At 43.3% G+C, this 72,089-nt stretch overlaps 1 long non-coding RNA gene and 1 other non-coding gene across 2 annotated transcripts; both read right to left on the bottom strand.

The window, feature by feature from the left end:
- Positions 1 to 15,607: 15,607 nt before the first annotated feature.
- On the bottom strand, positions 15,608 to 32,250 carry LOC122447051. The gene is made up of 3 exons (XR_006271116.1): positions 32,120 to 32,250; positions 17,214 to 17,218; positions 15,608 to 15,620 (listed from the first exon to the last, which is right to left on the bottom strand). It is a non-coding gene; the product is annotated as an uncharacterized LOC122447051 (long non-coding RNA).
- On the bottom strand, positions 19,739 to 19,820 carry TRNAR-CCU. The gene has a single exon. It is a non-coding gene; the product is annotated as a tRNA-Arg (tRNA).
- Positions 32,251 to 72,089: the final 39,839 nt, after the last annotated feature.

Raw genomic sequence — 72,089 nt, 5'->3', positions numbered from 1 at the left:
TTCTTGCCTGGAGAATCCCATGGACAGAGGAGCCTGGTGGACTTCAGTCCACGTGTCGCAAAGAGTCGGACAGGACTTAGTGACTAAACAGCAACAAACCTCATGTCAGTACGTCTCTGTCCCTTTCCACAGAGAAGGTAGAAAGAGAGCCCGATCGAGGGAAGTGGTCCCTAGGTTCCCACTCCTCAACTCTGTCCCCGGTGGGGTCGAGGCAGGGTATGGAGCAGGGGATATTGCCGGTCCTCTAGAAAGTTCTTCCCTGGAGTTTCGAGACGGACCCACCAAACACGTGAGCGACTAACCCGGAATCTGAGGCTGTCCCCAGGGTGCGCTTAAGGGTGCATCTCAGTGGTACTCTTGGCATACCAGGGGCATGGAGAAGAGGGTACAGACCAGCTGAAAGGGGGTCGGGGGAGGGCAGGAAGTGAAAGAGATTGCGGAAAAGAGCCTCTTGAAGCACAGAAAAGAGAAAACCCTCTTTTGTGGGGCCTTCCCAGCGCCTGGGGAATGGCAGAAGATGAAAGGGCAAACTTTGCCCCGGGAAGGCTGGGGGCTGCTCCACTGTCTGTGAACCACACACAGCCTGGGGTGGGGATTCCTTCCCTGTTGCCCTGACCGACCGCCTGTCACTCTGAGTTACAAGGCCTGTCTGCTCCCCGCCCTGCTCCTGCTGGTTCCAAATGGCCTAGATTTTTACTTCTCCATTTCAGGAGCGAGAGAGAAAAAGAACTTGGCTTCTTAGGGTTTCTAAGCAGATGATCTAATTTTAAAGTCCGTTTCCCTCCGCGGCAGAGCAAATCTACATGAAGGGGACTTGGAGAATATCTTATTTTTGTATTCAGTGCCTTTCAGAGGTTCCTTGTTGTTTTATTTAAAGCTGTGTTTGGTGCATTAGCAATGCATAACAATAACCGCTTAGCAAAGACTGCAAAACGGAAACTCAAGTAGGTGGCCCCCAGGGTTAAAAAAAAAAAAAAAAAGGAAGAAAGAACACAAAGACAATTCTCTTGGACTCAAAGAAATATTTTCCTAGCTATTAGTTCACAGAAGTTTTCTAATACATAACCAGAAAAAAAAAAAAAAAAGGAAGGACTTTTGAAAAGTGGTCTGTGGTCTGACCTCTCTTCAAATTCAAAATATTATTACCCAGCAATCATGCTGCTCAAAAATCTCATTAGCTGTTTAAAAAAAAGAAAGAAAGAAAATCACAAAAAAACCAGGCTCAGCTCGATGCTCAGCCTCAGAAAAACTTTAAAGGCCCTTAAGTGACTAAGCGTTGACAGCAGAAGTCAGCCCACTTCCACCAGACCGTCCCCTCTTGATCACTGCTTCTCAGAGCTCACCATAAACCCTCTGGGCTGTGATTTTCTCTCAAAGTCTTTGCAGTATCTAGAACAGTCCCTGGCACCTAAGACGTGCTCAGCAAATATTTGAATGGGAGAAGCGGGATTGGGGGAGACGGAATCAAAGTCACAAGATAAGCATGATACAGCTTCCTGGAAGGTGTGAGAAAAATGCTTGTGTCAAGGTTTTCAACTTAATTAGATGGCCTTGTTTTTAATCCCTCTCCATCAAATTCCTTTTCCTCCTCTCAGATTCCTTTTCTTCCCACCTCTCAAGTTGATAGTGTGAGCTAAGCTTATTTTCTTAAGGGCTGCACAAGTTCATATTCTAGCAAGAAAACAAGCATTTTGTTTCTGAAAATACCAAACGCTCAACATAGACAAAATATTCTTGCAACTACACTCACAGAGAAAGTTAGGAAGGAGATTCTCTTGGCTGGCTGGAGGGGAACTGGTGACACGGGGTTCTAGAAATTCTGAATTCTTGTCAAAGGCAGAAACCTAGATCTGGGAGGGCCGAGGCAGACAGGAGGGGACCATTTAGTAACAGCACACCACAGGCAGACCAGGGAAGGCACTCAGGTAACCACATGTGGTGTGGGAGCCCGAGTCCACTGGTGAGTCCTGTGGGCACAGCCCTCAGGACTGATGGCAGGAGTTGATGTAAACACAGCTGCCCAGGGACCCTCCTCAAACTCCTTTAATACAGATCTGGAAAGGCGGGGTTTTTGTTCAGTCACTCAATCATGTCCCACTCTTTGCGGCCCCCATGGACTGCAACACGCCAGGCTTCCTTACCCTTCGCTGTTTCCCAGAGCTTGCTCAAACTCATATTCATTGAATCAGTGATGCCATCCTACCATCTCATCCTCTGTCGTCCCCTTCTCCTCCTGCCCTCAATCTTTCCCAGCATCAGGGTCTTTTCCAGTGAGTCGGTTCCACGTATCAGGTGGCCAAAGGATTGGAGCTTCAGCTTCATCATCAGCCCTTCCAGTGAATATTCAGGGTTGACTTCCTTTAGGATGGACTAGGTTGGGAGAAGGAATCAAACTCTGAGGTCAACATATCCTGCCAGCTCTGCAAGAAGGGGCTCTAAAATTGTCTTATAGAAAATAAAGCCTTTTCTCCCTAAGTTGAGTTCAGGAACCAAGAGTCACTCTAAGGACACATCATGTTTATCTCAGAGAATGCACAGATGGACTTGATGTGAATTTATTAAGGGAGACTCCTTCTTTGAAGAAACATCATGCTTCTTTAGGTGATGACTTCTGCACGACCGCCTTAAACCACCAACACAGCCCCGCCGTGCACACCACACAGGGCCCACATGGTCACCCAGACTCATCACCTCTAACAGAGCCAGGACCCGACGTCGGTCACCTCAGGGTAGGAAACTGCTTCTCATTTCACCCCAGAACGCTTCCAAGGTGTTCCCCTCAACGCATATGTTGACTTCATCTTGAGCCCAGCTGCCGTTTTGCACTTGGTTTTCTTGGGCGTTCTTTCTCCATCATTCCCCTGCATCTGGCCCAAACCACACCCTCTCCTCATACTCAAATTGCTATAACATTTTCATATCATTGACCTTTCAGCCCCCGGCTCTACTCATGAATTTATTGTTATAATCGCAGTATAGTTGCTGTGCAATGTAGGTGAGAAGCTTCCTTAGTGGCTCAGTTGGTCAACAATCTGCCTGTAAAGCAGGAGACACAGCAGACTCGGGTTGAGAAGATCCCTTGGAGAAGGAAATGGCAACCCACTCCAGTATTCTGACAGAGGAGCCTGGCGAGCTATAGTCCACGGAGTTGCAAGAGTGAGACACGACTTAGTGACTAAACCATCACCGTGAGTGAGAGGGTGTAATACAGGGCCACTACCACTGAAGCCCATGCACTCTGGAGCCCGTGGGATACGGCCAGAGAGTTTGTGCACCACAACGACAGATTCCACAAGATACAATGAAGATTCCACGTCCGACAACCAAGACCCGACACAGCCAAATAAATAAATACAATAAATTTTTAAAAATTAAAGAAAAATGTCTCTGATCTTCAGCTGCAAAGGGTGAGGGTTAGATCTCTGGTTGGGGAACTAAGATACCACATGCCACGTGGCGTGGTCAGAAAAAAAGTACAAGAACATGTTAGTTCATTGAGGTAAGCATGCCAGGGAAATGATAAGCGGGGAGCTATAAGCGCCCAGGCAAAGGTGCATCACTGACCACCCAGGAGAGATCAGAAGTGGCATTGTAGGGAGAGCTTCATCTTGGAAAAAAAAAAAAGATTGTAGCATACAGCGGTGGGGCCAGTGTTACAGACCTGCCTTGTAGTGCAGGAGATGCAAGAGACTGGGATGCGATCCCTGGGTCAGGAAGATCCCCTGGAGCAGGAAATGGAAACCCACTCCAGCATTCTTGCCTGGAAAATTAAAAAAAAAAAAAAAATTCCACGGACAGAGGAGCTGGTGGGCTACAGTCCATGGGGCTGCGGAGGGAACAACACAACCGAGCGACCAAGCACATACTCACGCAACACGCCATGCAGCTGACCAGGAGACAGACACCCCACTCCGTGGGCACAGGTCAACTTCAACCGCCGTGGGAGAGTGGGAGTCATAGAAATTCTAGGAAATGTGCCCCTCGTGTGGTCTAGCTTGGACTGAGATATCCGCATGAAGGGGTTAAGCTGTAATTAAAGGCAATAGTTACAAGCGGACATCTTCTTGTGCCCCAGAAAGGATGAGGACTTAAGCCCAGCATATCTTAAGCAAGAGAAGGATATTACCAGAGGTGCCTTCCTGAAAGGCCGTGGATGAGAGGAACAGACCCCCACAAACAAGTCACCAAGGAAGACACAGCTGGGGGACAGTCACACACAGACCGCAGGGGTGGGAAGAGAGACTGCCAACACGGGTTTCTTAGGAGGATGGATTGTCTGACCTCGCGATGCAAAGCCGGGCCAGGTGGAAGGAATGAGAAGCATGCGAGATTTCCGATTCGAATTCTGAGTGAAAGAGGGCTCTTTCCGCTGAGTCAGGAGATGCCTTCTTGGGTTGGAGAAAGTGCATGCTTTCAGGGTGGAAATGTCACTGCCCAGGTGGTGGTGGCCTTTGGGAAGCGGTCTAGATAGCATCTGGAGGGAAGGCGTGACTTTCAGATTCAAAGTACAGGTTTGAAGTCGTCAGCAGAGGTGGCTGTCTCCAGGGCTCTGTGCAACCCTCAGGCAGAGACTATGAAAACTCAAGACCCCATGGAGCATTAAGTGAAGCTCAGGTCCCTGGAGACCCTGGGACCTTGTGTGGCTGAACAGGACACAAGCTCGTGAAGCCCTGCTGGGCAGGAGAAGGGAGACTCTGGGAACGCCGGAGGCAAAGGCGGTGCTTTGGGAGACGAAGCGGGAGGGATGGTGGTGAGCTCCAGTGATTTAAATGGGCATTGAGGATCCATCACAAGTTGGCAGAAATCTTTACTGTCTTAAGTATGGGTTTCTTCTCCCAGGAGATTTTGAAACAAAGCCTGCATTAGACTATGCCATTTATTAAATCCCCAGTCAGAACAGGCATTAGACCCATGATCGGAGCCTCCCAGGAGAATCCAGTGGCTGGTACTATTAACAGTAGCCTGCAGGCACAGAGAATGGAAGGCTGACTTTCCCCACATGCTCGCATCTGGACCACCGAGGACCCCGGCCAGCATCCCGGCTCACGCACAGGGCCTGTAGGATGCGGAGAATTCACCTCCATCCAAGATCTGGCCCTCAGCTTTATAAGTAGCAACTTGGGGGCAGAAGCACATTTTCCAAGCTCATTAGGCTAGAGCATAAAGCAAGAAGAATGTCAATTTAATAATTTCAGAGGAATAAAACTGCCACACACACCCAGCAGGACCAATATGTTCTGTCCCTATGGTTAAGCTATAGGAAAAACCAGCTTATAATCAGAGGCCTTCTCACTGAGATACCAAGAAGGATTACTGCGTGGGGACACCATTGGTTGGTGTGTGCCGCTGTCTGTAATGAGGCAACTTACTCATTAGCTATGAGGATTTATTATTGCAGAAGCCAAAATACTTTGAATTGGCAGACCTATTGGGGGAAGCCAGACTATGATCAGAATGTTTTATTGTAAACACAGACTCAGAACCACGCAGTTGGAAGAATCGGGTATTTTCATGGCATTGGGCAAAGAGGCACCAAGTTGTCCATGCCCATAGGATCATTAGGACCACAACATTTGAGGCTACTCAGCCACGCTCGCATCCATCAGCATCACATCTGGGACACATCCCAGTGGAACTCAGGACTCAAAAGTTCCCCAGCCTGTGCTATTCTTTTGTTCAGTTCAGTTCAGTTGCTCAGTTGTGTCTGACTCTTTGCAAACCCCATGGACTGCAGCACACCAGGCCTCCCTGTCCATCACCAACTCCCAGAGTTTACTCAGACTCATGTCCATTGAGCCGGTGATGCCATCCAACCATCTCATCCTCTGTCGTCCCTTTCTCCTCCTGCTTTCAATCTTTCCCAGCATCATAGCTTTTCAAGTGAATCAGCTATTCACATCAGGAGGCCAAATTATTGGAGTTTCAGCTTCAGCATCAGTCCTTCCAATGAATATTCAAGACTGATACCATTTAGGATGGACTGGTTGAATCTCCTTGCAGTCCAAGGGGCCCTCAAGAGTCTTCTCCAACACCACAGTTCAGAGGCATCAATTTTTTGGCACTCAGCTTTCTTTGTAGCCCAACTCTCACATCTATACATGGCTACTTGAAAAACCATAGCTTTGACTAGATGGACTTTTGTTGGCAAAGTAATGTCTCTGCTTCTTAACAAGCTGTCTAGGTTGATCATATCTTTTCTTCCAAGGAGTCTTTTAATTTCAAGGCTGCATTTGCCATCTGCAGTGATTTTGGAGCCCCCCAAAAAATAAAGTCTTTCACTGTTTCCACTGTTTCCCCATCTATTTGCCATGAAGTGATAGGACCAGATGCCATGATCTTAGTTTTCTGAATGTTGAGTTTTAAGCCAACTTTTTCACTCTCCTCTTTCATTTTCATCAAGAGGCTCTTTAGTTCTTCTTCGCTTTCTGCCATAAGGGTGTTGTCATCTGCATCTCTGAGGTTATTGATATTTCTTCCAGCAATCTTGATTCCAGCTTGTGCTTCTTCCAGCCCAGTGTTCCTCATGATATACTCTGCATATAAGTTAAATAAGCAGGGTGACAATATACAGCCTTGATGTACTCCTTTCCCAATTTGGAACCAGTCTATTGTTCCATGTCAAGTTCTGACTGTTGCTTCCTGACCTGCATACAGATTTCTTAAGAGCCAGGTCAAGATATTGCCATATCTTGAAGAATTTTCCAGAGTTTGTTGTGATCCACACAGCCAAAGGCTTTGACACAGTCAATAAAAAGAAATAGATGTTTTTCTGGAACTCTCTTGCTTTTTTGATGATCCAGCGGATGTTGACAATTTGATCTCTGGTTCCTCTGCCTTTTCTAAAACCAACTTGAACATCTAGAAGTTCACAGTTCACATATTGCTGAAGCCTGGCTTGGAGAATTTTGAGCATTACTTTATTAGCGTGTGAGATGAGTGCAATTGTGTGGTACCTTTGAGTTTGAACATTCTTTGGCATTGCCTTTCTTTGGGATTGGAATGAAAACTGACCTTTTCCAGTCCTGTGGCCACTGCTGAGTTTTCCAAATTTGCTGGCATATTGAACACAGCACTTTCAGAGCATCATCTTTTAGGATTTGAAATAGCTCAACTGGAATTCCATCACCTCCACTGGCTTTGTTCTTAGTGAAGCTCCCTAAGGCCCACTTGACTTCACATTCTAGGATGTCTGGCTCTAGGTGAGTGATCACACCATCGTGACTATCTGGGTCATGAATATCTTTTTTTGTATAGCTCTTCTGTGTAGTCTTGCCACTTCTTAATATCTTCTGCTTCTGTAGGTCCATACCATTTCTGTCCTTTACTGCGCCCATCTTTGCATGAAATGTTCCCTTAGTATCTCTAATTTTCTTGAAGAGATCTCTAGACTTTCCCATTCTATTGTTTTCCTCTATTTCTTTGCATTGATCATTGAAGGCTTTCTTTTCTCTCCTTGCTATTCTTTGGAACTCTGCATTCAAATGGATATATCTTTCCTTTTCTCCTTTGCCTTTAGCTTCTCTTCTTTTCTCGGCTATTTGTAAGGCCTTCTCAGACAGCCATTTTGCCTTTTTGCATTTCTCTTTCTTGGGGATGGTCTTGATCACCGCCTCCTGTACAATGTCACTAACCTTTGTCCATAGCTCTTCAGGCACTGTCTATCAGATCTAATCTCTTGAATCTATTTGTCACTTCCACTGTATAGTTGTAAAGGATTTTATTTAGGTCATACCTGAATGGTCTAGTGGTTTTCCCCACTTTCTTCAATTTAAGTCTGAATTTGGCAATAAGGAGTTAAAGATCTGAGCCACAGTCAGCTCCCGGTCTTGTTTTTGCTTACTGTATAGAGCTTCTCCATCTTTGGCTGCAAAGAATATAACCAATCTGATTTCAGTATTGACCATCTGGTGATGTCCATGAATCCATTCTTCTCTTCAAGGGACACTAACAGCATATCCATGTGAGATTCAGTCCCTCAGACTCTGTTGTTCAATAGAAACACTTTACTCCATACACGGAAATGTATTTAATCTAGTTTAAAACTCCATTCTACAGGCTCAGAAGTTGCACAGATTGCTTTGAAGTGAAATATCGGTTGCTTAGTCATGTCCAACTTTTCAGGACACTATGAACTGTAGACCACCAGCCTCCTCTGCCCATGGGATTCTCCAGGCAAGAACATTAGAGTGGGTTGCCAATCCCTTCTCCAGGGGATCTTCCCCGACCCAGGGATCGAACCTGGGTGTCCTGCATTGCAAGCAGATTCTTCACCATCTAAGCCACCAGGGAAGCCACAGTGGTCATTTTGCACACCTACACTTGGCTTAGTTAGATCTTGATACCAAACATTTAAAGGAGAAAGTTATTCCCTCCTTTTCTAAGGGAAAGTGGGTGCGATATGTCCCTTAAGGCCAGAAGACTTAAGAAATTCAGCACAGGAGTCAAGATTCAAAGCCTTGTGTGTGGATCCCAAGCTGTATTCTTTCCTCTGAAGCAGTTGTTGGCTCTGATTAGGTTTGCTAAGATGGTGGCTCTGTCTTTTTCCAGTACTGAGAGTCTGTGGTTTGGGAGGATTCTCTGCTCGGGGACCATGAGTATGAATGACTGGGAAAGAAATAGAAGTCTATTCTCAAGGGCTTATTTAGCTTTCAGATCTGAATCCTCAAGTTCTGATTTAGATTCGAGTCCAGGTTCTGGCATTTTTGAATCATCAGTTGTATTTTAAGTTACATCAAGAGTAGAAGTGAGGGCCATCCCTGGCGATCCAGCGGTTAAGACTTTGCCCCTCCAAAGCAGGCGGTGCAGGTTTGATCCCTGACTGGGAGCTAAGAGCCCACGTGCCTCCTGGCCAAAAAACCAAACATGAAACAGAAGCAATGTGGCAACAAATTCAATAAAAAAGACTAAAAATGGTCCACATTTAAAAAAAAAAAGTCTTAAAGAAAAAGCACATAGAAGTGACCCTCAGAGCTATGATCAGGCTGCCCTTTGGTCTCTCTCTCTCTTTTCCACGTTCTCCCAGGGGCTTTCAGGGATGATCCCCAGTCCACAGCATCAACACCACCTGGGAACTTGTTAGAAATGGAAAGCCTTGGCCCTAACCCCCTTCCACTGAATCAAGCTCCAACACAGGACACGCTGGTGTGTCTCAGTCAGCCCTGCACGGGCATGGGTGTACACTCAAGTTTAAGAACTAGTGCCCTGGCCTCTGCATGTTTTACTAACTATTAAGGTTTTATTTTTTTTTTCTATTAAGGTTTTAATAAGAAAGATAAGGGCAATTACCATTTAGTTTTTAGATGAAGGTGTGGTTATCTTGAAGGATACTAGCTTACAGTTGGTTAAAATAATTTAACCAAGATAAGCTGCTTGCTTTCACTTAGAGGGTCCCTGACCCACATTATCTTAGGCAAAGTTAATATGCTAGAAAAGTCCCCCGACACTATTTGAAAAGGCTTAGATAATTTCCTGTGAAAATATATCAATGGGTTTAAAAGAAACCTGACTAGATTGATCAAACAAAATAATTTAACATCCTCTGATACCGCTTTTCAACATCCCTCCTCTGAAGCCTCAAAGACGCTGATCCACATAGTTTTATGTAAAAAGGTCAAACTCTGCATAAGCTCGCCGAGGATGACCATGAATAGTTGCATTTTCACCCACAGGAGGACAAAGGTCCTCAGAAAATAAGAAACACGAGTGACACCAGAAGCGGTAATTTAATATCATGTTAACTCATTCTGTACGGTACAGGTGGTGCTGCATCGTGGCAAAGACACGACGCAAAGTATTCCCATATGATTTTAGGACCATTAATATGAGAATTCCATATTTCATAACATCAGCAAACCAGATGAACCTCATCCACTTAAAGTACAGAACAGTGAAAAGAACAAATGTCTTGTGAAGAGTGGAAATGAGAACAATGTGTGTGAGGTTAAACAGTGGAAATAGGACGCGGATGCCGGGCATGAAGTCATTATTTCTGCAGCGCCGTTCCTGTCTTTAGTTTACAAGCATGTCAGGGTGTGCAGTCCAGGCATATTTCAGAAAGGAAGCCCCCGTCTACATGACGTGTGGCCGCCGACAATGCGAACTCCATAAAAGGCTTAAGACTGAAACTTTGAAGAGAAAGCATTTCTGCCCCGAGTATCCATACGTGAGGCATGCCTGTAACCCATTTAGACCACTGTGAGCTTTCAGGACTCAATTTTGTCCCAACTATGTGTTGGAGAAGACTCTTGAGAGTCCCTTGGACTGCAAGGAGATCCAACCAGTCCATCCTAAAGGAGATCAGTCCTGGATATTCATCGGAAGGACTGATGCTGAAGCTGAATCTCCAATACTTTAGCCACCTGATGCGAAGAGCCAACTCATTGGAAAAGTCCTTGAGGGTGGGAAAGATAGAAGGCAGGAGGAGAAGGGGATGAGATGGTTGGACGGCATCACTGACTCGATGGACATGAGTCTGAGTGAGCTCCAGGAGATGGTGATGGACAGGGAGGCCTGGCGTGCTGCCGTCCACGGGGTCACAGAGAGTGGGACACGACTGAGCGGCTGAACGGCAACAGCAGTCACCTAAACCTCCATCTCATAATCCCTTTATTCAGAACGGAAATGAAAGCAAGCTATGAAATTTAAAATTGCTACCACAATACATCCGCAGTAAACTTGCTCTAATATTGTTTTTCTAATCTAGGTTGAGGAGATCAGTCTGGGTGTTCATTGGAAGGATTGATGCTGAAGCTGAAACTCCAATACTTTCACCACCTCATGCGAAGAGTTGACTCATTGGGAAAGACCCTGACGCTGGGAGGGATGGGGGGCAGGAGGAGAAGGGGACGACAGAGGATGAGATGGCTGGATGGCATCACTGACTCGATGGGCATGAGTTTGAGCAAACTCCGGGAGTTGGTGATGGACAGGGAGGGCTGGCGCGCTGCGGTTCATGGGGTCGCAAAGAGTCAGACACGACTGAGCGACTGAACTGAAGTGAATTGAACTGAATCTAGGTTGATCTCATGTTCTAGATGTTTACTGTTTAGGTAAATGATGTTTGAGATGCTGTGCCTAAGTTCAGAGTTTGTTTTTCCCCTCCTTATGTGAGCTTTTGAAATAAACGTTATGAAGAACCCTTAAGTACTCAGTCGTACAGAGCGCATAACACTGCTTCATAGGAGTGGAAAATTCTAGACTGTCTGGCGGTATCACAGATTAAGGCCCTGGGACTCAAGCAAGTAAGTGACTTATTCAAGCCCACAGAGTTGGATAGTTAGATAGTTAGAGCCAGGATGTGATCTTTAATCTAATGACTAAGATAAGTCCATGCTGGGGCTTTTCTGGGGGCTCAGTAATAAAGAATCTGCCTACTTTTAATTCAGAAGACATTAAAAGGGGGTTCAGTCTCTGGTCTGGGAAGATCTCCTGGAGAAGGGAATGGCTACCCACTCCAGTATTCTTGCCTAGAAACACCCATGGACAGAGGATCCTGGCAGACTACAGTCCATGGGGTCACAAAAGAGGGAGACATGATTTAGCGACTAAGCAATAACAGAACCCCATGCCGTCCCCTCCATTGTGGACGCTTCGGGCAGAGCTAATATTCAGAAGGGAAAGTTGGAGACTGTCTCCCTGCAGGACGGCCTTCTGGAGGGTTCCGTGGAGGTGGGTCTAGCCCAGCACTTAAGCATTAGGTAGTGTCACAGGCTGAACTAGCAGCTCAAACCACAGTTTCTGCCAGCACATGTCTTGTTCATACCAGCTGAGGGGCTGGGCCGTCTCCAATCATGGCATCCATGTTGGCATCACCTACCCTGCACTCCTGAGCTGGGGTCTGACGGCTGGCCATTGCCAGGTTCCTAGGCACTGGTTTAGATCGCAACAGGACCCTTCACCCCTCTGGAGTTCTCCCCTCTGAGTGTTTGGGAACCCGTTCCCCGGCTCCTGGCCTGTAGGCGGCTTGTGATCATGACTGCGATGCGGTCTTCACTCAGAAGTATTTCCATGTTTGGAATTTCTTCTCAATCTTTTCCTGTCTTTTTTTTTTGGAATATTGTCAACGGTGGACAATTTTCACACTTTATTTCTGAAAGGAGACAGAAAAAAAAAGACAATGACTATTCAGAGCCAAGTGTGGTGAGGAGGGTGAGTAATGGAGCTATGGAATGCTACTCTGGTTGAAATAGGTGCCATTTGCAAAGAAATAGATGGATTGTTATTCGGCTCATAAACTGACTCTGAGAGCAATTCCCAAGAAGACGTGAGTAATATCATTAGACAAATTCTAAATCTTAAGGAAGGTATTTGAAGGACAGTACTTATTTGCATGGATGAGTTTTGAGGCTTTGTTTAAAAAACTTCAGATTCTACCCACAAAGACACACATGATATATTGACTATTTTCAGCTCATTCATTTGTATCCTCACTTCCCTTGGATAATTTCCATATACCTACCTGCTCAGCAAAACCAAACGTTGACACCTTGAAACATTAAAATAGGATTCAATACTGAACCGAGTAGTAGCTCTGAGCCAAAAAGAGATAGATTAAAAATATTGGCCTTACCCACTCCTATAAACCCAAGATTTATGACAAATCCAGGTCATGCTTTCCAAGTCTGTGCTTCAGTAAATCCAAGTGCAAACATGTGACAACCCAGTCAACGATATTTACACAGGCTTTCCCACTGATGATTTGTTAAGCTACATCGCACACTGAGGTTGGTAAAGTGAACTGATCAGCTTGTTGCTTCAGTAACAAATAGCCAGCCTGCCCTTCCACGGGGTCCCCTAGACCCGACCCAGGATCAGAGCCCCGGGAGCAGCCTCAGTGTTACCTGAGTCAGCCCTTCCCAAATTCTCCCTCCTGTGGGTTCCTCAGAGGCCATTCTGAGGAGTGGGTGATGATGGGATGAGAGGATGGAGACAGAGGTCAGTTGGAATATGATTAAAAATGTTACATCACCTGACTCAGCGAGGTATTAACAGCTATAAAACATACAACAGCTAAGTAAATAAATCTGTAGTGTCTTCTTTCTAAGGAGAGGGCTTCCCTTGTGACTCAGCTGGTATAGAATCTGCCTGCAATGCAGGAGTCCTGGGTTCCATCCCTGGGTTGGGAAGATGCCCTAGAGAAGGGAAAGGCTGCCCACTCCAGTATTCTGGCCTGGAGAATTCCATGGAATGTGTAGTCCCTGGGGTCGCAAAGAGTCGGACACGACTGAGTGGATTTCACTTCACTTTCTAAGGAGAACTTCAATAGGATCAGTTTGTTTCCTCAGAGTTCCTAAACTATTAAATAGGCAACAATGCCTTCTTCAATTTATTTATAATGATTTTCTTTTAGGTTTCCATGCTTATTTTGCATACATTGGAACCAATTATCATTTAGTTTGGGTATACCTTCTCTTCTGACAGTGACGATACCCTTCTATTTTAAGAACACTAAATTATATAATATGTAATTATAGATATAAGATTATATAACTTTGTTAAAAATAATTGTGTTCAAATGCTAATGAGACAAGCACTATTTCTTCTGACTCATCAGCATTTTTATGTTGATTCATAAGTAAAGTCAAAACAATTCCCCAGTACTATTCTAGAGGGAAAATGAAAGTAAAAAAAATCTACATTTCCAGTTAGAAAAAGCAACTTCCAAATCCACTCCCCTAAAAGGAAATAGTACTCTAATTTGACTGTGACTTGTCTTTGCTCTTCCATACACAGGATTTAAAAGGAGAATTTTATATTTATGTACTTTGCTCAAAAAGTTTATTCTTTTAGTTACTAAACGTTAAGTATTAAGACAAAGAACTGTGTCAGTTTTTCCTGTAGATAAGATATTAAAACATCTTTTCATAAGCTTTAATTCTCATGAAATTAAGATTCAGTCACATACTATTATAATATCGAATTGTGGGTTTTCCCTCTATCTTTATACCTTACTTGGTCATCCTTTCAGTTTCTAATAATCATTTCCCAAAGATATTACTGGTTTTAAACCTACACACTGATACAGAATTAAGAACAAACAAAAATGAGTTTACATCCTTAAGGAGAATATTATGTGTACTCAGACTGAAATTACCATGTATTTGTAGTAAAGATAAGTATTCATTTTTAAGATACATGAAACATTTTCTTTTTTAGTTATTTTCTTTCAGCTGTCCTGGGTCCTTCTTGGGGCATGTAGCCTCAGTAGTTGTGGCAAATGGGCTTAGTTGCCCGGAAACACGTGGGGACTTCTCAGACCAGGGATCAAACCTGCATACCCTGCATTGGCAGAACTCTTTACCTGTGGCCCACCAGGGAAGTCCCCTTGAAACATTTTTAAACAGGCAAATCTGATAGACCTGCTGAGGTTTAACCCAACATGATTCAGCAGCTTGTGTTTCTCTAAGAGGCAGAGAGTATTTTCTCAGTTTTTAGTATCCAATTCTACATCTTCCATCTTTTGAGGCCTCAGTTCTATATTAAATGGAGAAGCTCCAGTGGCGCAATCGGTTAGTGCACGGTACTTATATTAAATGGAATACTCATTTTTAGGTTAAAACTTTTATATGACTTACTCATGCTTTTCATGTGCTTGTAAAAAATGGGCTTTCGTTAATGGGATAAAAGAGAACATTAAGAAGGGAGATGTGTCCCCACCGGCATGTAAAAGCATTTAATTCTATGTGAGATTGACATTATAGAGGCTCAAGTCAGACGTCTGCAGGACTGAACTGCAGAAGCAAAGAGGTTTCCGTGCAGTTTTCACCCCGTTTTTGACAGAGGCTTCAGAAGCCCTCTCTGAGTCTTTTCGGGTTGGATTTGAACCAGGGATCTGACTTGTATCGCATCAGCTGGAATCAGTTTCAGGTCTTAGCGGTTGTCTTAGGAAGCGGGCACTGGACGGAATGGTGCCCCCAACGGGCATCTTTTTGATGGGATGAGAAAGATGCAGAGAAGTAGGAAGCCTTAGGAGCTCACGTTGAGAGAGAGGAGAGGGAGGACCCTCTGTGAGGAAGGACACAGTTGCTCAGCTGGTTAGAGACACACATCATGTGATGATCATCCTTCCCAGGGCCAATTCAAGAAAAGCCACGACTCATCACTGGGGAAGAGCCTAGAAAAGATAGATGGAAAGTGAGACTTGTGCCCGGGCGCTCATCTCAATGTTTTGGCTTTTTTCACTGCTGTCTTATTACTTCCTTGTGCCTTTATTTCCTTAAGGTACTTCTGACAAGCCAGAAAAGGGTATTTGTTCAATAGCCACACTCCACTATATATGGACTAGGTATACAAGCGCCTACTGTGCAGCACAGGGAACCGTATTCAATACACTGTAATAACGCATCATGGAAAAAGAACATGAAAAAATATGTGTAACTGAATCACTTGGTTATACACCTGAAACTAATATAACATTATAAGTCAACTACACTTAAAATATATATATATATATATTCAACAGAACAAAAAGGTTGGGGTGCCCTATCCCCCTCTTCCAACGTCTTGTGCCAGGTCCACTCCTGATACAGAAGAAAGACTGAGTCGGAGAGTTAAAGAGCCTCCTGTCTTACAAGTAATACCCGTGCGCTGTGGCTCCAGTATTCCAATAACTAAGTGGGTATCTTTGTTGTTGTTTAGTTGCTCAGTCATGTCCCATTCTTGGTTACCCCGTACACCAGCCCGCCAGGCTCCTCTGTCCATGGGATTCTCCAGGCAAGAATATTGGAGTGGGTTGCCATTTCCTTCTCCAGGGGATCTTCCCGACCCAAGGACCAAACCCTCATCTCCTGCATTGGCAGGCAGATTCTGTACCACTGAGCCACCAGGGAAGCCATCAGTGGATATCTCCTTGATCTATAAACAGACTCATCCACTGTGCTTCCCGTGTTCCAATAACTGAGTATCTGCGACATCTGAGTGAGACCACGTGGAGGACACACGCTTCGGCCGCTACTTCTCCAGATCTCTTGCTTGCATCTCTTCTATCCTCTCCCTCCCCGCCCCCAACCAATTCTTTAAAGCATATCCAAGCCACATGAAAGAGTCAATTCCACCAGGCTTCACTTCCTTCCTTCAACACCTCCACTAAATTACAATCAGAAACTAAAGAGCCCCAGATTCCTCTTCTGTATCCTAGGCCAAATTCCAGTTTCGACTCATATGTGGAGACTACTTAGGCATCTTGATTTCTTCAGATGGTTTTCTGACCCAGCTTCGTTGGAAATGACTTAGAGGTAAAACCTGGGACTGACCCTTTCACCCCGAGTGACGAAGCTCTTCAGAAGTTGAAGGGAGAGTCTCTCCAGCAGTTTGTGGTGAGGCATTCTCCTTAATTGCAGTCTTTAAAATGTCTCCCTGAAGACTAATGGCTTCATAAATTGAAGTCTTTTCTTTCTTCATTTATGCTTCCAATAAATAGTCTTCTCATTCTTTGAGGGAGAGCTTTTGAATAGCTAATGTTTGGAAAATAGTCCAAACCTGTTTATGTTAAAAAAAAAAAAAAAAAAGAAAAAACATTCCAATGGCATGACATACAACAGTGTCTATGAAAAATTGATTTAAAAAATTAACTCTTAGATTACCTCTTTTATGAAAACTAGGATACATAGATGAATTTTAATGAGGAATGACACTGGGAAGTGAATGGAAAACTTTAGGATAAAACTAGGATAAATCATTGTACAGAGACGAATATAAAATTAAGTAGTTTGTCATGGAAAGAAGAGTTCTTTTGAATATGCTTGTTCAAACTCAAAAGGGCAAGGTTCCCCATCCCCAATCACTGAGACATCATCTATAGGGACCTCGGGAGATGCTCTTATCAACCCAAGCGTATCACTGTAGCCTCACAGTCTTATTTGAAATCTCACTTGTTTTCAGGCAAAAAGCACATAATAGCAGCTATCAACGTTTGAGGGAACCGGAAGATTTGAGACATCACAATCATTTGAATTTCAATTTCTCCATCTCCGGACTTGTGATGCAATAAAATGAAGCCTCCCACTATAGTCCAGTCCACTGCAAAGTCAAGCCCCAAATGGCTGAATGAAGATCTGAAAGGCTTGGAAAAAAATAAATGAACTGCCTGCTTTTCATTACTCTTCCCTCTCAGGATGGAGATACATCTGGTTTTCTGATTACACTTTACCGTAGTAAAGAAAATTCTAGTCTAGCAGGTCAAACCAGCTGATGACTAGCCAGCTCCAATTACTGACCTGACCTGCTTCTAACCTCAGAGGAGGAGGGAAGGAGAAAGCCCTTTTCTCTCATTCTCAGAGACTGAAACATGGGTGTAGAAGGTTGTGGGGTTTGTTCCTTGATTAATTAAAGTTGCTTATTCAAATTGTGCTTTAGTACATGGTCTTTAATTATAAACAAAATAATGCCTGACTTCCTCCATAAAACACTCAAAGGCAAAGAGAAAGACTAGGACCCTTTTCTTCTTGTAATAAAAAAGACAACAAAAACACAGTGACTTCAATATGGCATTTGGAACTTGATTTGTTCTACTTAATGAAGAAAAGATAATAGTACTTCTCAAAGGAGACAGTGTCTCCTAAGATAAGGCTTTTTTGAGGTTTTTCTAAACAGGCAGTCTAAAAGCCATTTCTAACTTCCGAGCAAACTTCACTGTAGGTTTTGATGAGCTTTACTAAACAGTGCCTGTAGCCTTGTGTATTTTAAAATACGTTCATCTGATCTAACTTTGACTCAAAAAAAAAGTCTTGCCATCACTTCCCAGTTTATGGAGGGATTACACAATAATTTAACATTGTTTTGGTCAAGCCTTTCAAAGAAATAGGAAAAATACCTACCTCCATGTTGAAAGCAGGCTTTTCAGGCCAATGGCTCACAGCAGTATACACAAACCCAATATTTCTATTTTTAGGTGACAATTTGAAATGTATTTTTTAGATGAAGGTAGCTCTGTTCGTTTGAACCAGGTGAAGATGCCAATGCTCAACTTTTTGACCTATAAATATAACTTCAAATGGTTTGACTTGATTCTAAAGAGAACCAAATATAATAAAGTTACTATATCAATATATCTAAATAGTCATCTTTAGCATATTACCATAGGTGACTTTTGGAAACAGTTATTTTCTAACTGAGGAGGGTGATGAATTGCCACGATCCCTTTAGCAGGACTTTGCAGCTTCCAGGATCTAATGCCTGATGATCTGAGGTGGAGCTGATGTAATAATAAAAGAAATAAAATGGGCAGAATAAAGGTGATGCACTTGAATCAGCCCAAAACCATTCCCACTCCTTGGCCCATGGAAAAATTGTCTTCCACAAAGTAGGTCCCTGAGCCCAGAAAGGTTGGGGACCGCTACTCTACTACATCAAGATGTAAACACTCTGAAAAGTGTTTTATGTAATACTTTACAAAATAAGCAACCTGATTCCTCCTTCTAGAAAGAGCACAGGTGTTCACTTTGATTTACATTTTGCATCATCCCTATGAAGCAGGTTGTGCTTTGCCCATGTTACAGATGAACCAGCCAAGGAGAGCTTGTGTACAAGGCAAAAGTTACTCCTTAGATCTGCTGTTGTGGAGTCCACTCCTAAAGCCTGGATTTATTTCCTTCAGAGTATTTAAAAGGCACCCAATAAATGAACACCAATGTTCTGGAAGCATTTAATGACAGTAGATTTGAAACAGTCCATAGATGCTTGCTTTATAGGCTTTTAATTAAATTAAGCCAGTAAAAATACCAGATGTGTGCATTCATTTTATCATATCTGGATGGCTTCTCCCTTCTTTTTTCCTGGATTCCAGTGTGTATGTTTCAGCTCAATTTCAAACCATTTCTGGCTGCCTGTTACGTACCCAGCACCTCCATGCCTGCTGTTAGGTATGAGGCATTACTGGGAAAAGGAGAACATGGTACTACGTAGCTAGAATCTAGGAAGTCAGTGGAAGGACATTAACAGAAATGCAATGAACAAAATAAGCATAACATCACAGGATGGGTAACAAATCACTGTATTACAGAAAGCCATCGGATTCTTCTGGACAGTTGAGCGCGGCTCCTATTGAAAGACCCTCACTGCCACCATTTCTCTCATTTTAGATAAAGATGCTTCAGCAGAAACTCTGATCAGAGCATTCCCACATCCAACCAAACATTTATAATTAAAAGCTTTCCACCGGCTAAGCAGGAAGTTCCTCTCTGGGCTGGGTTCCTGCTTTTCATTCTGTTCACTCTGTTGTTAAAACCAGCAACAACCTTTAAGAAAAAGTCCCCTCCATCTTGCCTCCTGCTGCGCAATTCACAGCTTTTGTCTTTGTCCCCTCTATGAAAAACAAACTGCACCCATACTTCTCAAATGCCTGTCTCTGAGGATGACCTGCTTTTCCACCCGAGGTTCATCTAATCCAAAAGGAATGTTCCTTTTGTTGCATCGGAACTGAAATGTTGAATGTTTTCAATCAAGCCTACATCCTTTCAGGCTCTCCGTATTATGTCTAGCAGAGGTAGATGGTTCAATCCAGTCTTAATTAACAATTATAATCTCAAAAATAGCAACATCAACTATGAAAAGAAATCAGAGGAGATAGCATCACTGGCCTTGCACACGCAGCAGGTAAGCCTGCCCACATCAATTCCAGCTTTGTTGAGGTTAAGTCATCCCACCTCTTTGCCACCCCATGGACTGGAGCCCACCAGGCTCCTCTGTCCCCCACCATCTCCTGGAGTTTGCTCAAATTCATGTGCAACTGAACTCAGCGAACAGATGAGGATGGGATTCGAACCCACACGTGCATGGCACAATGGATTAGGAGTCCATCGCCTTAACCACTAAGCCAGCTCATCACACAATTCCAGCTTTAAGCATTGCTGTTTCCCCTCTAGCTCTCTCTCCATTTTCAGGCACGTCTCCCTATAAAGGGCAGCACGTCTCCCTATAAAGGGCAGCACGCCTCCACTCTCCCTAGACCCTGCCATCCCACCCGCCCCCACCCCCCACCGCCCTCAGCCCTGCCCTCTTGGAGATGGCCAGTGCCCTGCACATCACCCAGCTCAGTGGGCTCTAGGCAAGCTGACGTCTGTCATCTTCAGCACAACACCTCTGTCACTAATGAGAGGGCCTCCTAGGTGGATTCCAACTGCCTGAGTCTATCCAGGCTGCTACCACAGGACACCGTGGACTGAGACGCTTGTTTACAAGCTGCCTACAGTTCTGGAGACTGGAAGTCTGGGACCAACGTCCTGGCAGACTCAGTGTCTGCTGAGGACCAGCTTCCTTGTCCATAGATGCCTGTCTTCTTCATGTGTCCTCGCACACCGGTGCGCAGGGAGACTTCTCTGGGTCTCTTATATAAGAACATGAATCCCATTCATGAGGACTTTGCTCTCATGACCTAATCACCTCCCTAGTCTCTAGATTTTGTGACTGCATATGAAGCTTCCTCCACTAGAAGACCCAGCTCTCCTCACCTGTCAAGGGAGTTTCTACTCAGCATGTAAGCCGAGACTAAAAAGATACTTTGTTCAGGAAGTCTCGCTTATAACCACACCTGTACCCACTATGTGTGTGTTAATGGCTTGGTGGTGTCCAACTCTTTGCAACCCCATGGACTCCAGCCTACCAGGCTTTTCTGTCCAAGGAATTCTCCAGACAAGAATACTGGAGTGGGTAGCCATTTCCTTCTCCAGGGGATCTTCATGACCCAGGGATCGAATCCACCATTGCCAAGATCAAATGCTGCCTCCTCTAAGCTGTGAAGGCATGTTAAAAGCAATAGCTCCATCTTGGAGCTGACTGAGTTGTAACTGTTCATGTTTTGCCTCTTCTAGACCAGGATTTCTCAATCTTGGCACTGTTTCCATTTTGTACTTGTTAATCCTTTGTGGGGGGAGATGGTCCAGCCCATTAGGAGACCTTTCGCGGTATCCCTGACTGTTACTCACTAGACACTTACCCTAGACCTGACAATCAAAAATGTCTAGACAGCGCCAAATGCCCCCTGACCCTGAACAACCACCCCCAGTTGAGACCCTCTGCTCTGGCTTGCAGGATTCACTTTAGGCAAAGCTCTCATCATCCTCATCAAGCACGGGATGTGGAAATGCAAGTAGTCAATGCATGTTTATTAAATGAAACCAATTGACCAGATGATGTCCTAAGCCTTATGAATCAACTATTTGAAGATAAATCTTGAAATGACACTAACTATGAATAGGTCATCCTTTGTGTATGGCATTGTGGGCTCGTGAAAGGATATGATTGTATCTTAGTCGATTCACAAAAGATGACTCAGTTTCTGATCTGGAGATAATAACTCATTATATAAAATAATTACTTTATGAAAGTATTCTATTTATTTCAGTGGGAAAACAGGCAATTAAAATCAGGATAGGTCAGCATGTCGTTTCAATTTTTATACAAAGAAAAGAACATCTTTGCAGTATGTATCATGTTTCAATTGATACTTTCCCCTGCATTGTTACATTAAATCTGGCCAAAGCTAGGAACTTGAGAGATAATGTAACACACTTGAAATATAGTCTAAATTACCTTACAACGAATCACTGGCAGTGACCCTTATGCTTTAAGATCTGTGCTTGATTAAAACTCACATTTTAAACCTTAAATGAGGCCCACCAATTTCAAATCTCTTTCCTCCTCTTCCAAACCACACAACCAATTATATATGCATTTTCCTTCAAAAGCTTCATCTCTCAAAAGGATCCTGCCTGCCTTTATCCAAGGATTATGATGAGAGGCAAAACATGAACTTGATTCTCTTCCAAAAGAACTCCTAAGTAATTAAAAGTTTCGCAAGTGGAGAATCTGTCCGTTAGTTTGGGACAAAGTTTGGCTTCAAGCAATGAACCAAATTAAATTAAAACCTACAAGTAATTGGTTGTAAGTGTGCATGTATTGAATCTTACCCCTGGTCCTTATTCTCCATAATCAATGATAAAATTCTTTTATGTCCTCTGAAATGGATTAACCAACTCAACAAGCCTGCCTCACTTTTCCCAGCTGTTCAACTGAAAGTTTTAGGAAGCCAAGTTCTGCGTGGTCTGGTAGAACGCAGTAACAGGAAGCCTTCTAATTTTGAGGTTAGTTGCGTACTCCTTAGATAAGACTGAAGCAGTCCCTGAGGCTGACAGAGTGCCTAGTCGTCAGGTGTCACTGAGCGAATCACATTTAAGGCTTATCTTCTTCTCTCCTTTAAAGATTTTTCAAATAATTTCGCATTTTTGATCACTTTATCATCTTATTGTCACCTTTAAGAATGCTTTAATTGACGTGCGTTATTCAAAAAGTAGGAATCTTAAAGATAGAAAGATCCCTTAGATTGCATAATTCTTCCAAAATAAGTGCACAACAGCTACCAAAAGTAAAAATCAATAATAAATACCAACACACTTGAGAGGTAACGTGTATTATCATCCAATGTAATAATCTGAAAGTCAGGACACACAGCAAACTGAAGAAAGGATCCGAAGAAAATCTGACATAATGAACTGTTTGGTAAACCATCTCAGATCTCAGTCCCTTAAAACATCCCTGGGTCGGTCTAGATTTTTCCCACAATCCCAGAACGCTTGTCCAGTTAACTATTTTACATTTTCTGGAGTGTGGGAATAGATGATTCAAATTTCACACATCAAGAGTTAAACCCCCCAAAGGGCTAATTAGAGAGTTTGAAATGGACATGTACACATGGCTATACTTAAGTTGGACAGCCAGCAAGGATCTACTGTGCAGCACAAGGAAGTCTGCTCGGTGTTAGGGGGCAGCCTGGATGGGAGGGGAGTTTGGGGGAGAAAGGATACATTATATGTATGATTGAGTCCCTTTGCTGTACCCCTGAAACTATCACAATATTGCTAATTAGTTATACCCCAATATAAAATTAAAAGTTAAAAAAAAACCTTAAACCGCTGGCTTCCTCCTGCCGTCTAAGAGTACCTCCTACTTCTCAATGCATCCTTCATCTCAAGTGATTCGCAAGGACGTGGTACAGTGGGCCCCACCAGGAAAAGTTAGATTAATTCTTTGATTTATGAGAATGTCCCTAGTCTTAGAAAATATACTGATATATTTAGGAGTAAAGAGTCATATGAAAGTAACTTATGCTCCAGGGATTCAGGACACAAATGAAATAGCTTATGTATATTATGTATATTTATACACAAACACACAAATTATATTATGCATATTACACTAGAGACCCATACCAAGAGGGCCAGGAGAAATGAAGCCAACAGGGTAAAATGTGAGCAAGCATCCCTTGAACCACACTTGCCCCTTTCTGTCAGTTTAAGGTTATTTCCTAGGACAGTTTGTTGTTGTTTTTTAATGGTATTGTCACCCACTCTTCTCTCCCTCACCCACACTCAGGTCATCAGAAAAGCCATGCTGACCGGACTCTAAATAAGATCCACAATCTGGCCGTGTCTCCCCCTCCGCCACGCTGGTCCCCTGGCCTGAGCCCCAGATCCCCGCTGCAAGAGCCTCCAGCCCAGCCCCAACCTCCCGCCTCTGGGACCAGCCCCCGAAGGGGCTCGGCTCTCCGCTCACAACCCGCGCCTGCCTCACCCCCCACCCCGGTGAAGGCCCGACCACACCGGCACGGCCGCCTCCTCCCACTTCCCCCCTCTCAGCTTTGCTCTCTCTCCCTTCCTCGACTGTTCCTCCCCCAGGTGTCGACACAGCCGGCTCCAAGATCACAAGTCAGCTCCATCAGCCCGCTTTCCTCTGAACGGCCTCTTCGCCTCACTCCTCTCTATTTTTCTGGACCAGGGGTGAGAACGCTTGTCCTTCAGGACCAGAGCCAATATTTGCAGCCACGTGGCCTCTGCACAGTTACTCAGCTCTGTCCTTGTATTGAGGCGTCCCTGGTGGCTCAGATGGTAAAGAGTCTGCCTGCAATGCAAGAGACCCAGGTTCAATCCCTGGGTCGGTCGGGAAGATCCCCTGGAGGAGGGCATGGCAACCCACTCCAGCATTCTTGCCTGGAGAACCCCAAGGACAGAGGAGCCTGGTGGGTTACAGTCCACGGGGGTCGCAGAAGAGTCAGACACGACTGAAACGACTTGGCATGCACTCTGCGTGTCAGGATACTTAGAGAACGTCAGTACATTTGTACTGAATGAAGGAATCAATCACGACAAGACCAGGGTAAGAATAAAGAAGGCTAAGCTGTGGTTGGCGAGAGGAGCCTCCAGGGAAAAGGACGCCTGATGAGTGAAGTTGCTAGCAATCTTCACCAATTACAGAAAATGGAGATGATGGTTCTGGGTGCGGTTGGTCAACCACCCCCGGAGGGCTTTGTTGCATGGCCAATGCCCACACTTTTCAGGAAGTTATAGCAGTGTCCAGGGCTTTAAGAGAAGTACAGCCAAGACAGTGAAAGGCAGGAAACGACATTTGAGGAAGAGTTGGAAAAACCTGATGTGGAGGCATTGAGGCTTAGCCTAAGAAAGCAGAGGTTTAGAGTAACATGCTCAGGGTCTCCAAACACTTAGAGTTGTCAGATTGGAGGATTAAATTCTCCCCGTTGCTCCAAAAATCAAACCACCTTGTGAAAATTATAGACACGTTGATCTTAGTCCAATAGAAGGAAGAACTTTCTAGGGACTGGAGTCATCTGAAAACAGGATGAACTGCCATCTGAAGACATGTGCTTCTCATCGCCAGGAGTTTTCAACTACTTGTCAGGGCCAGCCTGGAGCACTTGGGCAGGAGGTCAAGGTCTTCACCCAACCAAACAAGGTTCCTCTAGACTCCGTGATCGGATAATTCTACAAGTCTTAAGGAGGAAACACATCCAGAAACAGAATTGATAAACCAATATGGCAGCTCACAAGACAGCTGGGGTTATTAGGTAGGGCTCCAGACTAGTCCAGGAGACAAGCCCAGAGGAAACAGTTCCAATGAGTCATCTTGAATTCAGACAAAGCACAAAAGACGTTGGGGCAAAAAATCTTAGGACGAATAAGGATGATGGGTGAAAAGCCATGCTACAGAGAATATGAAGTCTTTCAAATGTTAGTTGTATGTGTGCGTGCATGCTAAGTCACTTCCGTCATGTCTAATTCTTTGTGACCCCATGGACTGTAGCCCGCCAGGCTCCTCTGTCCATGGGATTCTCCAGGCAAGAACACTGGGGTGGGTAGCCTATCTCTTCTCCAGGGCATCTTCCCAGCCCAGTATCAAATCCACATCTGTTATGTCTCCTGCATTGTCAGACACGTTCTTTACCATTAACACCACCTGGGAAACCCAGGTCTATGCATAGACAAAAAAAAAGGAAAAAATGAATATTATTGACTTTCCCATCCTGCGTCACAGCCAAAGGAAGAGAAAGGAGAGGCCCTCGGGCCACAGGCTTTTGTGATTGGTCTCCGAGGAAGCCTCAGAGAAGGGCCTGAGTTAAGGCCAGGCCAGCCACCAGACACCCACATCTGTGTGAGGCAGGGGCTCCCAGCCCAGGCCCCCAGGAACCCAGCTCCACCTTAAAAGGCCTGCTGGACGGTTTCCATCAATATCCCTGTGTCTTTGCAGAGATCTTTAAGCTCTTCAGAAGCCTTGCTCTCACTTTCAAACATCAGAACCCCTTCTCCTGATCATATGCTCTTCCGACACCCCAGCATTCCCCAGCCTTTGACAGAGAAGACTCCTAAATGACTTGCCTCCAGTTTGTCTTCCTCAAGCTATCCAGGCTACTGGCATGCTTTAACACAGCCACGCCACTTGCCAAGCCTCTGCTCTGTAACCCCCTGGATGCTTTGCGCGTGCTCTCTTTATTGGAAGCTCTGAGAGCATCTGACACTGGCTAAGCCTCTGCCTCTTTACGGAAACGCTCTCTTCCTTTTTGCTTCACGGAGAATCCCTTTCGGAGGTCTGTATGTCAGACACTAAGTCAGCATGCAAAGACAGCGCTGGAGATGATGTATATCCCTTTCTCCAGGGGATCCTCCCAACCTAGGGATTGATCCCAGGCCTCCCACATCGCAGGCAGAATCTTTAGCAGCTGAGCCACCAGGAAAGCCCAAGAACACTGGAGTGGGTAGCCTATCCCTTCTCCAGGGGATCTTCCTGACCCAGGAAGTGAACTGGGGGTCTCATGCATTGCAGGTGGATTCTTTACCAGCTCAATCCCAGCCGGATATATAATGAAATGCTGTTCATAAAAAAGAATGGAATTTTGCCATTTGCAGCAACGTAGATAGAACTAGAGGGCATTGTGCTAAGTGAAATAAGACAGAGAAAGACACAGTGTGATATTATTTATATATGGACTCCAAAAATGCAAACTATGTAACAGCATAAAAGAATCAGACTCACAGATACAGAGAATTAACAGCTGTGGTGGGGGTGGGGGTGTGACATAGGATGGGGGAGGGGGAGGTCCAAACTATCAGGTATAAGATGGGCTCAAGGGCATAGTGTATAATACAACATGGATAATATAGCTCATATTTTGTATAACTGTATGTGGAAAGTAACCTTTAAAAACTGTATACAAATGAAAACCAAGAGCCCCGGAGGCGGTGAACCTGAGACTTGACTCCCAGGCCGTTGCTTGGCGCCCTGTGGATAAATCCCTACGTTGCTGCAAACGAACATGCAAACATATGATGTGTGTGGTTTCTGTGCCGAGTTTACATCTCCGTGGACAGGGGTACGAGCGCTGTGGGCTGTGTCTCCCAGCTGGGTAACCCACAGAGCCTCCCTCTTGCAGGCCAGCTAATTAGCAGTATTGGTTCCACCGCCTCCTTCCCCGCGCGCCCTCCCCCCACCCCAAGTCTGCCATTTGACATAGTCACAGGTTGTCACTCGGCCCTGATTCTGCCCCGTCACCGTTCACATACGCCGTGCAGGTCCCCGCACGTCCATGCTTCTGCTCCCACCTGGGTTGTTCTGGCTCTTGCCCCGCCGGGGGCATCCCTCCTCTGACATCGCCTGCTTCACACCTCTGCTCCTCTCATTCGCCTTCCCCATCCCTCACCGTCTTCCCTGCTGGCCCCTCCCCGCGAGCTCCGTAGGTTGGGGTGGACACTCCACCCCTCACTTTGGACTCCTCTGTGCTCATGCGTCTTGCAGCACCTGAGATGAGGGCTGGACTGGCCATCGCTAGCTGTATCCTCCATGATGACAGTCGCCCCTTTATCTCTATACCCGGAGTGACTGGCACAAATCTTCACTCTTAGTGAGTCCTAGAGGGTTTGACACAAACCTAGCCACCCAAATTCAGCTGAGACGGGAGCCTTAAAGCCGTGGGATAGTCTGGACTCGGAAATCTACCATGATCCATCCAGAGGATCTTTGGGTTTTGCTGTTGCTGTGGTTTAGTTGCTCAGTCGTGTCCAACTCTTTTCCAACCCCATGGACTGTAGCCCACCAGGCTCCTCTGTCCACGAGATTTCCCAGGCAAGAATACCGGAGTGGGTTACCATTCCCTCCTCCAGGGGACCTTCCTCACCCAGCTTTTATGTGCTGCTAAACCACTTCTCATTTTTCTCCACTTTCTTCTTTGCTTTTTAAGCGTCTGTGTACACATAGTCATGATTTTCTTCCTCATATTTCAAGTGATGTTTTTTCAAAAGAAGCCCCAGTTCCCAGATCATCGTAGATTCCCAGCAGTAACCTAGAAAATATCTAGACAATCCCTTCCTGTTGTCAATATTTATTCATGTCTAAATGTTGTTGACTGAGTGATACAGACTCTGAGCCTGCAGGACAGAGCTCATGTATAAATGCATTCTGTTTATTTACAAGCCCACCAGTAACAGTCTACAAACCAAGGCTACAATGATTACCATATATTATTTGTACAAACCAACACATGCCTTTATAATTAGCACATTTGTGGCAAGTTTTGTTGTTTGCAAAGATGGCTTCCACTGGAGGCTACTTTCCTAGAAACTAGGTCAGACTATCAAGCGTCAGAATATTGGATTAAACATAGGATTTGATTTAGAACCCTTTTCTCTCCTCTCCCCAAAACTGTGGTACTTCACAGAACTTAATTTATTAATAATGTATGAATTAATAAAATTTGAGGAAATTAAATGGTTAACATTAATTATACTGCTAATTTTATATTCCTCAAAATAAAACTATTTGGCATTGCAGTCCTCACAAAATTGAGTGTACCATAGGAAGTCAATACAAAGCTGCAATCAACAAGTATAGAATACCGAAGTACAGTTCAGAAACTAAATGCAATTATTAGCATCATCTGTCTTTAAAGTGGAGCTTCCCAGGTGGCTCAATGGTAAAGAATCCTCCTGCCAATGCAGGAAATATACGAGATACAGGTTTGATTCTTGAGATGGGAAGATTCCCAGGAGAAGGGAATGGTAACCCACTCCAGTATTCTTCCTTGGAAAATGCCATGGACAGAGAAGCCTGTTGGGCTACGGTCCATGGAGTCACAGAGTTGGACACAATTGAGCAAGTTAGCACACACACACATGTTTAAAGTGAATATAGAATTGTGTGCATGTTAAAGAAAACCATGAATAGTCAGATTGTAATAGAATTACACCTGGAAAATTTTCCTTGGGGAAAAAAGTGTCTTCCAGGGGTAAAGCTATGGAAAAGACTGAGCTGGGCTGGCACTTTATTTAATAACCAAGGAAGTAAGGAGAAAGAGAGCTAATGCCATGTGACAACTGTGTGTCTCTAAGATGGAAGCAGACAAAAGCACAGTCGGTTCAAGGAAGACCAAGCCAACTGAGAAACTTGCTGGTTAAATTCAATGAGGTATCACTGGAGAGGAAAAAAAAAAGAATGCTGAAGAGCCTTAGGAAACCTATGGTTTATACTTGATCTTTACTCTTTGAGCAAATGTTCAGTGGTCGCCTACTATTGCCCATCACTGAGAAATTCATCAGCTTCTTTTGAGGGGAGGCCCTTATTAGATAAGACCCATTTCCCTCTCTGATGCTTAAGGCTTTACACTCCCAGGATAAGCTGTAACTTCTGTATTACTTACCCAATGTTTAAAAGTTGAATCATAAGACATTACACTTAATGCCATTATCCTTTTCTTTCTATTTCTGCTCTATATTTTTACCTATTTACACATCTGCGAGCCCCCTGACACAGCCGTCCACTGTAGAAGCCACTCTCAGCTTTGTGCAATCCACAAGCATCACTGTGGTTTCTTTGGTTTGACTCCCGTCATTAACAAGAAGGGGAGCTGGCCTGTGACTTAAAGCATGGGCTCTACTCGAGAAGAAGGCACACACGAGTCCAAGGATCTCTGCTGACCTGGCAGGTGAAGTCCTTGAAGATAAGCAGCGATTCCACTAGTGCAAATAAAGGAAAGGCCCAGAGAGGCGTGGAAGGAAGGAAGCCCCCAGGCCCGAGCAATCTTCCGGTTACAGAGAGATAGTCAGCGATGGATACCCTTTCCTTTGGGAGAGTCTGTTCCCTTCTTCTGGGATAATACTCAATAAGCCAACATAGTTAAAGTTCAATCCCCATGCTTCTTCTTTTTAAAACCTGTTTATTTTTATGTATTTCTTTGTCTGGGCCAGGTCTTAGTTGCCGCACATGGGATCTTCGATCTTTGTTGTGGCATGAGGGTTCTAGTTCCCTGATAGAACACGGGGTAGAACCTGGGACCCCCACATTGGGAGCACAGAGTCTCAGTCACTGGATCACCAGGGAAGCCCCTCAATCAAGAGGGAGGGGATAGATACAAATATAAATAGATAATTCATTTAAAACTCAACATTCAACACTTAAAACTCAACATTCAAAAAACTAAGATCATGGCATCCAGTCCTATCACTTCATGGCAAATAGATGGGAAAACAGTGGAAACTGTGATAGACTTTATTTTCTTGGGCTCCAAAATCACTGCAGATGGTGACTGCAGCCATGAAATTAAAAGTTACTTGCTCTTTGGAAGAAAAGCTATGACCAATCCAGACAGTATATTAAAAAGCAGAGATATTACTTTGCAACAAAGGTCCATCTAGTCAACGCTATGGTCTTTCCAGTAGTCATGTATGGATGTGAGAATTGGATCATGAAGAAAGTTGAGCACTGAAGAATTGATGGTTTTGAACTGTGGTGTTGGAGAAGACTCTTTAGAGTCCCTTAGACTGCACCGAGATCAAACCAATCAATCCTAAAGGAAATCAGTGCTGAATATTCTTCGGAAAGTCTAATGCTGAAGCTGAAACTCCAATACTTTGGCCACCTGATGCAAAGAACTGACTCATTGGATAAGACCTTGATGCTGGGAAAGATTGAAGGCAGAAGGAGAAGGGGACGACAGAGGATGATATGGTTGGATGGCATCACCGACTCGATGGACATGAGTTTGAGCAAACTTCAGGAGATGGTGATGGACAGGGAGGCCTGGCGTGCTGCAGTCCATGGGGTCGCAAAGAGTTGGACACACCTGAGTGACTGCACTGAACTGAACTGATAACTGATTCATGTTGTTGTACAGCAAAGACTAACATAACATTGCAAAGCAATTTTCCTCCAATTAAAAAAAAAAAATCACCTTGCTTCTTGCTGTTGGCCTGACATTCTTACCTAGTCATGCACATCCTTTCCACTATGGAGGAACAACTGTATTCTTCTTGTGCAGACCTCAACTTTTCCACAAGCCAGAAGTTCAAATCTCTGCACAGATTAAGAAAATGTTTATCAGCCTGGGATTCCCCTGTTTAACATTAAGCTAGGATGAACTTCATAACCAAGACTTACTATAGAGTGGAGACCTTGAGAAATTTATGAATTTCTCTATTTCTCAGCTGTGGATTTAATAGGACTTTTTTTCCCTCACAATTTCTTTAAGCTACAAGAGTTGTGGAGTAGCTCATCTCTAAATTATGACCAGCTATTGAAAGAGAAGGCACACAGAGTTTCAATATTTTCAATTTTCAAAATTTCAATATTTTCAACGTTTCCTATTTTCCCCAAAGAGTATCTTAAGGACTCTCTCTCAAAGCTCTCCTGAAATCCATAATATGCAAATTCAGCACATTATAAATATCCTCTCTGCCTTCAGGCAAGACAATACCTAAACCGTTATTAAAGACCTTCAATAAAGACTTTGCCATCTCCTGGGTTTCAGTATTTAATAAACCTTCCCATCAGTCAGCTCTTAAGTCTAACTTAAGTCCTGCTTCCTGGTGTTCCAGTTGAGAAATACCCTTCTATGAAGGGATTTGAAATTTGGGAAATTACTCATCAGCATAGGTATCACTGCCAGAGATTAACCACACGTGGAAATAACTGAAGCCTGATGCTTTTGAAAATAGAATCCCATTATTCACACTTTCTGCAGCCAAAGACAGAGCCACAAGATTTTGTGGTAACCTATTTGGGGAGCCAGTCAGGCTGTTAGATTCAGCCATGAGATGAAGCTCCCACCTCCATATTAACCTCAGTCCAGCCAGCACGATGCAGAGAAGCAATTTCTACATTACAATACAGAACTCCAGGCTCATTACTGTCTTGGATACCCTCAGGGTGGTAAGGACCTGCTTACACATCTTTTCAGATGAACACCAGTAGGGATGGTTATTGACCACAAAGTCACCGGAATTTCTCCTGGGGACCCTTCAGAATCAGAGTGCAGCTCATCACTTTGCTCTCCCTTCATCTCAAGGACCCTCTGCAAAGAATATCATTCTGTTTGCTTCCATGTCCCCTGGTGCAGACTAGGTTAGTACCATCTGATGGCTGCTTTCCATAGTGAGAAAATCCTTATCTGGCCTTCCCCCTGGAATTCTGAAAGATCTATAGTGTCTGTCAAACTGACAGTGCAGTGTGAACAATTACAAGGGCAAAAATAACATCTGCAAAGTTGGATTCTACAGCCGTAATCACATGGGGCATTTTTATATACAGATCTTCCTTCACTTATGATGGGGTTACATCCTGATAAATTCATTGTTAGTTGAAAATGTCTTAAGTCAAAAATGCATTGAATATACCTAACCTTACAAATGTCATAGCTAAGCCCAGTCTACCTTAGACATGCTCGAAACATTTACATTAGCCTATAGTTAGGCAAAACCGGCTAAGACAATGGCTATTTTATAACAAAGTGCTGAGTATCTTGTGTTAAGTATTGAACAGTGTGTGTGCGCTCAGTCTCTTAGCCAAGTCCCACTCTTTTATGACTCCTTGGACTACAGAATGCCCGGCTCCTCTGTCCGTAAAATTTCCCAGGCAAGAATACTGGAGTGGGTTGCTATTTCCTTCTCCAGGAGATCTTCCTGACCCAGGGATCAAACCCACATCTCCTGGATCTCCTGCATTGGCAGGTGGATTCTTTACCACCGAGCCACCTGAGAAGCCCATTGAACACAGTATTGAAAGTAAAAAGCCGCAGGGTCATCAGGATCCAGGATGGTGGTTAGTGCATCAGTTGTTTGCCCTTGTGATCTTGTGCCTTGCCACCTCTCCCCAGCATCACCAAGAGCCTTAAACTGCATACCTTCAGCTGGAGAGAAAATCAAAGTTCAAAATTTGAAGTACAGTTTTTACTGCATGCGTATGGCTTTCACACTATAGGAAAGTCGAAGAATCCCAAGTCAAACCATCCTTATGTCCAGGGCCGTCTTTATGGTCCTTTGAAAAGAGAGCTTTTACATATTTCCATGCGACATTGCAAAGAAAATTCGACAAATCCCTTCAGTAGGTGCTAAATACCATCAACATCTGAATCATCTTTAAATCATTTCCTTAACAATAGCTCCATTTTGAATGGTACAAATTACTTGGCTAAAAGAGACGAGGAGAGCGCCAGCATGCTGATAAACTCTCAAACTCGGATGAAGTCGGTGTGGCTGTCACTTCAGATACGCTCAGCAAGGGAATGGCGGAGACACCTTGGAAATGCTTCCAATTGTTTCTCTTGAAAATTGCCAGGACTGCTTACAAAGCAGATGTTCCCAGACTGTAAGGGACTACACACATCTCTAGAGGAGCACCGTTTATTAAAAATGGTCTTTTCCCTGCCCCTCCCCAGTGCTCATCATCACTGCTGTGGCAGAAAGAAGGATGCTCCCGCAAGGATGTCCTCATCCACAGAACCTGGGGGCGTGGTGCCTTCCAGGTGAAAGGGACTTTGCAGATGTGATTAAGTAAAGGGTCTTGAGATGAGGAAGTAACCCTGCATTACCTAGGTGGTCCCGACGTCATCACAGAGGTCCTTGGAGGGGAGAGGCAGGAGATCAAAGTCAGAGACGTGAGCAGAGAAGCAGAGGTCAGACAGATAAGAAGGGGCCATGCACGAAGGAGTGTAGGCAGCCTGCAAAGCTGGAAAAAGCAAAGAACAAAAAAGACTGATTTTTCTGTTTCAGCCTCCTGAAGGAGCACAGTTCTGCGGACACCTTGATTTTAGTTCACTGAGACGTCTTCCTCCAGCACTGTAAGACAGTGGGTTGAGTTTTTGCAGCCACTAAGATTGTGACAATTTGAGACAGCAGCAATAAGAAGCGTCCAATTGGTCTGATGTACAATGTGTTCTTACTTAGTATCACCTGATAAGGCACTAGCTTTTGGCCATTTTGTCTTTCTTTTCTCCTTTCAATAAGCAAAAAAAAAAAAAAAAGAATCAATTATTGAACACCTTCCATATGGTTGGTACTCTGTGCAGGAGAAGGATATGTCAAATATGAGACAGGAACTGTTTCATGGAACCAGTTTGAACTTAGGTTGGAAGATAATATATATATAGCAAGTCAACTCTGCAAGAAAAATGGAATAATAAAAGTAGCATTTGCATTAAGAAGAGAAGAATATATAAATTCAAGAAAAGAAAAGGAAGGGAAACATATATTGCATTTCTCAGTATTACAATAGTTGGGGCTTCCCAGGTAGCATTAGCGGTAAAGAATCTGTCTGCCAAAGCAGGGGATGTAGAGGTGCAGGTTCAATCCGGAGGTCGGGGATATCCCCTGGAGGAAGGCGTGGCAATCCACTCCAGTATTCCTGGAGAATCCCATGGACAGAGGAATTTGGTGGGCTACAGTTCAAAGGGTCGCAAACAGTCCAGCATGACTGAAGCGACTTAGCACACACCCACATTAGCTCCTTTTTTTTTAAGAAAGCTAATCCTCCCTAATGGTTTATTTTAAGAATCTATGGATCATTTCATGTCATCCTTAGCCATGTGATGGAGAAGGAAATGGCAACCCACTCCAGTATCCTTGCCTGGAAAATCTCATGGACAGAGGAGCCTGGTGGGCTGCAGTCCATGGGGTCGCAAAGAGTTGGGCACGACTAAACCACTCACACACACACACACTGTTCATAGAATCACAGCAACTAAACAACTGTTCATGGAATCAAAATGTACACCAAAGATTTATGCAGACAGGGACTAAAAAACTTCCCTTCTTAGAGAATTAAAGGTTATCACATGATCTAGCTTTTCTTTTCCAGTTTTAGCTCTCATTCTCTGGTTAGCTAGTGTTCTGAGCTCTTAAGTATCCTGGTATTACCTAAGATGACAATTTTCCCCTCTTCCTGCACTTCCCTAAATAAGGTCGCTAAAAGGGGGCTTTATTCAGTAGCATTTCATCAAACTTTCTAAGGGAGCCATTAAGTTAAAACCTTCCACTTATCCAATAACTTAGAACTAATTTAGGAAAGAGACCTCCCTCCCCCAAATGACTGGAACAACACAGCGTAGTTTAGAGCAGATCCTGGCTACCTACAGATCCTGGACCAAACGCACCATTTTTGTGTATGAAGGTTTATTAGGATGCACCACACCATTTGTTTATGCATGTGATTGCTTCATGCTACACACACACAAGCTGAGTCTTTTCACAGAGGCAGTATATTGTACGTGAGCACCTATATGATATTCTCATTTTTGCCTCACAGCCTATAAAACCTAAAATATTTACAACCAGGCCCTTTACAGAAAACACTGGCTGACCCCTGAATTAGAGGATTCACTTTGGAGTCAGACAGACCCATAAATTCTAATTTCACTTCAACCATTAATGAGCTATGCCATTTGGAGCAAAGGACTTAATCTCAGTGGACCTCAGTCTTCCTTATTTGCAACACGGAGGTTTCAGCACCTACCTGAGAAGAGACTGAATTTTTCCAATCCTTCAACATGCACAAAACTTGATGTTCTTTCTAAATCAGGAGAATTAATTCTTCAGGGTCGTCGAGCTTTGACTATGCCTCTTTTCAACATTTACTGCAATCTTTGTCATTTCTCCGAGCACACCCTTGGCTGTCACCAGTGAACAAAGTTGACTGGATTTAGAGTTAAAACACCGTGGTCTGAACCCAGCTCCGTAACGCCCTGTTTTTGTTGTTTAGCTGCTGCGTTGTGTCTGACTCTCTGAGACCCCACGGTCTGTAGCCCGCCAGGCTCCTCTGTCCATGGGATTTCTCATGCAAGAATACTGGAGTAGGTTGCCATTTCCTCCTAAGGGGATTTTCTCGATCCCGGGATCAAACTTCTGTGTCTCCTGCATCTCCTGAATTGGCAGGCAGAGCGTTTAGCACGGAGCCACCTGGAAGGCCCCTATAACTTCCTCCTATAGTCATTTTAGACAAGTCTCTACATATCCCTAACTTTCCACTGTTCCGTCTGAAAATGAAGCTAGAACACTGAAAGCATGGAACTGCTGTAAATATTAAATGAGAAATGAAGTAACTTACACGGAAACACAAAAAACACATTATTTTGCATGTTTTTTATTAATATAATTACATGGTAAAAATGAAATGAGGCAAAAATGCAAACATACTCTACAAATGTTAAAGACAATATAAATATCAGCCATTTGTGGGACTTCGCTGGCAATCCAGTGGTTAAGACTCCAAGCTTCCAATGCAAGGGATGTGAGTTCAGTTCCTGGTTAGGGAACTAAAATTCCACATGCTATGCTATGTGGTGTAGCCAAAAAAGTATAAAGAGTAAATAATTAATTAATTAAACAGCCATTTGTATGCAGCAATATATGGAGTAAAATTGATCACATTTTAGTGTGACTCAAAAAGTCATATTAAAAGCTATCTAATTGTCAGAACTCGTGACAGTATTTCTTATATGAGACAAACATGGAAGGAACCCAAATGTTCATCAACTGGTAAATAGATAAATAATTGTGGTATAGCTGTTCTATGGAATATACCTGAACAGTATAAAGAATGTGTTATTAAAACATGCAATAACATGGATAAATCTCATAAACATCATGCTTGAATGAATGAAATTAAACACAAAGGACTATGTGATAATTCACTTTGCATGCCAATTGGGTAGGCTATGGTGCCTAGCTGTTTGGTCAAAAACTCATACATATGTTGCCATGAATGTATTTTTCAGATGTGACTGACACTTAAATCAGTAGTCTTTGAATAAAGCAGATTGTCCTCCATACTATGGATGGGCAATAGATGGGTGGGTCTCAGCCAATCATTTGAACACCTTAAGGAAAAAGTCTGAGGTTTCCTGAAAAAAAAAAAAGAGCTCTGTCTCCAGACTACCTTTGAACTCAAGACCGTAACATCAGATCTTCAACTTTTGCCAAAACATCCAGCCTGCCCTCCTGCCTTGCCCATCATGATAATCAAATGAGTCAATTCCTCAAAATGAAGCTCTAGATAGATAGAAGAAAAAAATTCTATTGCTCCTGTTTCTCTGGCTGCCTATCCTAAAATTCCATTTATATGAAATTATAGAAAAAATAAAACAGTAGCAACAGAAAGCATATCAGTGCATATCAGTGATTTCCTGGAACTGGGAGCATGAGAAACTTTAGGATAATGGAAAAGTTCTATATATTCATACTGGTGGTGATTACATGATTATATAAATAAACAAAATCTATCAAACTGTAGATTGAAGGCAGGAGGAGAAGGGGACGACAGAGGGTGAGATGGCTGGATGGCATCACCGACTCAATGGACATGAGTTTGAGCAAGCTCCAGGAGCTGGTGATGGACAGGGAGGCCTAGCGTGCTGCGGTTCATGGGGTGGCAAAGAGTCAGACACGACTGAGTGACTGAGCTGAGTTGACTAAACTCTACGCGCTGTGCTTAGTCATTCAGTCATGTCCAACTCTGCGACTCCACAGCCCACCAGGCTCCTCTGTCCATGAGATTCTCCAGGCAGGAATACTGGAGTAGGTTGCCAAGCCCTCCTCCAGGGGAGCTTCCCAACCAAATGATCAAACCCAGGTCTCCCGCATTGCAGGTAGATTCTTTACTATCTGAGCCATCAGGGAAGCCCAAGAATACTGGAGTGGGTAGCCTATCCCTTCTCCAGGGGATCTTCCGACCCAGGAATTGAACCAGGGTCTCCTGCCTTGCAAGCGGATTTTTTACCAGCATGTACCTAAAATGAGTGAATTGTATTGTATTTAAAATACAGTTCAATAGAGCTAGGAGGAAAAAGTCAGACTGCAAACCATATAATAGGCCATAATATGACTGTCTCTTATACATCATGAGTAAACTTAATTAAAAATTATGTTTTGTATAACTCCATTTTTTCGTGACTAGACTGGGGTTCACTGAATGTGGCTTACTGTCTAATACATTGAGATGTTCAAGGTGAGCAAACACTGACTAATACATCTGTCAGGCAGAAGCATGGGTAATTCACATATTCATTATTATGAACAAGTTAATTAAAGTCATAATATTAATAAATTGCATCTACTAAAGCCATTATTTTATTCGCTTTTGATTTATAAACAGTCTCTCTCTCTTGAGTAAATGGGAATTTTTATGTGACAGTAAAAACTTAATAACTAATATATCAATCCACAGTAAACATCATCCAAAGGCAACTGTGATAAAAATGAAGTCCCTACACTATCAGGGAAGGACAACAGTATCAAAAAGAAGAGTGTTTATAACTTCAGATGTAGCCGGATCATTATCAGTTCTGATGGGGATCCTTTGATCTCTGGCTCTGAAAGCATTTTACAGCAGTTCAGTAATTATCATCAAGAAATCACACACTCAGGACAAAGTCCTTGACAAATGTGTGGGAGCAGCAAAGAAACAGCTAAAAGCCTGGGCTCCGAAGTTCCGCCTCTGGTCACAGCTGCCCCTCTGTCTCAACAGCTCCACATAAACAGACCAGCCTACCCTTCGTGTGCTGCAGCTTGCCTGGCCATGAGTCCACTCAGGATGCCTCAGTCCTGCCACGAAGAACGATCACCCTATGAATCCAGACACCCCACATCCTTCTGCTACCAAGACAGGTGGGACCACGGTCTAATGCCGCTCCTGCGGTTGATTCAGAACACAAGAAATCCCCAGAAGTGGAGAACTCTGTGTCTGAAACGCCTAGCCATGTAGCTGATGGCATAAAGTCTGTCTTGTCATTAACGGAATGATGGTGAAAACCTGGCTTTTAGAGACACACTGGAATGTACAAACTATGGATCTCTCTGAAACTCAGATTATTAATTTGTAAAATAAGATTTATACCAACCATGCATCACTTTAAAGGTTCAAATCATGTTTGGGGAGGCTCTACTTCCAATTACCAAGTTTTGAAATGTCTCAATAAAAATGAGGGACACGACTGTCATTTCTAAAAAGCTAAATTGGGAAGAGTGGAGGCAGGTATTTGGTTCCTGAGACAATTACCATCTCCTCCAATACTGTTGTCCTGGACATTACAGATTCTAATGGGTTCCAGCTAAAGCTGTTTGAATATTAAGCCAGCGTTATGTGGAGATGTGCCATGTATGGTCTCCACTCTCAAAGGGGATCGACACACATCTCCTGAAATGCAGGGCTTTCTTTAAAACATACAACAAAGCATCTGCCTGTCAGCACCGGTCCCCCAAAACTCCAGTCTAACCTTTTACTCTCAAAGACGCCAAATCAATAGATGCCAACTAAACTTGTAACCGGACTTACTTGTAATTCACAAAAAAAAAAAAAAAAAAAAATCAAAAGGGTTGACAGGTGCCAGTAGGTGATGACTGATTTTTAGGAGATCTATTACTAAATGAGGGTGCCAACTTAAACTGTCTCTGCTGATGACCAATAGCAATTTCAGCTCCTTAAAATACAGTTGCCTCCCTTCCAGACACTGCTGTGATGGTTCAGGGTCTCTGTACACCTCTCTTCTTCTGCAGGTCTTTTCCTCTGTTGGACATGTCTTGACTCGTCAATCGGTAACAGTTATGGCTTTTTCACACCGAAACCCACTTTTAGGAACTACCGCTGTACCATTAGCAGCCCTGGAATCCCCGTACTCAACAGTGAGGACTGGTTTGGCAACGTCCACCAATTAGGCGTAAAGTCAAAGTGAAAACTGCTCAGTGGTGTCCAACTCTTTGTGAGCCCATGGACTGTAGTCTGCCAGGCTCCTCTGTCCATGGGATTCTCCAAGCAAGAATACTGGAGTGAGTTGCCATTTCCTCCTCCAGGGGCTCTTCCTGACCCAGGGATCAAACCTGCATCTCTTGCATCTCCTGCATTGGCAGGCAGATTCTTTACCACTGTGCCACCTGGGAAGCCCTTAAAAGTCTGCATAACAGTGCACAAATATGAAGCTTATTAGCACATATACGGAGAAGGACATGGCACCCCACTCCAGTATTCTTGCCTAGAGAATTCCATGGACAGAGGAGCCTGGTGGGCTGCTGTCCATAGGGTCTCACAGGGTCGGACACGACTGAAGCGACTTGGCAGCAGCAGCAGCACATATACATGTACAATAAGCTCTTTCAGGGTGAATGTATTATCTTTCTTTGGGTTCTGAGCACTAGCAACACATCTGGCACAAAATAAGTGCTCAGTTAGTACCTGATTAGAAGATGAGTAAATCCCATAAAAAAAGAATGAAATAAGGCCATTTGCAGCAACATAGATAGACCTAGAGATTATCATATAAGTGAAGCAAACCATCACAGAAGTGAAAGACAAATATATGATATAACTTCTGTGTGGAATCTAAAAATTGAAACAAATGAACCTATTTTCAAAACAGAAATCGACTCACAGACATAGAAAACAAACTAATGGTTAGCAAAGTGGAAGGGGGGGTGGATAAATTAGGAGTTTGGGATTAACAGATATTATATATATATATAATAGATAAACAGCAAGGACCTACTGCATAGCATGAAGAACTATATTCAATATCATGTAATAACCTATAAGGGAGAAGAATCTGAAAAAGAATATGCATGTCTACATATATGGCTTCCCTTGTGGCTAGCTGGTAAAGAATCTGCTTGCAACATGGGAGACCTGGGTTTGATCCCTGGGTTGTGAAGATATCCTGGGGTGGGAAGACCCACTCCAGTATTCTGGCCTGGAGAATTCCATGGACTGTATTGTCCATGGGGTCGCAAAGACCCGAACACAACTGAGCAACTTTCACTTTCATATATATGTGTGTATGTGTGTGTATGGAACTGAATCACTCTGCTGTATACTTGAAACACTATAAATCAACTATGTTAGTGGCTCAGTCATGTCTGACTCTTTGTGACCCCATGGACTGCAGCCTGCCAGGCTCCTCTCTCCAGGGAATTCTCCAGGCAAGAGTACTGGAGTGGGTTGCCATTCCCTTCTCTGGGGGATCTTCCTGACTCAGGATGGAACCTGCGTCTCTTGCACTGCAGGCAGTTTCTTTGCCATCTGAGCCACCAGGGAAGCCCCTGTAAATCAACTATATTTCAATAAAATTTTTTTTAAAAAGAATGAATAGGCCATGTCTCACACAATATACTGAAGAATGACAGAAACAGAATAGCATCTTTTTTTTTTTCTGTCAAAGGGAAAATGTCTGAGAAAGTGCAGTGGAAGAGCTTCTGAGAACGTGAGTACTGTTTAGCTTGGTTCTTCTCTCCTATGAGTACAATTTCTCTGAAAAATCTCCTTGGCAGATAGAAGCACTAAAACCTGTCTGCATCTGGGGTCAATAAATTAAGGATCTGTAAGTACAAATAATCAAAAAATAACGTTTGACAAAAGAGCTGGGTATGTATACCTATAGTTTCTCTCTTTGGGACCGTGGTGGCTCAGCTGGTAGAGAATCTGCCTGCAATGCAGGAAATATGGATTTGTTCCCTAGTTTAGGGAGATCCCCTAGAGAAGGGAATGGCTACCCACTCCAGCGTTCTTGCCTGGAGAATCCCATGGACAGAGGAGCCTGGCTGACTACAATCCACGGGGTGGCAAAGAGTTGGACCCAAGTGAACGACTAACACTTTCACTTTCACACTTTGGGACCATGAAAAACAGTTGATTCGGTCTTTGAAATGATGGTGATCTCGGGTGGTCTCAGCCTGCAATGGTTTGGAGCTTGGCTTGGGTTCCTAGCCAGAGACGGACTTGGTCCTCGAGTATGGTTGTTCAGTCTCTGAGTCATGTCTGATTCTTTGTGACCCCATGGACTACACAGCATGCCAGGCTCTCCCGTCCTTAACTATCTCCCAGAATTTGCTCAAATTCATGGCAATTGAGTCTGTGATGCTCTCTAACCATCTCATCCTCTGTCACCCCCTTTTCCTTTTGTCTTCAATCTTTCCCAGCATCAGGGTCGTTTCCGTTGAGTCAGCTATTTGCATCAGGGGGCCAAAACAGTGGAGCTTCAGCTTCAGCATCACTCCTTCGAATAAGTATTCAGAGTTGACCGTTTGTTTTTGGTTTTTGTTTTTTTGAGTGGGGTGGATATAATTAGATGTGTCTAATACTGCTGTTTTAATCCACACATATGCAATTGCTATGATGTCTTAGACTTAATGTCTCATATAGATAAGTTTACTCGAGGTTACGTCAATTGGAATGAAAAAAACCAGCTATCACATCCCACCAGAATGGTGCATCCTTTATGTTGGGTCTCAGGCAGCTCCTCCCCTGCTGACACATGAAATGATCCTGACAAACTCCAGATATGGATCTGAAAACAGGTCAAATTCAAATTACTTTTGCCCAGGGTCTTTGGTGTTTTAATCATTTCATCTCAAGAGCAAAGCATAATTTTAAGTGCTAATAATGAGTGAAATTCTCTTTGTTTTTCTCTCTTTACACCCTACTTGTAATTATTGGTTTTACACATCTGTCCAACAAAAACTTGAAGGCTAATGGCAAAAGCCTTTATAAACACCAAGAGGTTTAGAATGTAGAACATGAATTTGAAAATGTTTACCTATGCAAATATTTGGGCACTAGAATTTTATTCTTGGCTTATGAACTATGTTATTTTTCCTAAGTGTGTTGCTACAGAAAACTGATATCCTGGGGGGATTGTTTACTTGGAAGAGGCTTAGGGGGTAAATTACATCATTTCAGGATGGTGATCAAATACTACTTTTACATTAAAAGAAGCTGAAGGATTTTACTTTAAACTTCTACCTAACTGTTCTTTTTTTTTTTAACAAATAAAAACTATCATTTTAAAGATGGACTATTATTATAACATGGGGTGCGTTTCTCGATTTCACTGACATCAGTGAACACAAAATGGAATGAAATTGCATATTCACTTGGGTCATTAAAAAAGTAAACTATGTCATTTCAGTATTTACTTAATAAATGAATTGAATGATATCCACACACTCATTTTTGAAGGAGTCATTTGAATTTTCACTTTAGTGAAATAGAGTCAAAACCTCAAGCTCTGCTGGCCACAGGCAGATCCCAAGGTTGCCATGAAAATGCAGGTGATAATAAAGGTGCAGTAACGTGGATCTCCCAGAGTCTGTTCTGAGAGTCTCAACCCTGCATTTCTCTGTCTTGACTGAAATACCCGAGGTACTTATGTTTTATTCTCAGACATCAATTTCATGCTCCCTGTGAATGTTAAAAAAAAAAAAAAAAAAGGTTTTCTGGTTGCATAGGTAGTGTTTACCCACTCATATATGAAAATAAATACTTGAGATTCCATCTGTGAGTTCCCTTTTGGTTTCTGCTCAGTGGGGAACCTGCACAACCAGTTTTACCAAATTCTTAGAAGAAGGTTTTGTGACACAAAGAAAGTATTGTTCAACTGGACAAGATAGGTAATTATGAGATAATGGATAAGTTTGTCTTTCACTGTGAAATCACATAAAATAGAAATAAAATAGGTGATTACAGATTACAGAAGTTCTCTTACCAGGGAACTTGTAAGAAAAACAAAGGAAGTGCACTTACCAAAAAGGGCATTCAAAAAAGTCTCGGTGTGTAACCCAAGCTAATGCAAACAAGGAAATAGAGAGCTAAGGCTGACTTCCATCACCAGCTCACCCCAGGGTGTCTTCTGAACCTTTTCCCTCAGATGTTCCTCCGAGCCTATGGAAGGGAGAGAAGCTTAGACTGGGAATTCCCTTATTAGTTTCTGTCATGACCTTAATGTACTCTGAGTGACTCTCTGGTTAGTACATTTAATTTCCTCTCTGTAACTACACAGGTATGACCCTCCTAGAATAAGCTACCACAACTGAGATTCAATTATCACCAAAGGCAGAGATCCGCTCTCACTGGAGTCTCAAGCATGGTGGTTTTCCTTCCCTACCAAATGCCACTGACCACCCTACAGGGCATTTCTGGAAGGCTCTATCTTCATAAAGTTTGTTTCTAATATTAAGCTTTTTATGGTGTTAATAAAATTTTATATTTGAGTGCTTTTTAACTTCAATGTTTATTGTTTCAAAAATAAGACCCAGAAAGCTAACGTCTGTAAAACTGCTACCGTGCTTTATAAGAACAGACCTACGACCTTCTTTGCTGAGCACGAAGGGCAGGATCCCGTTAGACACAAGGAGAAGAGGTTGGCTTCTGCGTTTCATTAGGTTCTTCTCTTCTTGCCCCACCCTTGTCTCCACCGAGCTGCCTCTGGGGCATCTCAAAGCGTGTTTGCCTTGAAGGCATTTGTGAGTCCCTTGAGGAAACCTCCCCCCATGAGGTTCTCACCTTACAGTCCCCTCACTGAGGTCAACAATTTCTCCCCTGGCTGTTACTGAAGATGCCCGGCTGCAATGGTGAAACCCTTTTAAGCTCTTTCCGTTGGCAGTCAATGCTCCCGCAAGAGGTTGCGACGACAGTGACCCTCATTCAGGTCTCCTTCCTGAGGCTGACCTCTGCTCTTCCAGCTCCAGATAAAGCTGCAGCCCTTCACCGAAACCTGCTGCGTAATTTACAGGGCCGAGTGCGAAGTGGAAACGCAGAGCCTCTTGTTCAAAGCTTGTGAAGAATTTCAAGATGGCGGCAGTAGAGCGTCAAACCAAATGTTGACCCACGTGAGCGTGCAGCTCAGTTCCGGGCTGTCCTCCAAACGAGCAGCCACGACCACCCACTGCCTTTACCTCACAGCTCTTCTCACCACCCCCGGCGTGTTTTCTTCTGAGTCGCACTCAGTAAGCAGAAAGCCAGCCAGTGAAACACCAAATACTAACTTTCTGTAAGGAAAACGTCTTGATTCCATCAACCTCACCCTTTGCATTCAGCTTCATTCTTTGCTACCTGAACCAGAAGTTGCCAAAAGTCACCTGAGTCTGTGCTCTAGTGAATATCCAGCGAATCTTCCACTAACTGCATTGGATTTTTTTTTTCTCTAGGAATCCATTCCCTCCACAACCCTCAGTCCATGTGCTTCAGGCTCACTGTGAAGCTCACATAACTTATAGAATGTTTTCATATAACTTTAATAATATATATGACTTTTCTTAAATATAATTTTCAATATTTTTTAAATTGTTCCTCTGTCTTTGATAACTGTCATTTTGGGAAGAAGTAATATATAAATGGAGAGAAAATTATTAGCAAAAACAACACAAAGGATATTTAAAATCTTTACCTTTCATTTTCTCCCACCAGTGAAACTCGCATGTTAAGGTGAAACTATAGTATACCTTCTTCCACGTTTTCTATCCATCAAAGATACTGATAGTTATATATCGTCTTTTCCTCATAAACATGAACACTTCCCCAAATGACAGAAAAGTCAAACCTTACAAATATCATTTAAAAGCCAGAGGAAGGCTGTCTCTAAAAGAAAGGCAACTTAGATGGCCTTCTATTCTAGAAATTCTACTGCCCTAGCTACTCACAACTACAGTTTTACATTTGATTTTTGTTATTTAAAAGACAAAACTAGAGGTGACCACAGTGGTGGGAATAATATTTTAAATGCCCTGCAGCTGCATTCGTGAACTGCATGTTCTTTGAAGTATAGAATTAATAGTTAAACTATATACCTCAAAGAGGGCCCCTACAGGTGACCAGAGCATGCTAACTCTGCAATTTTAAAATGTGAACATTTCCAGAGGTATGCACACATGGGTGCTGATAACATTTCCATCTGGGGCCTAGTCCTCCTGCCAGCTACTCATAGTCTTCTTTGAAGTCCAAAGAATCCTTGAGGGAAGATGGCGAGACATTTTTTCCAGGACAAAGAGCCAAGGACACTCTTGGCAAATTGCTCTAGAAACAAACAAAAACGTTGTGAATCACAACTGTGTGGTAACTTAAGTGTAGCGTTTTCCCCATTGAAAACACTCAAAGTCCCTAGATATGTCTATAGGTTCTCCCAACACAAGTAAATTAAATTTCATGACTGGGATAATGGTTTCAAAGGGATTTCTTGAAAGCATGGTGGGCGGGGGGAAGCAAGTGTTATATAGGTTGAAAATAGTTTGGGTGGAGACATGAAAAAAGGGGATACATTTAATGACAATGATAAGATTAATGATCAAGTGAAATCTCACAGTCTCTACCCACCAGGCCACCCCACACAGACACATATTACTGAGAGACCAGTTCCAAAATACACAAGTCTGATCTGGTTACTCTCTTGTTTAAACCTCTCCACGAGATTTCCACCAACATCAGAAGAGGCCCAGTCTTCATCCCTGTTTTCAACATCTACACAATCTCATTTCCTGATATTTCTTGGCCCCTTCCACACATGCACACCCTTCTACCCCGCCCCCCACCCCCCCCCACCAACACACACACACACCCCTTACATTGAAATCAAACTGAATAGATTGCAGAGAGAGCTTTACAGATGCTGTTTCTACTAACTTAGGGGCCAGAAAGCTTTTTTTTTCCCCCTCTGTCAATGGGCAAATAGTGAATAATTTTAGCTTTTGAACTATACAATTTCTGTCATAACTGCCCTGCCATTGAACACAAATGAATGGACATGGTTACGTCCCAGTAAAACTCTGTGGCTGCTGAGTTTAAATATCATATAGTTTATATATGTCATGAAATATTATTTTCTTTTTTTTCTGTTCCATTTATGTACAGGAAAAAAATTTTTTTTTCTTTAGCTTCCAGGCCACAGGAATACAGGTAATGGGGCCAGATTTGCCTCATGGGTCATAGTTCCCAAAATGCTGTTGTAACTGTATGGTTTTTCCTTACTTCGGGGCCAACTTACTCTTTAGGACAGTTCTGGAACCTTCCATGCCTAAGGAAGATGCTGCCATGGTCATCTTAGAATATCTCTCTAACTCCACTTGTTTCAATGTTTTAAATGATTTTTGCTCCCTTTCCTCTGAGCCAGGCTCTGAGCTCTTTGTGTGGCATGGTGCTCAGTCATGTCCAACGCTTCACAACCCTATGGACTTGGAGCCCGCCAGGCTCCTCTGTCTACGCAATTCTCCAGCAAGAATACTGGAGTGGGTTGCCATTTCCTTCTCCAGGGCATCTTCCCAACCAGGGGCTTGAACTCGTGTCTCCTGCATTGGCAGGCAGATTCTTTACCACTGCGCCACCAGGGAAGACCTCTGAGCTCTTTACAAACGAGGAAAGTCTTAAGCAATTCTGTAAACCCTGCAAACCCTCAGCAAAGTCCAAATGAATCATTGCACCAAGCCAGGAGTCTCTTAACTTTTAAATTCTTCTTTCTGGTCTACATTATATTTCTGCTGAGTCATTCCTCTGTGAATAAAAGGTGTTAGGTACAGCGGCACTGGGAGACAGTCTGACTGGGAAGTCGGAGCCTGTCAGCGTGGAATTGTCTGTGGATGAATGATAATAGACCTGGATCAGGGTGTGGCTGACAGTCATTCCTCCCACAGACACTCCACCGCTGCTGGGTGTTAGGGTTCCAACTGCAACAGGACAAAGACACTCCTTACCCTGAGGAATAAAAAGACTGGTCAGCAAGAAAGACTCCAAAAGCTAGTCTGTTGAGAAAGTAAGAGGGTACGGGAGCACTGATCAGTGGAAGCTGGTCCTGGGGGAAGGGAGAGGTTCAGGCAGGATCACTGAGGAAGTGGCCGGAACACCAAGACCTTCGGGAGAAGTCCGAGTTGGCCAGGTGAAGAGAGAGGTAGGGATGACGGAGTCCAGTAATACCATCGTCTGCAGTAACGCATTAGAAACGGACGTCCTAACCGCCCTCACAGTACAACAAGTAAAACTGCATTTTATTAAGAATATGGTTTGGCTCACTCTATTCTGACAATAAAGCACAAAGTAACTAGCTTTCAGCAATGACCACCATCAAAGTGAAAATCACACACACGTATTTCAATGGAAAGATAGTGTAGAAATTCTGTTTGGTAATGTCAACTCTTAATTTATAGCCTAGATACAAAACAGGAACCAGAAACACAGGGACAAAAATAAAAGCCAACTGATTTTGTAAGGAAACAGCAGCAGCTAATGCGTCACCTCCCTGGCCTGGTGAGGGTTTCAGGGCCCCGGGAGCAGCATCGACAGACATGCCTCTCTGGGCAAAGACCTTCCTGAAATTGACTTGATTTTGATGAACTCCCAAAGCTGGAGAGCAGGAAGAGACCAAAGGTCTCAGCACATCAACGCCTCCCTTTCTGCACTTAGAGTCTCAGTACCGCTCATGCAGGAATCCAAACGGCCGCATCACCAGCAGAAAAACAATTCTCTAACATTATTTTTGGAGACCTTGGGGGAAAATATTTTCCGTGCTCAAACGGGTCAAATGCCAATAGCGATGGCGACGACACAGACACAACCCACAGCCAAAATGTATCTCAACCCATTAGCGAGAGGGTGCATGATCACAAGGGCAGCAGGGAGCGCGCACCCCCTTCCAAGATCCACCTCCTGCTCCTCGTGAAAGAACACGGCCCCTTCCACTAACACACTGCGCAGGGTCAGAGGGGGAAGGCTCTGTGCTGCAGAAAGACAGGAGAGAGAGACAAGCAAGAGTGGGAGCTCTCACCAGGCATGAAGGGAAGATTGCACGGTGTTTCAGCAGAAATCTTTGCTTCCCAGGTGGCTGAAGTGGTAAAGAATTCACTGGCCAATGCAGGAGTTGCAGGGGTCACAGGAGATGGGGGTTCGATCCCTGTGTCAGGAAGATCCCCTGGAGGAGGAGATGGCAAACCGCTCCAGTATCCTTGCCTGGAGAATCTCATGGACAGAGGAGCCTGGCGGGCTACAGTCCACAGAGTCACAGAGTCACACAGCCGGAAACAACTGATCACACACGCACACATGTCTGCAAAGATTGAAAAGCAGTGTGCCCTACTGAAACCCTAAACATTTTGAATGCAAGTTGCCTGACTGTTTTCCCCCTTCTCTTTTTTTCCTTTCTTTTTTTCTTTTTAAATTACAGCCCTGAAATTTACTGAAGCTAAAGGCACTGTCTTCCTGACAAGGTAAGATGCGTTTTTTTGGGGGGGAGGGGGGAGGGGATGGAGTGTTCTCACTTCTCCAGCTCTGTTCATAGTTCTGACTGCGCTGATGGGGAACTACTGTGTCTGGAAGCCTGTAAATATATGCTATAAATGTGTCATTTCTGCTTAGACTCTATAGGAATGCTGTTATCTCTTGGGAGAATAGTATTACTATCATTACAGCGCACGTAAGCCAGCTGTGGTTTCTTAAATTAAAAATATATATTCACCAGAGTTTAAAGGAGCATCCCCTGAGTGGCAGCAACTGCGTTCACCCTGCAGACAATTATTTAGGCAATGTTTAACCAGGTTTGACCACTCTTAAACTACTTGGCTAGTACCTAACACTTCGAATTTCAAGGTTCCATACTGTTATCAGTGGGAAAAAAAGTGAACACACTGTTCTGGTTTTACACTACCAGTAGTTATCATTCAATGAAGTGAAAATGACTAATGGGTGAAAAAGAATCGAATTATTCTTCTAGGCTTATTAAGTCACTTACGTGGGATTTTAATTTCCTCTGCGACTCCTTTCACTTTGGATTCGGGAAATGAGGAGTAATAGCAGGTTTCGGTCTGCTTCCTTATTCAAACACAGTGGAATATTCCCGATAAAATTCTTCAAATCCACTGACAATTAGCACAATATCTTGAAAATTTATTTTTAAATAGCAACTTCATAGTCTTCTCTGCTTTTGCTTTTTTTTTTAAATGAATTCTATTTTCCTGTGTAACTGAGGTACACATTTCATAAATAGGCACTTAAAAAAAAAAAAAAGACTCAGAACACATCACATTCTTTTTCAATCAAAAGAGTGACAAGTTAGGGCAGAGAGAAAGAGAAACAACCCCAGAAGGAGAAGGGAATTCTCCTTGAGCGTCCTAGTCATTGTCAGTTGCAGGAAATTCCCCAAGGAATGCTCGTGAACGTTGCATCCAGTCTGGCTTAAAATGACTCAGGGGTGTACCAGTCCTCCAAGAATTCCATTACATAGACTCTTCCTCAGGTGTGCTGAGCATCATTTTCTTCTTTAATGCATGAATTTAAAATCAGCAAAATTTTAAATTCACCTAATAAATTTCCTTCCCAGTCTGGCCCGAAACAAATTTTTAACCACAACTAAGATGTTCACTTTACTGAATTCCTTCCACATCAAGCAACAAACGGGTGCTATTTTTAATAAATTTCATGCAATAAACATGGTATATGTGGCAAATGCTAAAAAAACCCTTAGGTTTACAAGGCAGAAACTGCATTGGGTGTTTCTGTTTGTAACTTCAGTGTAAAATATTCTGTTCCTGGCTCCTTCCTATATTGAATTCAACATGTAGCTTGAAAAATAAATGTCAGTGACTCCTTCTGTGCCTGTGTGTTTTTCTTTACATTTAATATCTTCTTATCCACTTTAGAACACAGAGAAATTTCCAGAGCCAAAGACAAGGCCTTGAACTTTAAAGAATTTTTTTTTTTCCCTTGCTAATCTGCTCCGCTCATAACCCTCAAAGTCCAAAGGCGGCTAAATTAGATATCCTCTTTTCTGACCATGACAACTCCTAAATTTTAACTTTAAGTCAGAAACTCTCAAAGGATTTCGAGAGGAGCCTTTGGAAGGCTGGTACTGGGTGTGCCCGGCAACTGTTCCCTAAAGTCTAAAGGGCAGGGCTAAAGTGTGCAATAAGGTTGCTATGCAGAGCAGTAAATAAGGATTATAAAATCCTTGGTAAAGGCTTTTAATGTGACACAGAAGCGCTCTATAATGGAAGGAGCCTCCGGCCGGGCACAAGGGGACCCTGTGGGGTAGAGGCGTTGGCCTTCAGATGAGTAATAACCACGAGCTGCAGCAGCCTCACGGCTCCTCTGGGAGAGCAGCGCTGTGCCATCTTGAGCTCAATGCGTTCCCCCCAAATATGGGAACGTTCTTCCTTCCCTCTCCGAGAGCTTGACTTCTGATGGAGAGCAGGGGTGCAGACGCTTGCTCTCTGACACCATCCGAGTGAATCACGGCCGAAGGAATTACAGGATGTTGGAAAGGAGGTTGTCTTGTTTTAGGATTAAGAACCAGAGGCATTAGCGGAATGCTATCTGGTTCTCAAACCACGCACCACACCTCTTTTCTTGAGGTCTCTTTCTTAATTTATTTCTTGTTAATTTGATATGGGTGCTAAGTCACTTTAGCCATGTCCTACTCTTTGTGACCCCATGGACTGTAGCCCACCAGCCTCCTCTGTCCACGGATTGTCCAGGCAAGAATACTGGAGTGGGATGTCCTGCCCTTCTCACTTGGATGTTTTTTGCTTTCAACATAAACCTATTCTCCTAAAGCTCATGAAATAACTACTTTTAACGCCAGATTGCCCCTCCAAATGTAAGTCAGCATGCGTTCCAAAACCCAAGAAAAAAGGCCCTTAAGCCTTAATGCTTCATCTAAAAACCCTTTCCTTTAATCAATAAAGTTAATCATTTATTGCTATCAAAATGATCTCTTTTTAATTTTCTGCAGTTAACTCTTGGACTAATTTTTGCTTCATGTTTTAGGTTCCCTCCTGTTGCAAGTTATTAAAAAGACTTTGTTCTTACACTTTTATAGCAATGTATGCTAACACTACTATAATTTGTCCCATAATATAGTGTATATGTTACTGATGATATTTGTCACAAGATTTAAATTGCTTACCTACCCACAACCCTAACGATGTTTATATCTCATGTTCCCTGTTTTTATTGCATACAATTTTCCATCACGTCCATTTATCCAGTACCATTCGTTTGATTCAACCTCCCCCTTTATTTGGGTCAGTCTACAATTAAGTTTCTCATGTAGGGGTCAGAGAGGCAACGAAGGGGATAGACCGGAGGAAAAGGATAGATTTGTGATTCTCTGGGAGACAGAATCTTCTGGGGACAGGTTTCAAATACATATACATATACAAATTCATATACGTACACAAATATACACCACAGGGATTTTGACATGCTCCCTCTTTTACCTTATTTATTAATTCAGCTAATATTATAGATATTGAGCACCTTCTATAATCCAGGCTTTGCCCTTGGTGCTGGGGGTACATCATTGCAGAAATGGGAGTTGCTGAGAGGCATATATTGTGCATAGAATCATGAGGAGACCTCGTGGGCCCCATAAGCATCATTTACTTTATTTTTATTTTTTTGGCTATTCTGGGTCTTCATTGAGGCAGGCAGGCTTCTCTAGTCACAGTGCATGGGGTTTTCTAAATGAGGCACGCAGGCTTAGCTGCCCAGCCATATATGGGAGCTTAGTTCCCTAACCAAAGAGCAAACCCATGTCCCCTGCATTGGAAGGCTGATTCTTAACCACTGGACCACCAGGGAAGCCCCAGCACCATTTACTTTTATTTCAATATTTCTCAGTCAGTTGTTCGGTCTTTTCAAACTTATATTCTTCTACTAGAAATCTTTCTATGAGATCTTGGATAAGTCAATAAACTTCCTAGGTTTTGGTTTTTCTACTGTATGATCAAGCAGTTGATTTGTGAGAAAGCACTCAAATATGGATATGCAGACTTTCAATTGTCAAATGCTCCTTTGCCCAAAGTGAATCTGCGTGTATCACTATCTCTAACATACAGCAGCTAAGTCAACACTGTGCCCCCGAAATGCACAAAAATGGCAAACGTGGTCTTTTTCACAACTTTCCAGGCTCTCTGCTTTCACTTACAGTTTTGGTAGTACGTGTGTGATAAGTCACCTCAGTCGGGTCTGACTCTGTGTGACCCCATGGACTGTAGCCCACCAGGCTCCTCTGTCCATGGGATTCTCCAGGCAAGAACGCTGGAGTGGGCTGCCATGCCCTCCTCCAGCAGATTCTCCTGACCCAGGGTTGAACTCAAGTCTCCATGTCTCCTGCATTGGCAGGTGGGTTCTTTACCACTAGCGTCACCTGGGAAGCCCACTATCTCCTATGATTTTATCATAATTACATTTCCACATACATGGAAGTGGTCTTTGTAGAGCTTATTTTATTGAAGTATAGTATACAATTGAAAGCTAATTGATTTAAAACGTTGTGTTAGTTTCTGGCATACAGCAAAGTGATTCAGTTATATGTATGTATCTATATATTCTTTTTCATATTTTTTCCCATTGTGGTTTATTATAGGATTCTGAATCTAGTTCCCTGTGCTATACAGTAGGGCCCTGACACTTACCCGTCCTCTCCATAATAGTCTGCTAATCCCAGGTGGCTGGCGAGTCTGGGATTAGCAGACGCTGAAGTGTTCTGAGCACTCACCTAGTCTCTTTCCTCTTGCTTGCACAATAAAAAAAATTCATTCTCTAAATAAAAGTTAAAGAGGCTAAGACCATTGACTGTTGGGAAAAATTTAGGGAAAAAGAAACCCCGTTCATGTTGGCAGGCGTCTATCTCTTGCAGACACTTTGGACAGCAGTTTAGCGATATGGACAAGGTGGGAAAGTGCCCGATCAAGGAACATGTGCAATTTCATCTCCAGGGAAACCCTCAAACGTGCACAGGGAGGCGTCTCCAGGCACGTTTACTGTGGGATGGTTTTGAGTAGAAATAATAGAGCCCAAATCACAAGTCAGGAGCCCAGACATTCAGAAGTGACCATCGGGATAAAACACGTTATGGGCACACAGTGCATCACTGCACGATGGTTAAAAGTAATGAGCTAAACGTATGTGTGTTTCATCTCAGCAAAATGATGTTAATAAAGAAATCAAGGTTCCCGATGACCTATAAAATATGACAGGGAAGCATTCAATGAACAATACTGTGTTCTGTTTAGGGCTGTGGATATGTAGGTAACACTGAAAGAACTCTCACCAGACTGAAGCTGCTTGTTGTTTAGTTTTTGAACGGGAAAGGAAGGGAGCGAGGCGGTGGCCGGGGCTGGGCAAGGTTGGGCATTGGTGTTACCGCTATATAGTCTCTTTTCTACCTTTTTAAAGAGGCTTAACGTGTTCATTCTCTTTTTTCTATTTTTGCCTCTTTGTTTCCCCTAAAATCACAAACACATACTTTTCCTGTGTGACTTTTAAAGAATATAGATAGAAAAAAGACACAAGAGTATTGCAAAATGTTTAACAGTTTTACACATGAGTGATGAGTGTATCATTGTTATATTATTCTTTGTACTTTTCTGTATTTTAAAAAATTCTCAAAATGGGATAAAAAGGCGACTCTAGAAGAAAGCTGCCAATGTTCTAGTTTCTCTCTCTCTCACACACACTCACACATACACAGACATATGCACATTCACACACACACAAGCACACACACTCACATACACAGATACACAGACACACACACACTCATATACACAAACACATTCACACACACACACAGTCACACACAGACACACACACAGACATAAACACATTCACACACACTCACACACACACACTCACATACACAAACACATTCACACACACACACAGACACGCTCACACACAGACACAAACACATTCACACACACTTTCACACACACACTCACATATACAAACACATTCACACACACAGAGATACACACACATACAGATACACACACACACACAGATACACACACACACACATACAGATACACACACAGATACACACACACACACACTCACACACACAGATATACATGCACACTTGCACACACAAGGCCACCATTCATTAGCTGTGAGATTCGGAGTGGATCACTTAACCTCTCAAGACCTCAGCTGCCCCTTGTGGGTAAAGATACCTCACTCCCCTGAAAGCCAAGGGTGGCCCCAGATGGTCTCCTGGGATGCTCAAGTTTTCAGCGCTGTGGTATCAGCTTTGCTTGCCTTTCCGGGGACAGAAGTCACCAAGCTCCCCGAGAAGCCGGTACCGTGAGTGGCTTCTTCACCCTGCAACCTGCCACCCGCATCCCAGAGCTGCCACGGCACTCCTGGTCCCAGAAGGCCACCAGACTCTCCGGAAGCTTCACTCTGAAGGTCACGGAGGCTGGGGACCAAGAGAGGGGTCAGAGACAGACCAGACGGGGGCAAAACTCAGTCCCAGGGCGGGTGGGGGCCAGGGAGGGGGCGGGAGGGCAAAGGAGCCCGGGACCGCAGGCGTGCAGCCCTCTCAGGAAGCCGGCAGGACAAGCCGGCGAGAACCGTTTCCTAGGCTGACATGCCAGCAAGCATGGGTGTGAACACGGCTGCAATAAAAAAGTGTGCAACCACTCACATCTGAGCGGAAGAAATAAGAGCCGAGCAAAATGCTTAGGAAATGAGCCTCACAGAAGCAGACACCTGCACGCTTTGTCATCTCGATGCAATGGTGCTACCCTCTCACCTGGTAAACCTAAACCAGACACCCAACCTCTCCGCCTCCCACTTCCTTTATTTCACTCCATCGTCACGCTTCAGCTCAGGAGGGCAAAACAGGAACCACTTTACCTGTGGTGCCTAAGCCAGGGTTTAATTCCAACTGCGTGAATTTGTTCATACAAGTCTGTGAACAGCTCTGGATATCTCTTTCTGTCCGCTTCATAAAGTAGGGGGAGTGGAATATGGAATGATCACTTTCCACTGCACATTTTTTACATCATCCTTCTGTATAAATATAAAAATTTTCGATTTCATCCTTTCTAAGATAAAAAGCAAAAACATAAGCCTCTCTCCACCCCACCCAAACTGGTGTGTCAGTTGCAATGGCAGCAAAGTCAGTATTAATTTCTGATCACCTAAGAGGAACAATTAGACTAAGCAAGTATTCAAAAAACGATTTCTTGGCCCAGGTTAGACCAAGCTCTCTTTGGCAGCCAGCAGTGCGTGTATAATATGTAACAGTAAGAACTAGACAGGAGTTATTTAGACAAATCCCAGGTGACTGGCCTCAAGTGACTGTTATAAGTACGATTTCACAACATGGGAGCTTAGCTCTGTGAATTGACTTTTCTCCACTGATTTAAAAATCCTTTCCCCAGATGTAGGTTTCAACTACACTTAGATATACCATTTTCTTATGTCTAATTTTTCCCTTAGTTCTCAAATTCCATCATAAAATGGGAAGAGTGATACAGACACTGTTTCTCTATTTGGAATTTAATATGTAAGATAGAGCTTTTTTTCCCCTTCTGGAAAAATGTGAATCCACATTGTTCCAACAGTTGGAAAATTATTCGTCTCGTGCCAAACCTATAACAGGGCAATAAAATGTGTAGCAATTGGGTGGAGCGCCCCAGATTCCAGAAGTCTGCAAAATGCAGAGGCCCCCAAGTTTAAAAAATAAAATGTCTGTTTATTTTGTCCTTAACACATTTCTAATTTGTTTTTGCAGATTGTTCTTTATTAACAAGGGAAAGCTATTTTTGTATTGTTGCCAAGAGACTTCAGAAACCAACAGCCTGATCAAAATAACTTCCTGTAACGAACAGTCTTGCTGGTTCAAAGATATTTAATTCTATAATTTTTTTTTCTGATAATGTAAATTAAGGGCTCTTAAGCCTTCGTGACGTGACAGTGGGGCTTCGGAATCCTACACGAAACAAGTTCGCCCTAGTTTCATTGCTATATTGGGCAAAGTAAAGAACAAAGCTTTTCTCTTTGAAACTCTATAGCACTTTGGAAAACACTGACAGATTTATGTATTAGTTCTAAAAGCTATTTGTTAAAGTTTCTTTAAAAATGATAGCCTAACAAAAAACATACTCCAAAAACCCCTCTGACACATTGACAGCATAACATAACTTAATCAATCCTAAAATAAAGTTTGAAATTTAAATTTTGGGTCTCTATTTTTCTGCAACTTCACATGCACACTGCAGGAATTAAGTTGCCAGTGAGACAAGCTGTGATCTGATGAATTCTTCTCCCACAAAAGAAACTATGAAATGCACTTCTTGTTGTAAGTTCTCTGCACTAAGAATGCTAGATCTTCTTCAATCATGTACACTAATTACTTATAAAGTAGAATCTTATAATATGACACTATTATAATAGGATTTCCCTGGTGGCTCAACTGGAAAGAATCTGCCTGCAATGCAGGAGACCTGGGTTCAATCCCTGGGTTGGGAAGATCCCCTGGAGAAGGAAATGGCAACCCACTCCAGTATTCTTGCCTGGGAAATCCCATGGACAGAGGAGCCTGGTGGGCTACAATCCATGGGATGGCAAAGAGTCAGGCATGTCTGAGCTACTAACTTTCACTTTCATTATAACAGTTGGGCTTCCCAGGCAGCTCAGTGGTAAAGAATCCACCTGCTAATGCAGGAAACATGGGCTTGATCCCTGGGTTGGGAAGATATCCTGGAAAAGGAAATGGCAATCCACTCTAGTAATCGTGTCTGGTAAACCCATGGGCAGAGGAGCCTGGACGGCTACGGTCCACGGGGTTGCAAAGAGTTGGACACGACTGAGTGACTGTCCTGTGCTGGGCTTAGTCGCTCAGTCGTGTCCAACTCTTCGCAACCCCGTGGACTGCAGCCCTCCAGGCTCCTCTGCCCATGGGGATTCTCCAGGCAAAAATACTGGAGAGGGTTGCCAGGCCCTCCTCCAGAGAATCTTTCCAACTCAGGGATCAAACCCAGGTCTCCTGCATTGCAGGCTGATTTTTTACCAGCTGAGCGAACAGGGATGCCTCCAAAATACTGAAGTGGGTAGCCTATCCCTTCCCCAGGGGATCTTCCCAAACCAGGAATCTAACCGGGGTCTCCCGCATTGTAGGATGATTCTTTACCAGCTGAGCTACCAGGAAGCCTCACTTAGAGACTAAACAACAATTGTAATAGCACATTGTATTGTAATTGAGTTCTAAGGATATTTGCTATAAAATCTCTTCTGCACTAATGTGTGTTCTAAAAAAAAAAAAAAGACAAATTACTGTGTAGAAGTGTCAGTGTCAAATGATATACTAAAAGGTAAGAGTGTGTTAGTCACTCAGTCATGTCCAACTCTTTGCAACCCCATGGACTGTAGCCTCCAGGCACCTCTGTCCATGGAATTCTCCAGGCAGGAATGCTGGAGTGGGTTGCCATTTCCTTCTCCAAAAGGTAAGTAGGTAAGTAATTGAAAACTTAGTTTGGAGTTGATACAACAGCAACATGCAATGATGCAATGATGCCCATGAAAAATGTCTTAACCTTAAGTGTGTTTAAGCTGGAATTACTGATGGGTCAAAAGTGAAACAAAGTGACACTTGTTTTCCCTCTGGGCCGTCCTTGCTCTATGCCTCACTTCTGTAGTGAAGCAAAAGGAAGAGTTCACCCAAATTATTTTTAAAATTACAGAAAAGTGCTGTCATTAGAGCTTGAAGAAGTAATTAAATTTCATTCTTGATCCAAGAATCTCTTCCATTCCCAGGGTCTTTCTCCTATGAAGTCAATGGAAATAAATCCTTGAAAATTCATACTCTTTTTTTTTCCTTTTCTAAACTTATTTTATGAAAGCACAGCATTACAGTCCCAATTAGGCCCTGTCCTAGCAAAACATCTGTGGAGTCAGAGGTGATGAATACATCTTCTAACCTCATTTTTCTCTAAGAAAGCAATCCAGGCCCAACTCAGAGGCTATAAGCAGAGTTCTGGTGAAGTTGCTACTCCAGAGTAGCAAGCAGCTTTGCTAAAACCCAGCGGGCTGAGAGCAATTCTTGTGATTTTCTGGTTCCTACACGAGAGCAATGGCATGGACCTTGCAAAGGTTTAGAAAGATGCTGCAGGCATCATGCTTGCCAGGTAACCAGAGGCACTAAATATTAACACAGGAGAGCCTTTCTTTTTCCAAAACAGTGTTAAAATAGGCAATTAAGCCAGAAATCATGTACAAAATAAAGGAGGCATCTAAGTCAACCAAACTGGGGGGACCCCTATCAGAAACAACCAACTATAGCTTCTAGTTCTCATCAGACACCAAGATTAGCTATAGGGTTAAGGAGATTAATGTTTATGACATAAAAACAAAAGGTTGAAAGATGCTAAAAAGACATAATCTAGTTTTTTTTTTTTTTTTCTGACTCTAACAGAGGGGAGATTTCTGAACACCAAAGCAATGAAGGAATTTAAATGTCTTGATGTTTTAAAATAAACTTCAGAAAAAAAGATAACTAACAACATTAAAGATAAGCAAACTACTAATTACATTCACAATAAATATACATTAAATGTGTTAATACTTGAATTTTTAAAGAATACCTGTATAGAGAATGGATAAACAACAAGGTCCTACTGTATAGTGTGTATAACTGAATTAATTTGCTATACAGCAGAAATTAACACTGTAAATCAACTCTACTTCAAAAAAATAAACTTTAAAAATAAAATAAAGAATACCTATACATCATTAAGAAGAACACTAAGACCTTCCATGAAAAATAGACAAAATTACCAGCATTGAGATTACAAAGGAAAAATGCAAATGGACAATGTGAATGTGTAAACAAATGTTGAACTCACAAATGCTCAAGGGAATGGGAATTAAATTGCAATGACTTTTTTATGGCCAACAAATAAGCAGAGAGTTTGGATAATGATACTAAGCAATGCTGGTGACTATTTATCAGAAAATACATGTTGTGGCAACATTGGTCAGAAAGCATATCAATTAATTAATGACTGGCTTGGTATGGGCCTCACCAGTCAGATCAGACCCAGGCCACAGAGGCTGAGAAAGTTGTGAAATTTCTCCTGAGCCTTGGGGAAGTCTGAGCATTCCTGGGAAAGAGCAGGATGGCCAGGGACCTCACAGGAGAGGCTCATCTAGTTGCTATTTACTAACTAGTTCCACGCAAGTACTTCAGTATTTTACCAAGCCTGTCCACACCCATGAGTTATGGCTAAAAATCAGTTCAACTTATTATTTACAGAAATAATTGCAAAAATTAAAAAACCAAAATAATTATTTTATGCTTCAACCTAGTGATTCCAATGTTGTATATCTAATTTCTAAAAATTGACACAGATTTACAAAAATTTGCTAATCAAAGTATGAAGTGAAAGTCATTCAATTGTGTCTGACTCTTTGCGACCCCATGGATTATACAGTTCATGGAATTCTCCATGCCAGAATACTGGAGAGGGTACCCTTTCCCTTCTCCAGGGGATCTTCTCAACCCAGGGATCAAACCCAGGTCTCCCACATTGCAGGTGGATTCTTTACCAACTGAGCTATCAGGGAAGACTAACCACAGTAAAACAATAACATAATGAAAAAAGATAAATTTACAACATGGCTTCTATCTGCTTGGCCATCTAAGTGATATGGATGTGCTTAGTTGCGTAGTCATGTCCAACTCTTTGTGACCCCATGGACTGTAGCCCTACAGGCTTCTCTGTTCATAGGGTTTCCCAGGCAAGAATACTGGAGTGGGTTGTCATTTCCTTCTCCAGGGGATCTTCCTGACCCAGGGATCCAACCCATGTCCCCTGCATTCCAGGTGGGTTCCTTGTCAGCTGAGCCAACAGGGAAGCCCCAAGTGATATACATAGGTGATCTCGTTTGAGACTAATGGCAATCCTGAGACGTAGATGGTTATTGTTATTATCCCTACTTCATGAAGAGGAAAGTGAGGCGCAGAAACTGGAAGCCTTTTTCTCAAGGTCAGATGGTTAATAAGTAAGCGCACCCCTTCTCTGTCACCATACACCTTTCACATCTCTGTCCCGCCTGTATTGGTTTGCTAAGAGGACTACACATCTCGGATCGCTCCAGGTGGCTCTGTTGGTGAAGAATCCGTTTGAGATCAGGAAGATCCCCTGGAGGAGGGCATGGCTACCCACTCCAGTATTCTTGTCTGGACAGAGGAGCCAGGCGGGCTACAGCCCACGGGGTCACAAAAGAGTCGGACAGGACGGAAGCGACTGAGCACGCAAGCACGATCCCTCAGAAACAAACGCACCACTCGCCTGGCACCCCTCAGCCTGCTTGGGTGGGGTCTCTGGCTCTCTGCTGCCGGCCAGGGTCTGCCTCCAGACCCAACAGCATTTGGGGCCCAGCCCTCTCCTACGCCTGCCTGGAAATCCTGCTGCCCCACTCTCACACTTGCTGGATCTCCTTGGAGACAGAATCCAACTGCGGATGGAGTCTGTACTTTGTCTCAGGACAGCCTGCAGCGAGGACCGCGGTTTGTCCCAGACCACGTCCCTGCGTACTTCCTGTCTGCCCACTCACAGCTTTGAGGCTTCCCAGCACTGGCTTAGGGTGAAGCTGGCATGGATTTTGAGAGTTTGTGACATTCTCATTTCACCCAATAATTTGTAAAAGAGACTTTTTTTGTTTATATTTGTTGAAACAAAATTTTATTTGTTTTAACTGGAGAATAATTGCTTTACAATATTGTGCTAGTTTCTGCCATACATCAAAATGAATCAGCCAGAGGTATGCATAGGTCTTGTCCCTTGTAAAAGAAACTTTTTGAACAAAGTTGCTGCTGCTGCTAAGTCACTTCACTCGTGTCTGACTCTGTGCGACCCTATGGACGGCAGCCCACCAGGCTCCTCCGTCCATGGGACTTTCCAGGCAAGAGGACTGGAGTGGGGTGCCATTGCCTTCTCCTTAAACAAAGCTAAGTTCAGTCAATTTGCTGACTTCCTCACAGGCTGAGACAATGAACTTACGGTTGGTCGAGGAGAAGGATGCAGGGAAGGGATAGTTCGGGGATTTGGAATGCACATGTACACACTGCTATATTCAAAATGGATGACCACCAAGGACCTACTATACAGCACAGGGAACCCAGTTTAATGTTACGTGGCAGCCTTGATGGGAGAAGGACTTGGGAAGAATTAATACACGTATATGTATGGCTGAGTCCCTTCGCTGTTCACCCCAAATTATCACATTGTTTGTTAATCGGCTATACCTCAATACAAATTTAAAAGTCTTTTTAAAAACTTGCTGACTTCCTCCTTGGCTATAAGGGAAAATGCACAGAAAAAAAAGCACAGCCTCTGTGATTAGACTGTCAGACAGCAGACTTTGTGGTCTTATGAGACAAATAAGGTACACTGTCATGAAGGATATTTTAACAGTGGGCGCTTTCCTTTATAAATATCTTTTAAAAAACCCTCTCCAGAACATCATTTTTCTAGAATTAGATATTTTTCTTTTCTAAATTTTAAACCAAAGTTGTCTTTCATGGTCAAAATTATGACACCAGTCTTTCTAAACTCTTGTTATTATGGAAATTTGTCACAGGCACGTCTCTTCGAATAAATCTTGGTCCTATTTTATTCTTTGCCTGTCTGTGGCTGCAGCAACTAATATTTCTATCCCCAGTGGGGAGTGTATTAGAGAATTAGCTTCCTGTGTTTAAAAAAAAAAAAATGTGGTTCATCAAGAGCGTCTTGTTCGAATCCCCTGTGGGAACACCCCTCATGAGAACTACTTAGTCCATTAATACACCCTTGAGGAAATGATACGAGAGACATATATCAGTCTCATTCCTCAGATTTTACAAGATGTTCTCTGGGCTAGTTAAGTGTTTGTGGATAAAAAGAACTCAGTGACACAAACCTGGCTTTCTCCCTTCCTGAGCACCGATGACCTCTGCATTTGTTCCAGAAATCTGTGTTTAAACATGAAGACACCTCACCTAATCTCAGGCTCTTCCCATCCACCCCTCACTCAACACCACCCAGAAAGCAGACGTGCCCCAAATCACTCTGTAAAGTGATGATGAAGCTTGACAAGCAGGGTGGGCTGCAGGCCACGGGGGCAGCGCTGAACCACGGGGACGGCATGCAGGAATCAAGAGGAGCCTTGTGTGTATCCGCTGCCAAAAGGGGATAAAGAAGATGACTTGCTAGTTGGAAAAGTGACAACAGTGAGGATCTGACAGCTGACATTATCTGAGTGTCTACTGGTTAGGAGATCCTAAAGTGCCTCCTGTGGCCAAAATCACTCCGGTCACAGCTTTCCTGAGAGCCAGGTACTGTCCTGAGCCCCACTTGACAAATGAGGAGGCAGGCAGGTGTCAGGTCATCTGCTTGGGTGGGAAAAGCAGCTTTGGACCCCAAACCTTCAGCATCCAGAGCCCAAGCTCCTAACCAGTCACTGAGGGTTGAATCCTACTTTCTGTTCAACCGTCAACGGCAGGGGTGTGCTCGGGTCAATCAAAGTGTGGAATTCCTCAAGACCATCCCACTGTCTCGGGTAGGGAGTTAGGAGTGAACCAACATTTAGAGAACACTGTTCCAGAAGGAAAAAGCAGTCTCACATACCAAGAAGGCATAGGTTCCTTTAGGGCTTCCCTGATGGCTGATGGTAAAGAATCTGCCTGCGATGCTGGAGACCTGGGCTCGACTCCTGGGTTGGGAGGATCCCCTGGAGAAAGGGACTGGCAACCCACTCCAGTATCCTTGCCTGGAGAATCCCATGGACAGAGGGGCCTGGTGGGCTACAGTCCATAGGGTCATAGAGAGTTGGACAGAACTTAGCATTCACACACACACATACACACCTAGATTTTAACCCTTCATAAATTAAAGTGTCTGAATTCCACAAGGGTTTTTGTGTTACCACCCACCCATCCCCTAAATAAAACTCTGACCTGTGAGATGTTTTGGTGGGGAAGAAAATTCATTGTGTTTCTTTTGGGTCTTCCATACCCCAAACTGGTGAGCTCCACCTTTTTTGTTCTTAGCTGTGAAGTTATCTTAATGTGAAAATGAACACATACCAGACAGAGGCGATGTGAAGAAGATGGGGAAATAAAATAATTTATATTTTGAACTGAGGTGGAGATAGTACAACCTGTTAATCCTTCTAGAAATAAACATGCAAGCTATAATAGTTCTAAAAAAATTTTTTAAGTGGCTTCTGTGCATGGAAAGCAAAGGAAAGTTTAAATATTCAGTAATTCTAATACGCAAAGTTCTTCTCATGGAATTTCTTCCAGCAGAAAATACGTATTCATTCACCTTTTATGAGTCTGTAAATTTCTAGGCTTCTAAGATATCCCTTGGGGTTGCAAAGAGTTGGACATGACTGAGCGACTGAACTGACTGACTGGCTGAAGATATCCCTGCAATTTTTCTCATCCTTTGGAGAACAGACTGCTCACTAATGACGAGCATCAGACATGAAGGATTTTGGCCAGGAATTTGTACAGGTTGCAACTTCAGAGATTCTGTTTTTCGGTCCTTTTTTTTTTTTTTTGCCAGACTTACTTTTAATATCTTCCTATCAAAGAGGAAAAGAGAGAAACCTGAAATAATAGATTCACGGGAACTGCTCTGTCAGCGGCCCAAGCCCTTCCTATCAGCAGATGAACAGCAAATGAATATGTTTTTTTCCCTCTAACATACTTGAAAACTTCATGCTCCTTCCTTGCTTTAGCAGTGAGGGCATATTTGCCTTTGTGCACAACCAGGTTTGGGGACTAGATTTAATCTTCCTGCCTCCAGTATCTCTCTCAGGAAGTCTCACCTTTTCCCTGCTTGAGAAAAAATTCCATGGTTCCCGGCAGTTAGAGCCCCAGATTGTCTAATTTCCCCCAGAGTAGCAAGAACGTTTATGTAAGGTTGCCTTGAAGATTTTCATCTTTCTCCTACATGGTCTTAATCCAGAAAACTGTAAATTGTTTAGACTAAGAACTTCAACATAAGCCGCTTCCAACATAAAAGCTGAGATGTGGCAACTAAGAATTCTGCTTTTTTCTTTTTTTTTTTTTTTGGTCTCTCCATTCAGAAACTTAAAACAACTTGAAAAAAATTTTATTAAATGAAAGCAATGTAATCACTTCAGAGGACATAACATAATAGACATCAAAGATACACACAAATAAGATACGGATTGCTGTAGTTAGACAACATGAAAGCGTGCATGCTTGCATTTGGATTCTGTTTTACATGCACAGGCTATACACAACAGATTTGCTTATTTGAGTCAGATGTGGCTTTTGGCAAATGACTCTCAACGTTTTAGGTGGCCCGTTTAAAAAAAGAAAAGAAAAAAAAAGCTTTCACCTTATCTACTGCGAGAGATCCCATTTAAATAAGGGTCAACTATGTTGTTCTTCCTCTTGTAAAAATATTCCCAGCTTCTTAGGATGCCTGAAACGCCAATTTTTATATAGATTTCCCACCTGCTTGCAGAAAAGGAGGATTGGACTTCTGAGTCAGAACTTTGGGCGGAAGAATGTCACCTTGACTGTCTTTGCAAAGTGAAATTGTATCCAGATCGTAATGAATCTGGGCTCACAGTGTCCTCTGGAAGTTTCTGCAACCTCTCAGAGTTATGATCTACTCATCACTTCTGGCCGGTCCCCAGAAGAATGAACTTACGGGAAAGCATCTTTGAGATGCCCAGACATGCCAGCCTACCCTCCTGGAAGTGTACCACCTCGTCATCCAATTTCCAGGGGCAGAACCCCTGAGACTTGCATTCCAAGGCAGTGAGGCCGAATCAAAACCCTTGTCACAGCCGGTGGCTTCCACGACGCCCGGAGATCAAAGTCAGGGTACACGGGCCGGAGCAGCCGGTGGGCGCGACGCAAGGTGGGGCAGTGGGCGGAACCGAGCCTGCGCGCTCCGCCGGCCGCCGGCCCCGCAGAGCAGGTGTGGGCTGCAGGTGGGGTCAAAGCGTTGCCTGAATGTGATTTGACGAATCGAGTTGGCCCATTTGTAAGAGTCACACCGTAGCGCCTAGAAGCCATGACTTAATTATCATTTACCAGAAATACCTTATTAGGGATGTAGGAGGAGAGCGCTGACCTCCTAATTGCACCTTGTTGAACTTGAACGTGAAGCCAGCATCTTTTCTCCCATGCTCCGTCTTTGTGATAAGCCATCTGGGGTGATTGCATCTTCCAAACAAGTGTTTCTAGGTCCTCAGCCTTTCACATCAGAAGGAACGTGACAGAAGCTGAGAGGGAACCAGTGTGCTGAATTGTACCCGCATCCTCCCAAATGTGCACAAATGGGAAAGGGCTACACAAGCAAATAGTCACAGGTTGTTTTATGTTTCAGTGAAAGGAGAAGAGACCCAGGAATGCCACAAAGGACCCCCGGGTTCAAAATATTTAGAAACTTTCTTTACTCCCAAACAAAGCCAGAACGGTGAAGAGAGAAACAGCAATTAGAAACAGCCATCCCAGGGAACTAGCTGCCTCCGCGGTTCAGCCACTGCTGTTTGGCACAAGAAGAGTCAACTGTGGTCTGGTTCCTGTGTTCTCGGAGGTGCCTGCGACCCAGAAAGCCAGGGATGTGCCCTGAGAGCATAAAACATAATTGATCTACCTCCCGGGGTTGAAATGACCCCCACCAGGTGCCAAGAGTGAGTTCCAGAAACCGGTGACGTTTCAGGAAGAAATCATTGTTTTGGTAAGGTGTTGCCCGTGTCCCGTCCTCCGCTTGGTGCCAAACAGAAACGAGGCAAATAAAACAAGATAAGGAGAACTTTGGAAGCATGAAGATGCTTCGTTCCAGCAGCTAGCTAGCTGATCTCTTATCAAGCCTTTTATGTGGTGTGGAATGGTTTCAGATTCAGCCAGGACATAAAAGGCGTGCGCCAAAACAGAAGTCTGGCTCTAGGTATTTCATGGCAGCTTTGGGGGGTCCTCTGCTTGATGCCATGGACCCAAGGGGCTAGAGGAGGTCTCGGTGGGGGACACCCCACAGCCTGTTGCCACATTGTCACTTACGAGGGGCTGGAATGAAGAAAAAAGCAGATGTACTGAAGCCCCCCCAAGAAGGAAGAAAAGATTAGCAAGACCACGTGGGCTCATCTTGAAAAATGCAAAAGAAACAGAAAAGCCTTTTAGGACTGGGGAAACAAAGCCCTTATATTTTTGTTTCCTCTGCTTGGAATATGCTTTGCTGGCAGTTTCTGTCTTTAAGGTTCAAGTGTCTGCCAAAAGGGCTCATCTTCACATAGCTCCCATGTGATGCCCCACCTCCATCACTTGCCAAACTCCAGTAGGTTCTGTTTATATCGTGGACGTCAGCCCATCATGATGGGCTTCCCAGGTGGCTCTGTGGTAAAGAGTCCATCTGCCAATTCAGGAGACAGGGGTTCGATCCCTGGATGGGGAAGATCCCCTGCAGAAAGAAATGGAAACCCACTCCAGCATTCTTGACTAGAGATTCTCATGGACAGAGGAGCCTGACAGACTACAGTCCATGGGGTCGCAAAAGATTTGGACAGGACTTAGTGACTAAACAATGCCAATAACTCATCAGATAGGAACTGCAGATGACTTTTAATTATTCTGTTTGCTGTTTGCTTATGGTGACTCCCACTTTGATGTAGTCTGTGAGGGAGGAGACTCCCCAACATCCAGGGGCTTGGTATGTCATCAGGGCTCAATAAATATTTGAATAACTAATAAAGAAATCAGCTATACTTTATTAGTCTGTTTTTAGCATGGGCAACTTGTTTTCATTGCTGAGAAAAATAAGGCAAAACTATGTGCCAATGCAACAGAAGAGGGCTTTAATGTTAGCATTTCAGACAAGCATGATTTCAGCCTGATGTAGGGGTCACAGCCCCATACGAAGCTTTCCAGGTGGTGCAGTAGTAAAGAATCAGCCTGCCGAGGCAGGAGACACAAGAGGCATGGGTTCAATCCCTGGGTCAGGGAGATCTCTTAGAGAAGGAAATGGCAACCCACTCCAGAGTTCTTACCTGGGAAATCCCACAGACAGAGGAGCCTGGAGGGCCACAGTCCATGGGATCGCAAAGAGTCAGAGACGACTAAACAGCTAAGCACCACCCAGAAGACCAACCCAAGCTCTGAGACTTCGGGCTAAAAGCCCCGAGTAAGGGGATTACTAGCCCCTTCAGCTCCCTTCACATCCTTTCTATAACAGGCAGTATAATCTGGCAACTTTATTGTTGCAAATTACTGTCTGAACAGCTTCATGGTCAATGTTTTATTTCTATAGTGTAGCATTGTTTAGGGGAGAGAAAAAAGTGGTTATTTTTTTTTTCTCCACAGATTCAGAAGAGTTTATTGCATTCTAAAGTGTGATTTTTATTGTGAATCATCAGCTTAAGAATAGAAACCAAAAGATTCAAGTTCTACATCTATTATCATCCTCCATCTAGTGCTGAGTGAGTGAGTGTCTCTGTGTCAGTTTCCCTCGCTGCAAAATTAGGATAATAATAGCTTCCCTCCCCTATCTCAGAGAGATGTTGGGAGGATTAAAAAATATCACCTTTTTAATTAGTGTAGAACACGCTGTGATTTTTAAAGAAGGTGTGAGGTTCACACAGAATAGTATTCATCTCAACTTCCTGGAATACTTTAATGGAAAAAAAAAAAAAAGGGTTAGAAACGCAGCTGCTGAGAGAGAAAACACCAGTGAGCGAATCATGTGTGATTGATGGGGTTGGGGAGAGTCAATGATAATAGTATACACATTGGACTTGGCGGGGATTTTCCTTCTAAAGAAGTTAAGTATTTTATAAATATTATCTCTTTCATCCTTTTAAACTTCCCGTGATGTGGCATTTATTACTCTCAGCTTCCAGATGGACAGCTAACCGCAGAGAAACGTACGAGGCTCCCAGAGGCACGTGATGACTGGGTCTGTGTGTGCTCGGCGAGACGGGCTCTGACGGATGGAGTCACTCATTCACTGGCGCATTCAGTCGTTCACTCAACAGGAAACGTGGAGAATCCGTGCTGCGGCAGGCACCACGCTCAGGACACGGGGAGGAGGCAGGGACGAACGAAGCCCATCGGCCCATGTGGAGGCCAGGCGGCCCAGGAGGCAAACTCTGCTGATAGGAAGAGAAGGTGAGCTCTCCAATGAAGAGCTGGAAATTGTTGTGATAAACAGGGAAGTATCGGGATGATGATGCTTAGTTATAGAGATACAGACAGGCCTTAATTGGCGTGGAGAGACGCACAGCAAATACTACGAGGTAACACACGCTCAGTCGCTGAGTTGTGTCCGATGCTTCGCAACCCTGTGGACTGTAGCCCGTCAGGCTCCTCTGTCCGTGGGGTTTCCCAGGCAAGAATACTAGAGTGGTTTGCCATTTCCTCCTCCAGGGGAACTTCCTGACCTAGGGATCGAGTTGACATCCCTTGCTTTTCCTGCATTCCTTACCAACTGCACCACCTGGGAGAGCCTAAGTAAAACCCAGGTTGTAAAAAGAATAAGAAGGTTGTGCTCAGCGTGTGCCCTTCAAGTAAACATATGTGTGAGTGTGCGTGTGTGTGCATGTGCATCACAAGATAAATAAGCCAAGAGTTAAGCTGTTAGGGCAAGAAACATCAGTATGTAGAATTATGGGTCATTTTCCACTTCCTTTCTTCTACTGTCATGCATTTTCTGAATATTTTTACAGAAAGCATGTATTGAGTTTTCAAAGGTGATAGATTACTTTGCTGATTATAAAATAGCATGTTGATTGACAAATATATCAAATAGTGTAGTACAGAAGTGGTTAAATAGGAAGTAAAAGTTTCTTCTTAATTTCAACTCTCAAAAATAATGATCATAATCAATATATTTTATAGAAATCTACATTATTACTTGTTTATATTTTGAAAGAGAATTATAACTGGGATTCTGTTACAAAATTATATGTTGGGATTTTTGTTTTTTTAAATGGATAGACCAAAATATGTTTAACCAAATTTCTATTATTAGACTTTCTTTCTCCTTTCCTCCCTTCTTTTCCATCTTTCTTTCTGCTAGCAAGTTGATATTATATAACATTGTGCATATATCATTTGGAACTTCTCAGAATATTTCCTTAAATCCTGCAGATGGAATTAATGAGTCAAAGACCTATTTGCCTATCACACACATTGCAAATAATTCCTGAAGCCGTATTAATGAAAGGAAAAAACTTCAAATAAGTACAGTTATTATCCTCAGATTTAGAAAGCTTATATCACATGCAATTACTTTAAGCAGGATACTACAAGAAAAAAAAGTTGATCAGGGTCACAAGAAATTTAAACCATTATTTTAAAAAATGTTGAATGATCTGAGAAGCAGAGAAAAGGTGATAAAAACAGAAGAACATGAAACAAAGTGACTCTTCCAAAACACATTGAAATCATGAAATTATTGTTTGAGAAAAAGTTAAAAGATAAAAAACAAGAGTTATAGATCATTACTTTAACCGTATGTCAAAGAGGTATTTTAAAAGAAGAAAGTGAAAAGAATTGGAGGGTGAGGGATGAATTAGGGGTTTGGGATTGAGAAATTCACAAACACTAAATATAAAATAAACAACAAGGTCCTCCAGAATAGCACAGGGGACTGTGTTTAATACCTTGTAATAACCTATAATGAAACAGAATTTTTAAAAGAATATATATGTGTGTGTGAGTGTGTATTTGTGTGTGGTAGTCACTCAGTCACGTCCAACTCTTTGTGACCCCATGGACTACCTCGCCTGGCTCCTCTGTCCATGGAGTCCTCCAGGCAAGAATACTGGAACGGGTAGCCATTTCCTTCTCCAGGGGATCTTCCTGACCTAGGGATCAAACGAAGGTGTCCTGCATTGCAGGCAGATTCTTTACCATCTGAGCCACCAGGGAAGCCCCAGTATATGTATAGACACACACACGCACACACACACAGACATATATGTAACTGAATCACTTTACTGTATACCAGAAACTAACCCGACATTGTAAGCCAATGATATTTCAATATAAAATAAAAATCTAAGAAATAAACAAAAAAGGAAAGAGAATTAAACAAACGCTTATTCCAAGTTGATCCAGTTGCAAAAGACTCAAAAAATAAGGAATGACCTCAGGATGAACATTAAATCTGGTAAAGCATGGTCTCAGTGTAAAGACCTTAACAGTGTGGCTATACAACCTTCAGATGGACCCTCAGAATACTTAACGTGTGTACTTAGCAAGGCTTCCAATAATCTGAAGGCCATTACTCAGAGATCTTTTCTCTTTGATAGTGGGTACTGTAAGCATTAAGATGTCTCAAGGATTCTTCTAACTAAGGAAAAATATTCTGAGATCTTAAGGGTGTTTTCCCGTAGCATCCTGACTCTTGGCTCAAATGAGGAGCCTATGTGACTTTTGTACTATCAAAATAATGTGATACACAAGGAACCTATGACATTTTTAAAAGAATTATATCAGCTTGAACTGAAGGAATCGGTGGGAATTGGGTTACCCCCTGCCCAAACTACAATGGGCAGAAAGAAAGTAGCAGAAACATTCAGAAATGAATGGTCTCTGTGTTGTGGAAAAAGAAAGATGGCTTGAAGGAAGAAAGTAGAAACTGGGGCCCAGAGCCACGAACCATGGAAAATCATTCCCAGGAAGCAGAATCATTCAAAGAACTGGCAGTGCATGCCCAGCTGGATTTGATAACTGCTGTGGACAAGTGACTGGCATCATGCACCTCCCATCTTCCTCACTTTCGAACGGGAATGTCATTTGTGGTTTTGCTTTGCCTGTCCAACATTGTGTTAATATGTCTAGTGTGTGTGTGTAGATAACGTGTCTCTTTGGTTCACAGGTTTTCAGTCAGAGAGGGCCCAAGCTCCAGGAACTCATCCACACCTGGGCCTCATTTAGATCATAAAACCTTGACCCTTGAACTTGGACTTGAAGTCATCATGGGACAAGAGAAACTTAGGTGGAAAGGAGGGTTTAGGAAGTGGTATGGAGGGCAAGGGCAGTGCACATTTTGCATGTGGGAAGTATGTACATATATTAATAATCTGCAGTAAGAGAGTGGATCCTGGTGAATTCAAGAGGATGACATTTTTAAAAGGCTCTTCCTATCTCCCCCACTGAATCTGGTTGGGTTCCCTGAGTGCTTTAAATAACAAATCATAGCAGAAGTGATGTTGGGCTACTGTCCACGCCTAGGATTTAAGACTGGCCGTTCTGCATCCTGTCTCTTAGAATACTTGCACTTAGCAATAAGCCACCAGGCTGTGAGAGGCCAGACCACATGGACAGGCCACCTCGAGGCACCCTGGCAGCCAGTCCCAGCCGAACCCCCCTCAGGACTGTGAAGGGCAGATCACACCCCCTGCCTCCCTGGGTGGGAGTCTCTTAGATGGCCAACCCAATAGACCTTTAGATAACTCAGGTCCCAGCTGCTGCTGACTGCAACTAGACAAAATATACAAAGCCAGAAGACCTCATGGCCAAGCCCAGACAACTAATGGAATAGCATGGGACAATAATATCCTGTTGATTTAAGCCTCTAAGTTTTATATATATGTATATATATGTATATATATATATGAAGAATCAATATCCATATTATGTAGAAAGCTGCTACAAGTCAATAAAATGAAAAAGCTCAATACAAAAAAAATGGGCAAGGAATATGAAGAGACAAAAACAACAACAAATATATATATGTATAATAAACAAGCCCATAAAAATGCTTATCAGCTCTCAGAGAAATACAAATCAAAACAATAAGAAAACTGTTGTCTTCTATCTGATTAGCAAAAATTAAGATGACAGATAAACCTAAAGTAAATCTGGAAAATGACTGATTTAATATCAAATGTTACCAGCAATGGAAAAGGAATCGACATCACATTGGAAGACAAAGGGTGCATGGGTGTCTACAAGTTCACATCCTTACAATGAGCAGGTCATGGAGGGATTCAGA

The sequence above is a fragment of the Cervus canadensis genome, chromosome 9 (genome assembly GCF_019320065.1).
Source record: "Cervus canadensis isolate Bull #8, Minnesota chromosome 9, ASM1932006v1, whole genome shotgun sequence".
NCBI lineage: Eukaryota > Metazoa > Chordata > Mammalia > Artiodactyla > Cervidae > Cervus > Cervus canadensis.
The sequence above is the reverse complement of the archived record's forward strand: the minus strand, read 5'-3'. Positions and strand labels throughout refer to the sequence as shown.